Below are 72,089 nucleotides of genomic sequence, written 5' to 3'. Positions count from 1 at the left end.
GCTCCCCCAAAACTGAACTTCTTATAACCTATAATTGACTGAAAGTCATACCAATAACAAAACAGTCAATTAAATGTTTTATATTACATGTATTTTTTATTGTATTCTTACACTAAAGTAAGCTGGGGGAAAGAAAATTTTATTTTTAAAAATCATAACAAAGAAAATGTATTTGCTATTCATTAAGTGGGAGTGGATCATCCTAAAAGCTTTCATCCTGGTTGTCTTCACTTTGAATGGGCTGAGAAGGAGGAATAACAGGATATACTAGTCTTTCTGTCTCAAGAATGGCAGAGGCAGAAGAAAATTCACATGTAAGTGAACCCACAGAGTTCAAATCTATGTTCTTCAAGGGTCAACTGTAATAACCCTTCATTAGTAACTCATTTTTTAAATTAATGCTAGGACCTCCATTACTTTGTTTTAATTGGGAGCCCTTATATTTAGGGTTTATTACTTGAAAAAAAAATGGCAAGCTATTAGAGTTTTTGTTTTGTTTTCTGTTATTCACAATAAACTAATCAGGTTATTTGATATTTTTAGATATTTGATCTGTCAGGAACAGTAGAGTCCTTCCTAGATTATTAAAATTCCATTTAATAAAGGAATAACAAACACAAACATAATAATTAGATATTATTCGTATTATTCTGCCATTTAGTTGCTTTCACAAGCATGATAATTTTTAACTCCAACCATGTTTGGTTTTTTTTTTTTTTTTGAGAGGGAGTCTCGCCTGTGGCCCAGGCTGGAGTGCAGTGGCGCAATCTCGGCTCACTGCAACCTCCACCTCCCGGGCTCAAGCCATTCTCCTGCCTCAGCCTCCCTAGTAGCTGGGACTACAGGCGCCCACCACCGCACCCGGCTAGTTTTTTGTATTTTTTAGTAGAGACGGGGTTTCACCGTGTTAGCCAGCATGGTCTTAATCTCCTGACCTCATGATCCGCCCGCCTCGGCCTCCCAAAGTGCTGGGATTACAGGCGGGAGCCACCAGGCCCCGCCAACTCCAACCATGTTGACTCCATATTGAGGGCCGGTCTCACTATATAATAAAAAGCTAAATAAAAACTTAAAAACAACAATCCAAAAAACCTGCTAAAACAACATCTAACTTGGATAGGGCAGGAGGGAGTCATGGAATAGTTCACCTTCGAGACTGGATATTGAGGGATTGGAGATGAAAGCAGACCATGGGGCAAATGTGAAAAATGAGATTTAGATCCTATGGAATATCTCTGAGAATGGTGTTGTAGCAGGTTAAGCAAGCAGTGGGCACTGCAAAGTTTTATTTATCAATAGTATAATTAGATCACTTCAGGCAGTCATACCAAATAAATACGTCTCTTCACAATAAAGGAAAAACACCGTACTGTAACAATCTATACTGAAGATTTTTCCTTTTAGTCCAAGCAGATTTTCCGATGGTAGGTAGGTAGAAAGTGGGAAGGGAGGAACCACATTGGTATATATAGGACAATTGGCTCTAGGGAGAATTATAGAAGCAGGAACTAAACTAAATTTGAATGTGACCCAGCAATATAATTTCTATACTCAGTAGAAAAATATGCACATGTATCCCGAAGAAGTATCCAAGAATTTGTAATACAATTACTAAAAATTATAGAATTACACAAAACTACCAAAAGCTAATAAAAAAAGTCCATTGCCAGTTAGTCAAATAAAGTGTGATACATTTGTAAAATGAAATTATTATTCAAAAATGAAAATACAAATGGCATCAGTGACACTACTAAATTTCACAAATGTAATATTGAGCAAAAGAAACTAGTCATAAAAAATACTGCATGACTTCATTCATATATAATTCAAAAGCATTCACAAATTATCTGTGCTTTTAGGAAGAAGAATGTGGTTGGAACAAGAGGGGATACTTAAGTGTTATTAACAGTCTACTTCTTGACCTTGGTGGCTATGTGTTATATTGATATCTTAAGACTGCTGTAACAAATCATCCCAAACTAGATTGATTAGGACAACCATTTTGTTTTTTTTCTTCACAGGTCTGCAGGCCAGAAGTCTGAAGTCAAGGTATCAACGGGGCTGTGCTCCCTGTGAAGGCTCTGGGGAAAAACCCTTTTTTGCCTCTTCCACCTGGTTTCTGTTGTTTCTTGGCTTGTGGTTGCACAATTCCAAGATAGTCTCTGTGTCTCTGTCTTACCCTTTTCTGTCCTTTATAAGTTGCTATGAATTTAAGGCCCACCACCCAGATATACAGGATGATAACGTCTCAAAATCTTTTGCTTAATTACATTTGCAAAAACCCTTTTCCAAATAAGGTCACATACATAGTTTCTGGGTATTAGGATATGGGCTTTTCTTTTTGAAGCCACCACTCAAGCCACTACATGTGAGCCTGTTCATTTTGTAAATAGTCGTTGAACTGTGTACTTGTGATTGAGTACTTTCCTCCTTATGGATTCTACTTCTTAAAAAATGTTTAAATGATTAATGCCTCTTTTATAAGTTTTCCAGTTAATTATGCAAATCTTGTTTGATTTGGCGTATATTGGACATTGTAATGAGGAGAGAATATTGGTTTCCTCATGACTCTAAATTTTTTAGCCAGACTATACAATAAATCCAAAAGCAGATTTTTAATGTAAAACATATATATACACATTGTGTTTAATAGAGTTTTTTTATTTTTTGACATTAACTTTTTAAAATTTTTATTTATTTTTTTCCATAAGTTATTGGGGTACAGGTGATATTTGGTTACATGAATAAGTTCTTTAGTGGTGATTTCTGAGATTTTGCTGCACCCTTCACCTAAGCCATATACACATTACCATATTTGTAGTCTTTTATCCCTCACTCCCCTCCCGATCTTACCCCCAAGTCCCCAAAGTCCATTGCATCATTCTTATGCCTTTGCATCCTCATAGCTTAGATCCCACATATGAGTGAGAACATACGATCTTTGGTTTTCCATCCCTGAATTACTTCACTTAGAATTACTTCACTTAGAATAATAGTCTCCAATCTCATCCAGGTCACTGCAAATGCTGTTAATTCATTCCTTTTCATGGCTGCAAAGTATTCCATCATATATATACATATATACATTTATATACAAATATATAAATAAATATACATTTATATACAAATATATAAATAAATATACATTTATATACAAATATATAAATAAATATACATTTATATACAAATATATAAATATACATTTATATACAAATATACAAATATACATTTATATATAAAATATACAAATATACATTTATATATAAAATATATAAATATACATTTATATATAAAATATATAAATATGCATTTATATATAAAATATATAAATATGCATTTATATATAAAATATATAAATATGCATTTATATATAAAATATATAAATATACATTTATATATAAATATATATAAATATATAAATATATATAAATATACATTTATATATAAATATATATAAATATACATTTATATATAAATATATATAAATATACTTTTATATATAAATATATATAAATATACTTTTATATATAAATATATAAATATACATTTATATATAAATATATATAAATATACATTTATATATAAATATATATAAATATACATTTATATAAAAATATATATAAATATACATTTATATAAAAATATATATAAATATACATTTATATAAAAATATATATAAATATATATATAAAAATATATATAAATATACATTTATATATAAATACATATATACATTTATATATAAATATATATAAATATACATTTATATATAAATACATATATACATTTATATATAAATATACATTTATATATAAATACATATATACATTTATATATAAATATACATTTATATATAAATACATATATACATTTATATATAAATATACATTTATATATAAATACATATATACATTTATATATAAATATACATTTATATATAAATACATATATACATTTATATATAAATATACATTTACATATAAATACATATATACATTTATATATAAATATACATTTACATATAAATACATATATACATTTATATATAAATATACATTTATATATATATCATCAATATACATTTATATATATCAATATACATTTATATATATCAATATACATTTATATATATCAATATACATTTATATATAAATATATATCAATATACATTTATATATAAATATATATCAATATACATTTATATATAAATATATATCAATATACATTTATATATAAATATATATCAATATACATTTATGTATAAATATATATCAATATACATTTATGTATAAATATATATCAATATACATTTATGTATAAATATATATAAATATACATTTATGTATAAATATATATAAATATACATTTATGTATAAATATATATAAATATACATTTATGTATAAATATATATAAATATACATTTATATATAAATATATATGCACACATTTATATATAAATATATAAAAAATACATTTATATATAAATATATAAAAAATACATTTATATATAAATATATAAATATACAGTTATATAGAAATATGCATTTATATATAAATATACATCTATATATAAATATATATAATATACATTTATATATATATCAATATACATTTATATATAAATATATATCAATATACATTTATATATATATCAATATACATTTATATATAAATATATATAAAATACATTTATATATATCAATATACATTTATATATAAATGTACATTTATATATAAATATACATTTTTATATAAATATATGTATAAATATACATTTTTATATAAATATATGTATAAATATACATTTTTATATAAATATATGTATAAATATACATTTTTATATAAATATATGTATAAATATACATTTTTATATAAATATATGTATAAATATACATTTTTATATAAATATATGTATAAATATACATTTTTATATAAATATATGTATAAATATACATTTTTATATAAATATATGTATAAATATACATTTTTATATAAATATATGTATAAATATACATTTTTATATAAATATATGTATAAATATACATTTTTATATAAATATATGTATAAATATACATTTTTATATAAATATATGTATAAATATACATTTTTATATAAATATATGTATAAATATACATTTTTATATAAATATATGTATAAATATACATTTATATATAAATATATGTATAAATATACATTTATATATAAATATATATAAATATACATTTATATATATATAAATATACATTTTTATATATAAAAATATACATTTATATATAAATATATATAAATATACATTTATATATAAATATATATAAATATACATTTATATATAAATATATATAAATATACATTTACATATAAATATATATAAATATACATTTATATATAAATATATATAAATATATACAAATATAAATATATGTATATAAATATATACGATATATAGATATATGTATATAAATATATATAAATATAAACATATTTATATATAAATATATAATACATAAATATAAATATATATTCACATTTATTTATCCACTTGTTGATTGATGAGTACTTGGGTTGGTTCCACGATTTTGCAAATGTGAATTGTGCTGCTATAAACATGCATGTACAAGTATGTTTTTCGTATGACTTCTTTTCCTCTGGGTAGATACCCAGTAGTGGGACTGCTGGATCAAATAGTAGTTCTACTTTTAGTTCTTCGAGGAATCTCCACACTGCTTTCCATAGTGGCTGTACTAGTTTACATTCCCACCATTGGTGTAGAAGTGTTTCCTTTTCACTACATCCATGTCAACATCTACTGTTTTTTGAATTTTTGATTATGGTCATTCTTGCTGGAGTAAGGTGGTATCGCACTGTGATTTTGGTCTGCATTCCCCTGATAATTAGTGATGTTGAGCATTTTTTCATATGTTTGTTGGCCGTTTGTACATCTTCTTTTGAGAATTATCTCTTCACGTCCTTAGCCCACTTTTTGATGGAATTGTTTGTTTTATTCTTACTGGTTTGTTTGAGTTCATTGTAGATTCTGGATGTTAGTGCTTTGTCAGATGTATAGATTGTGAAGAATTTTCTCCCACTCTGTGGGTTGTCTGTTTACTCTGCCAACTGTTCCTTTTGCCGTGCAAAAGCTCTTTAGTTTAATTAGGTCCCAGCTGTTTATCTTTGTTTTCATTGCATTTGCTTTTGGGTTCTTGGTTATGAAATTCTTGCCTAAGCCAATGTCTAGAAGGGTTTTTCCAATGTTGTCTTCTATGATTTTTATAGCTTCAGATCTTAGGTTTGAGTCCTTAATCCATCTTGAGTTGATTTTTGTATAAGGTGAGAGATGAAGATACAGTTTCATTCTCCTACATGTGGCTACCCAATTATCCCAGCACTATTTGTTGGGTGTCCTTTCCCCACTTTATGTTTTTGTTTGCTTTATTGAAGATCGGTTGTCTGTATTTGGGTTTATTTCTGGGTTCTCTATTCTGTGGTTTCCACAGGTCTATGTGTCTATTTTTATACCAGCACCATGCTGTTTTGGTGACTATGGCCTTATAGTATATTTTGAAATCAGGTAGTGTGATGCCTCCAGATTTGTTCTTTTTGCTTAGTCTTGCTTTGTATATGTGGACTCTTTTTTGGTTCTATATGAATTTTAGAATTTTTTTTTCAGATTCTGTGAAGAATGATGGTGGTATTTTGATGGAAATTGCATTGAATTTGTAGAATGCTTTTGGCAGTATGGTCATTTTCACAATATTGATTCTACCCACGTATGAGCATAGGATGTGTTTCTATTTGTTCATGTCACCTACGATTTCTTTCAGCAGTGTTTTGTAGTTTTCCTTGTAGAGGTCTTTTGACTCTGGTTAGGTATATTCCTAAGTATTTTATTTTATTTACTTTTGCAGCCATTGTAAAAGGGTTTGAGTTCTTGATTGATTCTCTGGTTGGTCACTGTTGGTGTATAGAAGAGCTACTGATTTGTAGCTCTTTGTGTACATTGATCTTGTATCTGCAAACTCTGCTGTATTTTTTTTTATCAGTTCTAGGAGCTTTCTGGAGGAGTCCTCAGGGTTTTCAAGGTAAACAATCATATCATCAGCAAACAGTGACAGTTTGACTTCCTCCTTACTGATTCGGATGCCATTTATTTCTTTCTCTCTTCTGATTGCTCTGGCTAGGGCTTCCAGTACTATGTTGAAGAGGAGTGGTGAGAGTGGGCATCCTTGACTTGTTCCAGTTAACAGAGAGAATGCTTTCAACTTTTCCCCATTCAGTATTATGTTGGCTGTGGGTTCGTCATAGATGGCTTTTATTACTTTAAGGTATGTACCTTCTATGCCAATTTTGCTGAGAGTTTTAATCATAAAGGGATATGGATTTTGTCAAATGCTTTTTCTGCATCTATTGAGATAATCACCTGATTGTTGTTTTTAATTCTGTTCATGTGGTGTATCACATTTGTTGACTTGATGTTAAACCATCCCTGCATCCCAGGTATGAAACCCATTTGATCATGGTGGATTATCCTCTTGATATATTGTTGGATTTGGTTAGCTAGTATTTTGTTAAGGATTTCAGCATCTGTGCTCATCAAGGATATCAGCCTGCAGTTTTCTTTTTTGGTTATGTCTTTTCCTCGTTTTGGTATTAGGGTGAGGCTGGCTTCATACAATGAATTAGAGAGGGTTCCTCTTTCCATATCTTGTGGAATAGCGTCAAAAGGATTGATATCAGTTCTTCTTTGAATTTCTGGCAGAAGCCTGCTGTGAATCCATCTGGTCCTGGAATTTTTTTTGTTGGTAGTTTTTTATTCATTCTTTTCATTTTATTCTTTTCATTCTTTCTGCTTGTTATTGGTCTGTTTGGGGTTTCTAATTCTTCCTGATTTATGCTAAGAGGGTTGTATTTTTCCAGGGGTTTATCCATCTCTTCTAGGTTTTATAGTTTATGTGAGTAAAGGTGTTCGTAGCCTTGAATTCACTTTTTTATTTCAGTGGTGTCAGTTGTAATGTCTCCTGTGTCATTTCTCAGTGAGATTATTTGGATTTTCTCCTTGCTAATGGTTAATCTTGCTAATGGTCTGTCAATTTTATTTATCTTTTCAAAGAACCAGCTTTTTGTTTCATTTACCTTTTGTATGTTGTTTGTTTGTTTCAATTTCATTTAGTTCTGCTGTGATCTTGGTTATTTCCTTTCTTCTGATGGGTTTGAATTTGGTTTGTTCTTGTTTCTCTACTTCCTTTAGGTGTGACCTTAGAATGTCAGCTTGTACTCTCTCAGTCTTTTTCTTGTAGGCGTTTATGGCTATCAACTTTCCTCTTGGCACCACCTTTGCTGTATCCCAGAGGTTTTGTTAGGTTGTATCATTATTGTTCTTCGGTTAGAAAAATTTTTTCATTTACATCTTGATTTCGTTTTTGACCCAGTGCTCATTCAGGAGCAGGTTATTTAATTTCCATGTATTTGCATGGTCTTGAAAGTTCCTTTTGGAGTTGATTTCCAGTTTTACTCCACTGTGGTCTGAGAGAGTGCTTAATATAATTTCAATTTTTTTAATTTATTGAGGCTCATTTTATGGCCTATCATATGGCCTATCTTGGAGACAGTTCCGTGTGCTGTTGAATAGAATGTGTATTCTGGGAATGTTGGATTAAATCTTCTGTATATGTCTGTTAAGTCCATTTGTAACAACGTATAGTTTAAATACATTGTGTCTTTGTTGACTTTATGACTTAATGACCTGCCTAGTGCTGTCAGTGGAGTATTGAAGTCCCCCACTATTATTGTGTTCCTATCTATCTCATTTCATAGGTCTATTAGTAATTATTTTATAAATTTGGGAGCTCCAGTGTTAGGTGCATATGTATTTAGGATTGTGATATTTTCCTGTTGGACGAGATCTTTTACCATTATATAATGTCCCTCTTTGTCTCTTTTAACTCCTGTTGCTTTAAAGTTTGTTTTGTCTGCTATAAGAATAGCTTCCACTGCTTGCTTTTAGTGTCTATTTGCATGAAATACCTTTTTCCACCCCTTTACTTTAAGTTTATGTGAGTCCTTACATGTTGGTGAGTCTCCTGAAGACAGCAGATGGTTGGTGAGTTCTTTTCCATTCTGGAGTTCTGTATCTTTGAAGTGGAGTATGTAGGCCATTTACATTCAATGTTGGTATTGAAATGTGAAACATCATTACATTCATCATGCTCTTTGTTGCCTGTATACCTTGACTTTTTGTTTTTTGTTTTTGCTTTTTAACTTGTATTTTTGTTTTATAGGTCCTGTGTGATTTATGCTTTAAAGAGGTTCTGTTTTGTTGTGTTTTGGGGATTTGTTTCAAGATTTAGAGCTCCTTTTAGCAGGTCCTGTAGTGGTGGCTTGGTAATGGCAAATTCTCTCAGCATTTGTCTGAAAAAGACTGTGTCTTTGCTTCATATATGATGCTTAGTTTTACTAAATACAAAATTCTTGGCTGATAATTATTTTGTTTGAGGAGGCTGAAGATAGGGCCCCAATCCCTTCCAGCCTGTGGGGTTTCTGCTAAGAAATCTGCGGTTAATCTGACAGGTTTTTCTTTATAGGTTACCTGATGCTTCAGTCTCATATCTCTTAAGATTCTTTGCTTTGTCTTAACTTTAGATAACCTGATGAAAATGTGCCTCGGTGAAAGTCTTTTTGTGATGAATTTCCTTTCTGTAGCAAGGCCACAGAAGTTTTCCTTAATTATTCCCTCAAAATGTTTTCTAAGCTTTTAGAATTCTCTTCTTCTTCAGGAACACCAATTATTCTTAGGTTTGGTCATTTAACATAATCCCAGACTTCTTGGAGACTTTGTTCATATTTTCTTATTCTTTGTCTTTGTTGAATTGGGTTAATTTGAAGACCTTGCCTTAGAGCTCTGAATTTCTTTTTTCTACTTGTTAATTTCTATTGCTGAGACTTTCCAGAGCATTTCACATTTTTAAAAGTGTGTCTAAAGTTTCTTTAATTTTTGTTTTTTCTTTAAGCTGTCTATTTCCTTGAATATTTCTCCCTTCACCTCTTGTATCATTTTTTGGATTTCCTTGCATTGGACTTTGCCTTTCTCTGGTCCCTCCCTCATTACCTTAATAACTAACCTCCTGAACTATTTTTCAGGTAAATCAGGGATTTTTTCTTGGTTTGGGTCCACTGCTGGTGAACTAGTGTGATTTTGTGGGATGGGTGTTGAAGAGCCTTGTTTTGTCATATTACCAGGATAGGTTTTCTGGTTCCTTCTCACATGGGTAGGCTCTGTCAGAGGGAAGGTCTAGGGCTGAAGGCTGTTGTTCAGATTCTTTTGTCCCACAGGTTGTTCCCTTGATGTAGTACTTGCCCCTTTTTCCTATGGATGTGGCTTCCTGTGCACCAAACTTTGGTGATTGTTATCTGTCTTCTGGGTCTAGCCACCCAGTGAGCCTACCAGGCTCCGGGCTGGTACTGGGGGTTGTCTGCACAGAGTCCTGTGACGTGAACTGTCTATCGGTCTCTCAGCCATGGATACCAGTGCCTGTTCTAGTGGAGGTGGCAGGCAGGGGAGTGCAATGGACTCCCTCAGGGTTCTTAGCCTTGGTGATTTAATGCTCTATTTTTGTGCTGGTTGGCCTTCTGCCAGGAGTTGGTGCTTTCCAGAGAGCATCAGCTGTGTTAGTATGAGGAGGAACCGGGGTGGGCAGGGATCTTGTATGTGCCTTTGTCTTTAGCTCCCAGGGTGGGTAGGGAAAGACTATCTATGTGGGGGCAGGGCTAGGCGTGTCTGAGCTCAGAATCTACTTGGGCCGGTGTTGCTACCACTGCTGTCAGGGATGGGGGTGAGAATCCCAGGTCACTGGAGTCATGTACCTAGGAGGATTATAGCCACCTTTGCTGAGTCATGCAGGTTGCCAGGGAAATGGGAGAAACCTGGCAGTCACAGGCCTCACCCAGCTCCCATGCAAACCAAAGGGCTGGTCTCACTCCCACCATGCTCCCTCAACAACTTTGAGTCCATTTCCTGGTGGAGTGGGAGACGGGCTTGAAAATCTGCCGCAGGCTACCCACCTCCCAGCTGCAAATGAAAAGGGCATGGTTCTACCCCTGCCTGTGGGGTCTGCACACTGAATTTGCACCCTCCCCCAAGATCTAGCCAGGTTTCAAACCCCCTTTGAATTGTTACAAAGTTCAGCTAGAGATTTCCTTCTCCCTGTGGAGTTTTACCTCCTGCTCCTCTGGCCACCGTCTGGATGATCTCTGTGGTGCCAGGCAAAAATGGCCTTCTAGGGGACCCGGCGAGCTCCCAGGGCCTTTCTACTGCCTCCTTTACCTCTGTATTTTGCTCTGCTCTCCAGATTGACTCAGCTCCAGATAAGATCAGAAATTTCTTCCATAAGCAGACCTTCAGCTTCTCCAATGGTGGTATATGTTCAGGAGAGAAGGGTTTCCCTTTCCCACTTCCACAGTTGGGACACTCACAGTTTTTGGGGTGTCTCCCAGGTCCTGCAGGAGTAGTCTGCTTTCTTCAGAGGGTATGTGGGTCCTTTCAGGTTTTCTGGTTTGTTCTTGCAGTCAATCTGGAGCTAAAATTCACCATGTGAGTCTCTGCACACTTCTCTGTCTGGAGCTGCAAGCTAGTCCTGCCTCCCATCCACCATGATGCAAATCCTCCTTCTAATGGAAATATTTTAAATAAAACAGGCTCACAAAAATTAGCACTGCAGAAATCAACAACAAAAACAAAAATTTCCATACAAATCAAAATAAGAATTGTGGACATAATAATAATAATACATTGTAGGAGATAGGTCAGGGTGGTGGGGAAAATTATAGAGAAAGACGCAAACCTTCTTGGAAGGCCAAGAGGTTTTGCAAAGTTTTGGGAGAGAATAAAAGCTGAAGGCAGCTAATTCTCTCACCATGAAGCAGAGTGCAAATGGTAGATAACAAGGGAATGTAAAATAATTTATGTAGATGAATTCATTTACTTTCATCTCTGGAAATCAACCTTTGATCATTCATGTGTAGGACTGCTTTCTACTTGGGGGGTCGACAATGTTAATTACCCCCAAATTGTGTTTGCTCCAGGCCTTTGTCATTAAATCTGTACTGAATAAATACAAACCTCTCTGGCTTATCAGGGCTGCACTCTTGTTCGTGGTGCTAAGCCATGTAATCCCCTAGCCATGCTTTCAGGCAAAATACCTGTGTCTGTATACTTCTTTCACCCATCGCTCAGCCAGAATCTGCAGGATGGACCCAGCAATACATGACACTTTTGAAAACATTTTTACATTTAGACAAGGGCATTTTTTTTTTTTTTTGAGATGGAGTTTAGCTGTTGTCTCCCAGGCTGGGGTGCAATGGCATGATCTCGGCCCACTGCAACCTCCACCTCCTGTCCTGGATTCAAGCAATTCTCCTGCACCAGTCTCCTGAGTAGCTGGGATTACAGATGCCTGCCACCATGCCCAGATAATTTTTGTATTTTTAGTAGAGACAGGGTTTCACCATGTTGGCCAGGCTGGTCTTGAATTCCTAATCTCAGGTGATCCACCCACTTCAGCCTCCCAAACTGCTAGGATTACAGGTGTGAGCCACCACACCCAGCCCAGACAAGGGCATTTTAATGTACCTAGCTTTAAATAGCTTCATCAACCCCCTTCCCCAAACACATGCAATTCAAAACACCTGCACTGGAAAGGCTACACTGAAATGCCTTGTTTTGTGTTAAATATTAGCACAATTATGAGAACATATAAACAGATATTCAGTCAAGAACTAGACAGACAGGGAGACTTCCAGAAGCAAAGGGCCTTAATCATTAACCTAATCCAAGTGTGCATCACCAAATGTAAGTTGCTCATTATGTTTTTCTGACCATAAAATGTACTAAACATCTTTATATCTCATTTTGTTGTATTCAGGTTGAGCATCCCTAATCTGAAGATCTGAAATCTGAAATGCTCCAAAATATGACTTTTTGAGTGCCATGACACCAAAAGTGGAAAATTCCACACCTGATTTCATGTGACTGGTTGCACAAAACACAGTTTATTCTGCATCCCCAAGGGAAAAAGACTCACCCGGCCTCTTCAGCTCCCATATTTTTTTCTTCACATGTCCAGATTCATCCACACCAGTACACACACAAAGGGTAATAAAATGACATGCATGCAGGTTGGATGCGCTAACAATAGGTTTCATACAGTGCCTTAAATGGGGCTGAGACCCATGTGTATTACTTACTATAGTATTTTTTTTTCTTATTTTCTGCTCTGTGTGGTGTACAGATGTTGTTGAAAATGTCAAAAGGTCTTCAGGTTACCCTAGAGATAACAGTAATAAGAAAAAGTGAAGGCATTTCTGTTTATCTGCAGCACAAAAAGTGAAGATGTTGGGTAAACTGAACAGTGATGTAAGTGTGAAGTGTCTTACAGAAGACTGTGGTGTTGAAATGACTACCATGTACAACCTGAAGAAACAGAAGGATAAACTATTGGAGTTTTATGCTGAAAGTGATGAAGATAAGTTAACAGAAAATAGAAAAACACTGCATGAAGCTTAAAGTGAAGATCTTGATCATGTATTGAAAGACTAGATTCATCAGCATCACAATGAACACACACCACTAATGGCATGCTGATCATGAAACAAGAAAAAAATATGTTATTGTGAACTAAACAGTGAAGAGAACTGTGAATATTTAACAAGCAGGTGTCAGAAATTTTTTAAAAGATAAGACATTACATTTTTAATGACTTGTGGTAATTAAGCATCTGTTGATCTTAAAGCACTGGAGAAATTATTTGATGAATTTTCCAAGGTCATTGCTGATGAAAATCTGATGCAAGAACAAGTCTAGAATGCCGATGAAACATCACTGTTTTGGTGTTGTTGCCCAAGAAAGACATTGACTACAGCTGATGAGGAAGACCCTACAGGAATTAAGGATGCCAAAGACAGAATAACTTTGCTGGGATGTGCTAATGCAACAGGTACACATAAATGTAAACTCGCCATAATAAGCAAAGGATTGCCTCCTCACTATTTTCAAAGAGTGAGTTTTTTACCAGTCCATTTTTTTATGCTAACAAAAAAGCATGAATCATTAGGAATATCTTTTCTGATTAGTTTCAAAGACATTTTGTATGAGTGGCTCATACTTACTGGAGGGAATTTGGACTAGATGAAAACTACAAGATTTTGTCATTCATTGACAATTGTTTTGCTCATCCTCCAGCAGAAACTCTTATCAAAAGTGATGTTTATGCCATGTGCTTTCCCCAAATGTGATTTTATTAATCATGTGACCAGGGCATCCTTAGATCAATGAAGAGTAAATAAAAGAACACTTTCTGAATAGAAGCATGGGTATGGGAGGTTTTCAAAAGGAGTTTGGCATGAAGGATGTTGTATATGCTGTTGCCAATGCATGGAACACAGTGACTACAGACATAGTTGTGCATGCTTGGCACAATCTCTGACCTACAACTATGTTCACTGATCATGATGAACAAGATGGTGACTTTGAAGGATTCTGTATGTGAAACGAGAATAAAAACAATGTCTGACCTGGTTACATATACAAAAAATATGCCTTGAGACTATGTCAGTCAATCGGAAAAAGTGAATATCAAGGAAGGTTTTAACATTGATAACGAAGCACCAGTTGTTCATTCATTGACCAATGATAAAATAGCCAAAATTGTTCTGAATACAAGAGATCATAATAGTGATGATGAAGATGACATTGTTAACACTGCAGAAAAAGTTTACATAGACAACATAATGAAAATGTGTGATTGTTTTATTAAAGTACTAGAGAACCATGCATTTATAACAGAAGAAATCATTTTCAGTTCATAAAATCAAAGAGAGACTGCTAAGAGGAAAACCATTGTTAATGAGGCAAATGACTCCAGAGAAGACATTTTAAAAGACCATCACACAAAGTTTCTTCTTATCCCTGGAGGACCAAATTCTTTGTCCCTCCAACTGCTTCTAATGTTGTATATATATGTGTGTGTATATATATATATATATATATATACACACACACACACACACACACACACATATACACATGCATAATATAAAATCTGTACTATACATATACTATATATACTATATATAATATTATATATATTACATACACACACACACACACACACACACACACACACACACACATAGTACAGATAGAAGAAGCAGAGCAAGATGGTCAAATAGAAGTCTCCAGTAATTGTCCATCCTGTGGAAACAGCAAATTCAACAACTATCCATACAAAAAAAGCACCTTTTTTTATAAGCTGCAAAAATCAGGTGAACAATCATAGTACCTGGTTTTAATTTCATATCACTAAAAGAGGCACTGAAAAGGGCAGAAAATGAAATCCTGAATTGCTGACACAATCCCTTCCCATCCCCCAGCATTGACTGTTGGTGCAGATATAATCTGTGTGCTTGCAGAAGAGAGAGGGCATTGATCACAGGACTTTGAATTAGAACTCAGTGCTGCCCTGGCACAACAGAACGAAAACCAGGATTAACTCAGTCAGTGCCTACAGAGGAAAGTTCTGGGAAGCCCTGCCACCATGGGCTAAAGGACTCTGGGGTTCTAAATAAACTTGAAAATAAGTCTAGGCCACAAGTACTGCAAATCCTAGGCAAGCTGTGGTGCTGTGCTGAACTTGGAGCTGGTGGACTTGGTGTACATGTGACCCAGCAAGACACCAGCCAGGGTAGCCAAGGGAGGAAAGGAGAGGAAAGAGTAAAGGGGACTTTCTCTTGCATCTTGGGCCACAGTTGGGTAGAGCAACAAGCAGGCTCCTGGTATTCCTGATTCCAGGCCTTGGCTCCTGGTTCTGGGCCAGAATGGAGCCACTTGCCCTGAAGGAAGAGACCCCAGCCTAGAAGCATTCACCACAAGCTGACTGAAGAGCCCATGGGCTCTGAATGAAAATCGGCAGTAGCCAGGCAGCACTTGCTGTGGGCCTGGGGCACTAGTGGACACAGACAGAAACTCCTCTGCTTGAGGTAAGGGGAAGAAAGCATGGGGAAGACTTTGTCTTGCAGCTTGGGTGCCAGCCTAGCCACAATAGAATGGAGCACCAGGTAGATTCTTAAGGTTCCCTACTCTAGGCCCTGGCTGCCAGACAGTATCTTTCAGGGCTAAGAGAAATCATCACCCTTAAGAGAAGAAAGCAAGCCTAGCTGGATTGTCATCTGCTGATTGTAGAGCCCCTTGGGCCTTGAGTGAACATAGGTGGTAGCTAGGCAGTGGTCATTGAGGGCCTTGGGTGTGACCCAATGTTGTGCTGTGCCGATAATAACAGGTCTTACCCAGTACAGTCCCAGTGGTAGTGGGCACAAGTATAATTGTGTCATCCCTCCCCAGCTCCCGGGAGCTCAGCCCAGAGACAGACTGTTTGTTTGGGGAAAAGTAAAGGAAGAGAACAAGAGTCTCTGCTTTGTAATTCAGGGAATTCTCCCAGATCTAACTGAAGGCCTCCACAACACCAAAGACTTAGATCACGATACCCATGTCTCTTTGAAAATCTGGAAACCTTCCAAAGAAGAATGGATACAAATAAGCCCAGACTGTGAAGATTACAATAAATATCTAATTTTTCATTGCCCAGACAATGATGAACATCCATGAGCATCAAGATCATCCAGAAAAACATGACCTCACCAAACAAATGAAATAAATGAAATAAGGCCCCAGTGACCCATCCTGGAGAGACAGAGACATGTGACTTTTCAGACAGATAATTCAAAATAGCTATTTTGAGGATGCTCAATAAAATATAACACAGGGGAGAAATTAAGAATTCTGCCAGATAAATCAAACAAAGAGATTGAAATAATTAAAAAAGAATCAAGCAGAAACTCTGGAGCTGAAAAATGCAGTTGATATACTGCAGAATGCATTAGAGTCTCTTAACAGCAGAATTAATCAAGTAGAAGAAAGAATTAGTGAGCTTAAAGTCAGGCTATTTGAAAATACACAGGCAGAGGAGACCAAAAATAAAAATAAAAATAAAAAAATGAAGCATGCCTATGAGATCTAGAGAATAGCCTCAAAAGGGCAAATCTAAGATTTATCGGCCTTAAAGAGGAGGTACAAAGAGAGATTGGGGTAAGAAAATCTATTCAAAGGGATAATAACAGAGAACTTCCCAAACCTAGAAAAAGATATCAGTATTCAAGAACAAGAAGATTATAGAACACCAAGCAGATTTAATCCAAATACACCTACATCAAGGCATTTAACAATCAAATTCCCAAAGGTCAAAGATAAAGAAAGAATCCTAAAAGCAGCAAGGGAAAACAAACAAATAATATACAAAGGAACTTCAATACATGTGGCATTAGCCTTCACAGTGGAAACCTCAGAGGAGACTTCTCCTCTCCTTACAGGCCAGGAGAAAATTGAATGATATGTTTAAAGTACTGAAGAGAAACAACTCTTATCTTAGAATAGCATATCAAGGGAAAACATCCTTTAAACATAAAGAAGAAATAAAGACTTTTCAGACAAAAAAAGGTGAAGTATTTCATCAACACGAGACTTGTCATACAAGAAATGCTAAGGGGACTTTGGGAGGCCAAGGTGGGCAGATCATGAGGTCAGGAGATTGAGACCATCCTGGCTAACATGGTGAAACCCCGTCTCTACTAAAAATACAAAAAAATTAGCTGGGCGTGGTGGTGGGTGCCTGTAGTCCCAGCTACTCGGGAGGCTGAGGCAGGAGAATGGTGTGAACCTGGGAGGCAGAGCTTGCAGTGAGCCAAGATCATGCCACTGCACTCAAGCCTGGGCGACAGAGCAAGACTCTGTCTCAAAAAAAAAAAAACAGAAAAGAAAAAAGAAAAAAAAGAAATGCTAAGGGGAGTTCTTCAACCTGGAATAAAAGGAGGTTAATGGTAAATATACATTATCTGAAGATACAAACCTGATTTATAATAGTTAGCATACAGAAAAATACAGAATATTATAAAGCTGTAATTGTGGTATGTAAACTACTCATAACTTGGGTAGAAAGACTAAAAGATAAACATCAAAAATAAAAACTATAACAACTTTTCAAGACATAGACATCCTATTATATGTTATATAATAAGATATAATTAGAAACAATAAGAAGCTAAAAATGGGGGAATGAAGTTAAAGTGTATAGTTTCTATTAGTTTTCTCTTTGTGTGTTTATTTCTGCAATCAGTGCTAAGTTGTCATCAGTTTAAAATAATAGATTGTAAGGTATTATTTGCAAGCCTTATAGTAACCTCAAATTAAACAATCTATAACAGATACAAAGAAAAAGCAAAAAAGTAAAACTTATCACCAGCAAAAGTCACCTTCAACAAAAGGAAGACCAGAGGGAGGGAAAGAGGAAAGAGAAGACAACAAAACAACCAAAAAACAAATAACAATATGGCAGGAGTAAGTTCTTACTTATTAGTAGTAACAATATAAATTAAACTCTCCAATCAAAAGATGTATAGTGGCTGAATAGACAAAAAATAAAAAGAAAAAAGATCCAATTATTTGTTGCCTACAAGAAACATACCTCACCCATAAAGACACACAGACTAAAAATGAAGGGGTGGAAAAGTATATGTAATGGAAATGGAAACCCAAAAAGAGCTGGAGTAGCTATACTTAAATGAAATAGATTTCAACACAAAAACTGTAAAGAGAGACAAGAGGTTCTTATATAATGACAAAGGGTAAATAGAGTAAGAGGATACAATTGTAAATATATATGCACTCAACACTGGAAGACACAGATATATAAAGCAAATATTATTAGAGCTAAAGAGAGAATAGGCACAAATATAATAATAGCTGGAGACTTCAACACTCCACTTTCAGCATAGAACATATCATCGAAACAGAAAATCAAGAAAGAAACATTGACCTTAATCTGCACTATAGACCAAATGGACTTAATAGATGTTAAGAGAACATTTCATCATATGGCTACAGAATATGCATTCTTCTCCTCAGAAAATGGGTCGTTCTCAAGCATAAACTATACATTAACTCACAAAACAAGCCAAAAGTTTAACAAAACCTGAAATAATATCAAGTATCTAATCTGACCACAAAGGAATAAAACTAGAAAGAAAATGTGGTACATATACACCACGGAATACCATGCAGCCATAAAAAAGAAGAATATCATGTTCTCTACAAGGACATGGATGGAGCTAAAGGCCACTGTCCTTAGCGAACTAACACAGGAACAAAAAACAAATATTGCATGTTCTCACTTATAAGTAGGAGCTAAATGATGAGAATGTATGGACACATAGAGGGGAACAACAGATACCGAGGCCACCTGGATGGTGGAAGTTGGGAGGAGGAAGAGGATCAGTAAAAATGACTGTTGGGTACTGGGCTTAGTACCTGAGTGATGAAATAATCAGTTCAACAAACCCCTGTAACACAAGCTTACCCATATAACAAAATTGCACATGTGCCCCGGACTTAAAGTAAAAGTTAAAAAATAAAGAAATCAATAACCAAAGGAATTTTGGAAACTTTACAAACACATAGAAATTAAGCAATATGCTCTTGAATGGCCAGTGGGTCAATGAAGAAATTAAGAAAAAAATTCAGAAATTTTTAGAAACAAAAGAAAGTGAAACACAATATACCAAAATGTATGGGATACAATGAAAACAGTACTAAAAGGAAAATTTATAGCCATAAGTGCCTACATCACGAAAGTAGAAAAACTTCAAACAAGCATCCTAATAATGCATCTTAAAGAATTAGAAAAGAAAAAGCAAACCAAACCCAAAATTAGTAGAAGAAAAGAAATATGATCAGAGAAGAAATAAATGAAATTAAAACCAAGAAAACAATATAAAGGATGAATGAAATCAAAAGTTTGTTTTTAGAAAAGGTAAACAAAATTGGCAAACATTTAGCCTGACTATAAAAAAGAGAATACTCAAATAAATAAACTCAGAGATGAAAAAGATATTACAGCCAATACCACAGAAATTCAAAGGATCATTGGTGGTTACTCTGAGCAACTATATGCCAATAAATTGGAAAACCTAGAAGAAATGAATAAATTCCTAGACACATACAACCTACCAGGATTGAACCATAAAAAAATTCAAAACCTGACCAGTTACAGGTAATGAGATTGAAGCTGTAATAGTCTCATAGCAAAGAAAAGCCCAGGACCCAATGGCCACTGCAGAATTTTACCAAACATTTAAAGAACTAATGCTATTCAAACTATTGCAAAAAATAGAGGAAGAATGAATACTTCCAAACTCATTCCTCGAGGCCAGAATTAACCTGGTATCAAAACCAGAAAAAGACACATCAAAAAAAGAAAACTACAGACCAATATCCTTGATAAACATTAATGCAAAAATCCTCAACAAAGTATTAGCAAAGTGAATCCAACAAAGTATTAGCAAAGTGAATCCAACAAAATATTAAAAATACTATTCATCATGCCCAAGTGGGATTTATTGCAGCATGTAAGGATGGCTCAACCTAAGCAAATCAATGTAATACATTGTAGTAACAGAATGAAAGACAAAACTATATGATCATTTCAATTGATGCTGAAAAAAATTCAATAAAATTCAACATCTCTCCATAATAAAAGCCCTCAAAAAACTAGGAATAGAAGAAACATACCTCAGTACAATAAAAGCCATATATAACACACACACAGCTAATATCATACTGAATGGGGAATAACTGAAAGCCTTTCCTCTGAGATCTGGATAATGACAACGATGCCAACTTTTACGACTGCTATTTAACATAATACTGGCAGTTCTAGATAGAGAAATCAGGCAAGAGAAAAAATAAAAGATATCCAAATTGGAAAGGAATAGTCAAATTATCCTTGTTTGCAGATAATATGATCTTATATTTGGAAAAACCTAAAGACTCCAAATACACACACACAAAACTACTAGAACTGATAAAAAAAATCAGTAAAGTTACAGGATACAAAATCAATATACAAAATTAGTAGCATTTCTATATGCCAACAGTGAACAATGTGAAAAAAGAAATTTAAAAAGTAATCCCATTTACAATAGCCACACATAAAATTAAATATCTAGAATTTAACTTAACCAAAACAAGTGAAAGATTTTTATAATGAAAACCATAAAACACTGAGGAAGGAAATTGAAGAGAACACCAAAAAAAAAAAATGGAAAAATATTCCATGGTTCATGGATTGGAATAATTAATAGGATTAAAACATCCTTACTACCCAAAGCAATCTACAGATTTAATGCAATCCCCATCAAAATACCAATGACATTCTTCACAGAACCAGAAAAGATAATCCTAAAATTTATATGAAACCACAAAATACCTAGAATAGCGAAAACTATTCTGAGCAAAAAGAATAAAACTGGAGGAATCACATTACCTGACTTCAAATTATACTACAGAGCTATAGTAACCGAAACTGCTTGGTATTGGCATAAAAACAGACCCATAGACCAATGGAACAGGATGGAGAACCTAGAAACAAATTGATACATCTACAGTGAACTCATTTTCAACAAAAGTGTCAATAACATACATTGGGGAAAGGACATTCTCTTCAATAACTGATCCTGGGAAAACTGGATATCTATATTCAGAAGAATGAAACTAGACCCTGTCTCTTGCCATATACAAAAATCAAATCAAAATGGATTGAAGACTTAAATCAAAGACCTCAAACTATGAAACTACTGCCAGAAAACATTGAGGAAATTCTCCAGGACATTGGGCTGGGCAAAGATTTTTTGAATAGTATCCCACAAGCACAGGAAACTAAAGCAAAAATTGACAACTAGGATCACATCAAGTTAAAATCTTCTGCACCATAAAGGAAACAACCAATGAAATGACAACATAAACCAAAGAATGGGAGAAAAGATTTACAAACTATCTGACAGAGGTTTAATAACCAGAATATGTAAGTAGGTGAAACAACTCTAAAGAAAAAATTCTAATAATCTGATTTAAAAATAGGCAAAAATCTGAATACACATTTCTCAATAGAAGACAAACAAATGGCAAGTAAGTATACCAAAAGGTGCTCAACACCATTGACCAGAGAAGTGCAAATGAAAACTACAATGACATATTATCTTAGCCCAGTTAAAATGACTTTTATGCAAAAGACAGGCAATAATAAATGCTGGTGAGGATGTGAAGAAAAGGGAACGCTCGTACACTGTTAGTGGGAATATAAATTAGTACAACCACTATGAAGAACAGTTTGGAGGTTTCTCAAAAAACTAAAAATAGAACTATTATATGATCCTAGCAATTCCATTCCTAGGTATATAGCCAAAAGAAAGGAAATCAGTATATCAAAGAAATACCTCCACTCTCATGTTTATTGCAGCACTATTCACAGTAGCCATGATTTGGAAGCAACCTAAGTGACTATCAATAGACAAATAAATAAAGAAACTGTGATATATACTCCATATATATACAATGGAGTCCTATGCAGTCATAAAAAAGAATGAGATACTGTCATTTGCAACAACATGGATGGAACTGGAGGACATTATGTTAAGTGAAATAAGCCAGGCACAGAAAGACAAATTTTGCATGTTCTCATTCATTTGTGGGATCTCAAAATTAGAATAAATGAACTCATGGAGATAGAGAGTAGAATGATGGTTACCAAAGGCTGGAAAAGTTTGTTGGGTGGGGCAGGTTGGGAAGTGGGGATGGTTAAGGGTTAGAGAAAATATACTTAGATAGAATAAATAAGATCTAGTATTTGACAGCACAACAGGTGACTATAGTCAACAATATTTTATCACACATTTAAAAATTACTAAAATAATAGAATTAGATTTTTAACACAAAGAAAGGATAAATAATTGGGGTAATGGGTACTTCATTTGCCCTGATGTGATTATTATGCACTGTATGCCTGTATCAAAATATCTCATGTACCCCATAAATATATACACTCACTCTGTATCAAAAAAATAAAAATAAAAGTAAAGGACAAAAAACATGGGAGGAAGAAAACACAGCAGAAGTTAAAAAAATACAGTGTGTAGTAAGCTTTTAATCAAAACACATTATAAGTGGACACTAAAAACTTGCTGTTGTTTGTTGTTGCTGTTTAACAGCAGATACAGGTATTCTGGTGATGCTACTCTATTGCTTAGTTAGCCTAAACACATTATTTTTCACTATATTAATGGTATATCATAATTGTTTTCTGTTAAGTATTTATGTGTGAATAACTGTAAGAAAATTATTGGTTATAGATTGCATATATATTTAGAGTCAGAAATAATGGCAATGCCAAGCAACCACAGATTGTCCAAGTAGGTGGCTGAGATAGTAACACCTTTGCTTTCTGATGGTTCAATGTACACAAACCTTGGTTCACGCACAAAATTATTTTAAAATATTGTATAAAATTATCTTCAGGCTATGTGTAAAGTATATATGAAATGTGAATAAGTTTATGTTTAGACTTGGGTCCTATCCCCAGGATATCTCATTATGTATATGCAAATATTTTAAAATAAAAAAATTGAAATCCCAAACGTTTCTGGTCCCAAACATTTTGGATAAGGGATACTCAACCTATATTTCATTAATATAGCCACATCAAACACATTGAACTCTGAATTGTGTTCGGATTTTTTCACCTGAGTTTTCACCACAAAATTATTTCTCTGCAAAATGTCTTCCTAGTTTGCTGAAGATTGACCCCATTGTTTGTTCTTGGTGACCAATTTATGAATTATCAGAAATATCACCCTCACTAAAACTATGCAAGAGAGAAAGGGCATTTTTAATTTTGTTTCATTTACCTTATCTGTTTTAAAATGATGTGAAGCAGAAGACAATATTATTTAAAAATCTAGACTCAGAAGCTATGGGGCCTGGATTCCTATAGTTCTGAGATTTTAAGTTGCTTCTCAGAACCATACTCCATTCGTATATAAGACAGAAATGATAATATCTTCTATTACACACGGATATTGTCATTTTCTTAACTGCATTAAGGAAGGATTGTAAATGGATTAAGAAAATTCTTCCTCTTCTTATATTAGTGGAGAAAAACGTCCCCTTAGCAGACAAGGTGAGAGGTAAAGGAGCAGAACCTGGAACAGGTACAATTAAACATATGCCTTTGTGAGAGGCTGAGGTAGCATCCTTGTTTTTGCTTGCTGTTGAAAAATATTTGGATAATATACAGCATACTCTGGTAGATAGTTGTATATATCATTTTATTTATTTGTGCAATGTGATTACTAGATCAGAGATTTTTGACTATTAGTTTGACTGTTGAGGTTTTTCTCCAGGTCATGTTGATGCAAGTGATTTTAAAGTAACATCACATGGAACATTGTCTTTCCGCTGGTGGTCTGAATTAAAAAATTGGCTCCCAAATTTATATAAGGCCACGACTTTTCATCTATATTGTCAATAAACATTCCATTCTAATAGAAAGAGTACTTTGTGAGAGAGAGTAATTTGTGGGACTATATAAATCCAATGTCATGATTCACTCCTACCCATTTGCTCTCTCCCCTTCTGACCTGCTTGGAATTTCTGGACCAGAAAGAATCATTGAACATATCGCCTGTAGTAGGCCATCAGGTTCATACCATGAGAGTAGGCCTATATTGACTTTATCTTAAATAAATCTGCAAAAGCCTAAAGGCAAGATCTAAGCTTTAAAGGGCTCAAATTTTCTGAAAGTACAAAAAAAAAGTTGGAAAGTTATTTCGTGTGTGTGTGTGTGTGTGTGTGTGTGTGTGTGAGCTTCATGCGTTCATAGTCCAGTTTCTTTGCAGCTACCAGGACAGAGCTTGGTGAGGTAATTCTTTTTTTCTTCAACTTTTATTTTAAGTTCAATGGTACATGTGCAGGTTAGTTACATAGGTAAATGTGTGCCGTGGTGGTTTGCTGCACAGATCATTCCATAACCTAGGTATTAAGCCCAGCAACCATTAGCTATTCTTCCTGATGCTCTCCCTCCCCCTATCTTCCCTTCTGACAGGCCCTAGTGTGTGTTGTTCCCCCTCATGTGTCCATGAATTCTCATCATTCAACAACCACTTCCAAGTGAGAATATGTAGTGTTTGGTTTTCTGTTCCTGTGTTAGTTTGTTAAGGATAATGGTTTCCAAGTCCTTCCATGTCCCTGCAAAGGAGATAATCGTGTTCCTCTTTATGGCTGCATAGTGTTCCATGGTGTATATGTATCACATTTTCTTTACCCAGCCTAAAATTGATGGGCATTTAAGTTGATTTTATGTCTTTGCTCTTAAGAATAGTGCTGCTGTGAACACACATGTGCATGTATCCTTATAATAGAATATTTATATTCGTTTGAGTATATACCCAGTAATGAAATTACTGGGTCAAATGGTATTTCTGCCTCCAGGTCTTTGAGGAATTTTCATAGTCTTCCACAATTGTTGAACTAATTTACACTCCCACCAACAGTGTAAAAGCATTCCTTTTTCTCTGCAACCTTATCAGCATCTGTTGTTTTTTGACTTTTAATAGTAGTCATTCTGACTGGAGTGAGATGGTATTTCATTGTGGTTTTGATTTGCATTTCTCTAATGATCAGTGATGTTCAGCTTCTTTTCATATGTTGTTGCCTGCACGAATGTCTTCTTTTGAGAAGTATCTGTTCATGTCCTTTGCCCATCTTTTAATGGTGTTGTTTGTTTTTTTCTTGCAAATTTGTTTAAGTTCCTTGTACTCTCTGGATATTAGACCTTTGTCAGATGAATAGACTGCAAAAATTTTCTTCCATTCTGTAGACTGTCTGTTCACTCTGATGATAGTTTCTTTTGCTGTGCAGAAACTCTTTAGTTTAATTAGATCCCATTTGTCGATTTTTGCTTTGTTGAAATTGCTTTTGGCATTTTCATCATGACATCTTTGCCCATGCCTATGTCTAGAATGGTATTGCCTAGATTTTTTTTAGGGTTTTTGTAGTTTGAGGTTTTACATTTAAGACTTTAATCCATCTTGAGTTAATTTTTGTATAAGGTGTAAGGAAAGAATCCAGTTTCAATTTCCTGCATATGGCTAGCCAGTTCTCCCAGCACCATTTATTCAATAGGAATACTTACCCATTGCTTGTTTTTGTCAGGTTTGTTGAAGATCAGATGGTTGTAGGTACATGGTCTTATTTCTGAGTTCTCTATTCTGTTCCACTGGTCTATGTATCTGTTCTTGTACCAGTACCATGCTGTTTTGATTACTGTAGCCTTGTAGTATAGTTTGAAGTTGGGTAGAGTGATGCCTCCAGCTTTGTTCTTTATGCTGAGAATTTTCTTGGCTATTTGGGGTCTTGTTTTGTTCTACATACATTTTAAAATAAAATTTTCTAATTCTGTGAAGAATGCCAATGATAGTTTAATGGGAATAGCATTGAATCTATAAATTACTTTGGGCAGTATGTCCATTTTCACGATATTGATTCTTCCTGTCCATGAGCATGGAATATTTTTCTATTTGTTTGTGTCCTTTTGATTTGTTTGAGCAGTAGTTTGTAGTTATCCTTGATGTAGTCCTTCACTTCCTCTGTTAGCTATATTCCTAGGAAGCAATTGTGAATGGGAGTTCATTCATGATTTGGCCCTCTGCTTGCCTCTTGTTGGTATATAGGAATATTATTGACTTTTGCACATTGACTTTGTATTCTGAGACTTTGCTGAATTGAAGTTGTTTATTAGTTTAAGAATCTTCTGGGCTGAGACAATGGGGTTTTCTATATATAGGATCGTGTCATCTGCAAACAGAGTTTGACTTCCTCTATTCCTATTTGAATACACTTTATTTTCTTCTCTTGCCTGATTGCCTAGGCCATAATTTCCAATAATTTGTTGAAGAGGAGTGTTGTGAAAGGGCATCCTAGTCTTGTGCCAGTTTTCAAGGAAAATGCTTCCAGCTTTTGCCCATTTGGTATTATGTTTGCTGTGGGTTTGTCACATATGGCTCTTATTATTTTGAGGTATATTCCTTCAATACCTAGTTTATTGAGAGTTTTTAACATGAATGGGATGTGGTTTTCTTTAACAAAGGCCTTTTCTGCATTCTATTGAAATAGTCATGTGGTTTTTGTCTGTAATTCTGCTTATGTAATGAATCACATTTATTGATTTGCGTATGTTGGACCAAACTTGCATCCTGGAGATGAAGGCAGCTTGATTGTGGTGGATAAGTTTTTTGATGCACTACTGGATTTGGTTTGGCAGTATTTTATTGAGAATTTTTGAATCAATGTTCATCAAGGATATTGGCCTGAAGTTTTTGTTGTCGTTGCTGTATCTCTACCAAGTTTTGGTATCAGGATGATGCTGGCCTCATAAAATAATATCCTGAAGGCAGGCTGGAAGGACTGAGTCAACCAACCCTAAAAATGGTGGTTTTCCCTACCCCAGGAGGAAATTTATTTCTAACATTTACATTCAAAATCAAATGTCATTACTCTTTGCACATTATCAGTTATGATTTGAACTTCTCTGGAAGAACATGAAGGGAAAAAAATCATGATTTTTCTGAGTGTTTTTAGTTATCTGAAATCAATTGGGTCTATTTTTTAAATGTTTTATAGCATTAGGCATCAGTACTTGCCTTAAGAAACTATATAACTGTTTTAGTTTTAATATTATTCAGAATTGCCATATTTACTATTCAATAGCTACTGAAGGAAGATCTATCATTGATAGTAATAACTACATTAGGTTTCTGGCTTGCTAAGGTTCTATTATTGACTGAAAATGTCTCCCTCCTCATTTGTTTATTTTTTTTCTAACTTTGGAAAGACAGAGAAAACTAAAATTCAACATGGTATATTAATTCAGGAAGAATACTTGGAGAGCATATATCCTATTTTCTATATTTAAAAATAAGAAAATCAAAGTAACTGTGGGTTGAGGAATGTATTTAAACCAATCGACTAATTAGGAATTTTCAGTCATACACAGATATCTGCTTGTGTCTATCAGTTTAACACTCCTTAAAATATATTAGTAGCTCAGCTTTATGGTTCTGATACACTGAAATGAAACTAGAGAAATAAAATCTGGAGGTCAAATGGGTTGTCAAGCTCATATTTTTGTTAAGTATAGGTACTGAACTTTAAAAAAAACTTTAAATATTTTATCTACTATTGTTAATAATTTCACTAAAGATAGAAATTTTACCACCAATAATATAAGCAATACATAATCTTGAAAGAAATAATATTCCTTCACATTTAATATAACCAGTTCTATAAATAACTCTGTTCCTTTTGCTCCATTTTGTTGATGAATAATGTAAACTTCATTCTTAATTATCAAAATTAAGTTTGAGTGTGCATAGTGAGAAACCATTTCAAGTGTTATATTCTCTAGGTAGGAAAAATAGCCTAACATGAGGACACATAAGGAAATTTTAGGGTGGTTGCTTTATGTTAGGGCCTGGCTGCCAAAGTGTAAACTAAAAATTTATGAAGACCAAGTTGAATATTGATTCATAATATTTGATCATTAATCAAATTAAATGGCATTTATTTTTAAAAATTAAGCAATGTGTCCTGAGATCTGCAATTTTACTTACGAGTTTCTTTGCGTAACTCCTTCCAGACACATATTTTGGAAAAATTTTCTTTATAGGAATAAGGAAAGTTGTGTTATATCCTTGAACAATTAGGTTTTTCTGGCTTATCCCTTTTTATTTTATTTTATTTTTTATTTTTATTTTTTATACTTAAGTTTTAGGGTACATGTGCACAACGTGCAGGTTAGTTACATATGTATACATGTGCCATGTTGGTGTGCTGCACCCAGTAACTTGTCATTTAACATTAGATATATCTCCAAATGCTATCATTCCATGCTCATGGGTAGGAAGAATCAATATCTTGAAAATGGCCATACTGCCCAAGGCCATTTATAGATTCAATGCCATCCTCATCAAGCTACCAATGAATTTCTTCACAGAATTGGAAAAAACTACTTTAAAGTTCATATGGAACCAAAAAAGAGCCTGCAACGCCAAGTCAATCCTAAGCCAAAAGAACAAAGCTGGAGGCATCATGCTACCTGACTTCAAACTATACTACAAGGCTACAGTAACCAAAACAGCATGGTACTGGTACCAAAACAGAGATATAGATCAATGGAACAGAACAGAGCCCTCAGAAATAATGCCACATATCTACAACAATCTGATCTTTGACAAACCTGACAAAAACAAGAAATGGGGAAAGGATTCCCTATTTAATAAATGGTGCTGGGGAAACTGGCTAGCCATGTGTAGAAAGCTGAAACTGGATCCCTTCCTTACACCTTATACAAAAATTAATTCAAGATGGATTAAAGACTTAAACGTTAGACCTAAAACCATAAACACCCTAGAAGAAAACCTAGGCAATACCATTCAGGACATAGGCATGGGCAAGGACTTCATGTCTAAAACACCAAAAGCAATGGCAACAAAAGTCAAAATTGACAAATGGGATTGAATTAAACTAAAGAGCTTCTGCACAGCAAAGGAAACTACCATCAGAGTGAACAGGCAACCTACAAAATGGGAGAAAATTTTTGCAACCTACTCATCTGACAAAGGGCTAATATCCAGAATCTACAATGAACTCAAACAAATTTACAAGAAAAAACAAACAACCCCATCAAAAAGTGGGCATAGGATATGAACAGACACTTCTCAAAAGAAGACATTTATGCAGCCAAAAGACACATGAAAAAATGCTCACCATCACTGGCCATCAGAGAAACGCAAATCAAAACCACAATGAGATACCATCTCACACCAGTTAGAACGGCAATCATTAAAAAGTCAGGAAACAACAGGTGCTGGAGAGGATGTGGAGAAATAGGGACACTTTTACACTGTTGGTGGAACTGTAAACTAGTTCAACCATTGTGGAAGTCAGTGTGGCGATTCCTCAGGGATCTAGAACTAGAAATACCATTTGACCCAGCCATCCCATTACTGGGTATATACCCAAAGGACTGTAAATCATGCTGCTATAAAGACACATGCACACGTATGTTTAATGTGGCACTATTCACAATAGCAAAGACTTGAAACCAACCCAAATGTCCAACAATGATAGACTGGATTAAGAAATGTGGCACATATACACTATGGAATACTATGCAGCCATAAAAAATGATGAGTTCATGTCCTTTGTAAGGACATGGATGAAGCTGGAAACCATCATTCTCAGCAAACTATCGCAAGGACAAAAAACCAAACACCACATGTTCTCACTCATAGGTGGGAATTGAACAATGAGAACACATGGACACAGGAAGGGGAACATCACACACTGGGGCCTGTTGTGGGGTGGGGGGAGAGGGGAGGGATAGCATTTGGCTTATCCCTTTTTAATGTGTACCTGTTTACAGATTTCTAATGTATTTCTACATATACTTCAAATGTGTGGTGGGTTGGACTTAGAAAAAATCGGCTTTGACTTTTGCTGAGTTTATGTTCAGTAGATTCATGGATTACTGCCCTGTAGATTGACCATTTTAGAAACACCCATCACTTTGTCCTCATTACTATGTCTATTTCCTGAAGCCATGTGATCATTACAATGTAACCTCTGTTCCAGTAGGGCAATTATTTTGTTCAAAACTATGTGTTCATCATCTTATATCTCACCTGGCATGGAGATGGCACTTAAATCAACATTTTTGGATAATGAGTGCATGTTAGAAGGAAGGCAGATACATACTTTTTTCTTTTTTTCTTTCTTTCTTTGTTTTTTTTTTTGTTTGTTTTGTTTTTTTGTTTTTGTTTTGAGGCGGAGTTTCTCTCTTATCCCCCAGGCTAGAGTGCAATGGCGCCATCTCTCAGCTCACTGCAACCTCCGCCTCATGTGTTCAAGCGATTCTCCTGCCTCAGCCTCCTGAGTAGCTGGGATTACAGGCACACACAACCACACCCGGCTAATTTTTGTATTTTTAGTAGAGACGGGGTTTCACCACATTGGCTAGGCTGGTCTCGAACAGCTGACCTCAGGTCATCCGCCCGCCTCGGCCTACCAAAGTGCTGGGATTACAGGCGTAAGCCACCACGTCTGGCCAATTTTGTTATTAGAAACCCAAACTAAAGTCTACATAAACAACCTTAACAAAATTTGGGGATTAATTTGGAGCAGAAAACAATATCCTTCATAACTCAAGGATGTTGTTATGTATACAGAGTTAAACGACTCAAGTAAATTTAGCTGAGTCTCACAAGAAACTGAAGTTTAGAAATTAAATCATATAAACTTGCATAATTGTCTGTATTAACAGGCTCTCTTGACCTTGACTTCGAGTCAGTTTTGGCCAAAGTCCAAGGTATGTATTTACTTACTTCCCAACCTGAAGAAGTTCTATGGGGTAGCTGTGTTTCAATACCTGAGGCCACAGCTTCTTGCAAGGCAGCCCTTTCCACACAGCTCCCTCACTTTCCAACCTACAATAACTCCTGCTTTCTCTCACCCATTCAGGCTAGGAGTGACAAATTTACTACTACTGGTTACTCTATTGTCCATACTGGTATTATTATACCCTACCCTCAACTTTGGAAATTTCCATCATTAAACTCTCCCTCAATTGCCCAGTTTGAGTATGTCATCTTTTTGTGTTGGCATCCTAGCTGACACAGATTCCAAATTAACTGTATCTAAATCTCTACAGTCCTTTTTGAGAAAGATCCATGTGATTGCTAGACTTGGTATTGGTTAGGAAGTTTGTTTTTGTGACAGTGCAATTTATTTGTCTATCTTTCTTTCTTAGTCTGTTTGGCCTGTGGTAATAAAAATACCTTAGACTGGGGAATGTATAAAAAACAAAAATTTATTTCTCACAGTTCTGTAGGCTGGGAAGTCCAAGATCAAAGAGCTGTTAGATTTAAAGTCTGATAAGGGACCTGTTCCTTATAGATGGCACTTTCTAGCTGCATCCTCACATGGCAAAAACGACACAGGCACTCCCTCCAACCTTGTTTGGGTTTAGTACCCACGGGATTAGTCCCCTTATAAACGAGATTGAAGGGAATGGAGCCCTTTTGACTTAGTCTTTCCCAAAAGGCCCTAACTCTTAATACAATCACATTAGGTATTAGGTTCCAACATATAAACTTTGAGGGGACACCAACATTTAGACCATAGTACCTTCCTTTTCCATTTACATTTTTGGCATGATTTTTAAACACTTTTACTCCTGAGAAAGAAAGGATACTCTGTTTTCGTACTTCCAGCTTTATACTGACATCTTTCTGGTAACTTGAAAGGAATCACAAGGCTTTCCTCAAGTGGGCCATAGAAAAAACTCAATTTAAAGTTAAAAAGAGGTTAGTGGTAGGAATGTATGATGGCAGTTTCCAGGATAGCTGCAAGAATGCTTGCCTCCTGGTAGTTATGCTCTTGTGTGGTCTTCTTGTTAATCGAATTAGAACTAGACTCTGTGAACAATAGAATATTAAACTGTGTGACTTCTCACTCTACGTCATAAAAGGCATTGCAGCCTCTTCTGTGTTCTTGCATCATTTGCTCAGGAGTAGATAACTGTCAAGTTATAAGGATAATCAGAAGCCCTGTGGAAAGGCCAATCTGGAGAGCAACTAGGGCTTCCCACCAACAAACAGTACCAACTTGCAAGTCATATAAGTAAATCAATTTGGAAGCAGGAAAGCCATCAGAGACATAAATGTCTGCAGCCTCAACTGACAACTGATTGCAATCAATGAGGCACCATAAACTAAATGTGCACAGTCAAGCCATCATTGAATACTGATTCCCAGAAACCAAGAGACCACATTTATTGCTTTAAATCATTGAGCCTTGGGATTATTTATTATGAGAAGTAGACAGCTAAAACAAAGTTGAATAGAAGGATAAATGTATATTGACTTTCATTCTGATTATGAAAGCTATAAATTGTAGAAGAAGAGGGGAAAATTTCAAAGGGCCATTAATCTCCCAGGGTTCTTAAAATTCAAATTCAAAAACTGACTTTGCTTTATTTTATGCACAACATAAGTTTGAATTTGTTAAAGTCTAGAGTACTTTTTGGCCTGAGTTTCTGAGCAAGTCTGGAGTCATTGAGCCCTTGCAACATAAAGAACTTTGAAGCATAAGCACAATTTTACTGAGTGGTATGAACAAGCAATCAGACACAAATGGGATTGTTGTAGGTAAGAGTTCAGTCATGGAGAAAGTGAAGGGAAAGGAGGGGATGTCTGTGTCCAGTGGATAATTAGAATAAAGCCACAGCCAGAATATATGCAAAATTATTTTACAAATATGATTTTAAAATCACATTTAACACATGAATGCTTCCTTCAATATGTATTATATATTTGTGCTTTCTAAAATTTTTGTTAGCCAAATTCTGAGTAAATGATTGATTTAAAGGTTCTTTTTAAAATGGATATATTCAGACAAACATGATGTGATTGTAAACACATTAGCCTTTATCTATCTCTCAAGATTTTTCTGGGATAATCCAGTTAGAAATATTCTATCATGTTATGATATGCTAGATAAATGTGTCAGATTATTATTTTAGGGAAAAAAAGTTATTGTAGATAATTTCCTACTATGCTAAAAAGCTTAAACAGAAAGAGAACAATCTATGAAAATAGGAAATTTATGAACAGAAACAGCCAACTGGCACCCATGTTTGGGACTTACATGCAAATCAAGTTATTCTTTGCTTTCCAACACTTCCCAAATTCTTTTAAAACCATATTTGAAGCTGGATAGCAGCTCTATATGAAGACATCAGTGCTATAAATACAGACAGCATTGTGTTGGGTAGAGCAATGCCAGGAATTGACAGGACCAACAGATAAAACCAGAGCAATTAAGTTTCCATAAACACTTGACTTGATGTTGAATCAACACTCTCCTTTATAAACAGCAGTTTAGCAAGAAATAAATGACAATTATACATTTCCAATATATAAACCATGCTGGTTTGCTGAAGTAATAGCATTCTTTTCCAGCTTTCTTTTTACAATGTAGTTTGTTGGAGAAAGTTGCTCAATAATTTGTGTTAATTTCAAGATCATGTAAAATTCTTTAAAGTCAATTAAAGTTAAGCTAAAGATAATTCATCTTATCCATGAAAGAGTTTACAGATAAGCTTTTGTATGTTTTTAGATTAACACCATCTCCCTCAACCAAAAAAAAAATTCTTCTAGCTATAGGTGAGCAATTTTTAGTGATGTTTAGTTCTCCTTTCCTGCAGATGGTTTTCTGGACATTCATTATATACTTTAGCAAGACCAGAAAGTTCTATCTTAAGAGCCTCTGATCTTTCTTTTAATTTTTATTTCCTAACCCTCACCCCAGAACTAACACAAAATAACTTATGACGACACAATTCTTACCTTATTTTTACTCTTTCCTTTTAGATATTCAATTGCCCTTTCTTAAGCAAGATACAAGAAAAATATTTTTTATTAAATAATAATGTCTTCTTTCTTACAAAGAACAAAGACTTAATTCATAATTTTGAAAAGATGCCAGCAAGCTATGACTTCAATATAAGCAGCCATGCACTCACATATACAAACATTTCCCAAGTTTTCAGAATAATAAGACAATTCAAAAACATGATTATACCTAGTTTCAGAGTAAATTTTCTATTCTCATCTGTGATTTCTGTCTGTGTGATATTTCTTTCTTTGTTCTAAGTGTCCTGTGATATTTCTAATCATGTGACTCAAATGACTTCTGGAAGTTTTAGTGTTTTACAATTTAGTGTGCAGTATTTCTAGACCTCTCAATGTAGTTAGTGGCTTCCACATTGTTTCTGGACAAATCTCTATTAGAATTCTCCCAAATTGCAGACAGTTCTCCTTTTAACTAGGAAGTTCTTAGGAAAATGGACTGTTTATCTTTTCATTCCCAGAGCCTCTCCAAGTATGTGGCACATTATAGAACAGTTACCAAACTCCATAAGATTGTATAGTTTATATGTTTGGTGATTCTATGTATCCTCAGCATCTAGAAGAGAGCATAAATCATCTTAAGACCTCAATAAATAATTACTGAATGAATTTAATAAAGTTGAGAGGTTTCTACCCTTTTCTGGACCAGCAAGTCATTTTCCCTTACAGTGACCTTTGTTATCTGATTGTGACTCTGCTGAATCATGCAACTAATCTTTGCAGTTTGTTCCCAAGGTAAAAGTTTAAAATTGGTGAGCTCCATTGATGATGTTGCCTGGGTTACAAACTAGAAATGTCCCCACAATCATGATTTGTAATCTTCACAGACTCTAGATTTGTTCTGATTATCATGTATTCATGCCTGGTGTCCACCGTAAATCCCTTGATCTGTTATAGGCATTTACCTTGTACTGACTGCCTCATTGAACAAATCTCCCCTGTGGACTGTCATTTAAAAGCACGAGTACACTACATAGAGAAAGGCTGGGTTCTTATCAGGACACAAATTTAAAGGCTGTGTGGACTTGGGTAAGTTATATAATATCTTTCTCAGTTTCTTTATTTGAAAATAAGATTCATAAGTGACTACCCAAAAGCATTGTTATAATGTTAAATGAGATTACATGTAAAGTTTTATTCTAATGCTATTGTTATCTAAAAGTAAATGTTAGTTATCTCCATGCTTTAATAAAGGGGTTTATAAGCTAAGATATACTATACAAATACAAAGTAATATTACATGTTGAGTTCATTCTCATGAACTTCTTGGGGAGGGCTTAGAAGAAACATTTTTTCACGTAGGGACAATTAACATATGGTTCTATAGATCTGAAAATGACAAGGTAGGCATCTTTTATTTCACAAAATATTGAAAATGCTTCCAAAAGAATTAGCCAGTAATAAGCGGTCATACTCAAACAAGTAGTGGTCCTCTGTCTCTTTTATAACTTGACATTTTGTTTTGGGGAGTTGCTAGACATTTAATGGATAATGGCGATAAAAGATTGGTTTTACAAAGACTGTAAGGCAGCCTCTATCAGAACCAAGACAGCATGAAGGAGAAATTGAGAACTCAGTGGTGGGCCCCAGCGGGCAGGATTTTAAGCTGTCCAAACGTCTTTCTGCAATATTTCCATCTGCCAGTCTCCACCCTTGCTTCAAGTCTCCAGGGTCTTCATGCTAGGTCTTGGACTTGTAAATTACACAACTTTTGTGCCCCACCTCAGCCTTCCTCAACAACTTGCCTTTGGGCCCTTCCTGCTCCCTCACTCCCTTTCCAGCTTCTATCTCAATCCCATTAATGCTTTGTACTCTCTGAATTATTCTCTCCAAAACTGCTTATGGAAATCTTACCTTTAGTAATATATACCAAAGCTACCACCAATCACCTTCCTTTTGTTTTCACAAAGACCTTTTACATATAATACAATGGATCAAATTGACTATAATGAGAGAAAATCATTAGACAAGAGAATTTGGAAGAAATATGACTGCACACTTCAAATAATATCAGATAATCATCAAATAGCTGGTATTTATGTCTTACAAATATGATAGTTTGCACATTTAGATTTGTAAAAATAAGATGGTACTCACATTTAAATCTATAACTTAAGGGAAAATAATTTTTGTTTTTAGTGGAAGGTAGTGATCAGAATCCTTATCTTTTCTCTATTAGATACTCCATTGACCTCATCTCTTTTATAAAAATGATCATCCTTTCCCCACTCAGTTGCATTTGAGACTTTGTCATAAATCAGATGACTATGTATGTGAATTTGTTTCTGTATTACATAATATGCCATTGGTCCATTTATCTGTATTTGTGTTACTAGTACTCTGTCTTAATGACTTCAGCATTATAGTGAGTTTTAATACTTGGTACTGTAAATCCTACAGCTTTGTTCTCCAATATTTTTTCAATGTTAAATCTATCTTATAGAAGAAAATGCCTTTATGACTCATTACTTTTGGATAAGCAAAATTTCTTAAATAGAACACACACGCCAACACATGCATAAGCACTAACATAAGAAAATAAGGATTAGCTAGATTTATTTGAATTAGAAACTTTTGTTTAACAAAAGCTACAGCTAAGATAGTTCAAATAATAAGCCACAGACTAAGGGAAGATGTTTGTAAAACATTTGATAATTGCCCTATCAAGAACATGTAGAGAATTCATACAAGTGAATAAGAAAAAGACAGTCAACCTGATTACAACCATAGAAAAAACATTCAACAGAGTTTACGCAAAAGATGGGATCAAAGTGGCAGATAAACACATGTAAATAAGCTCAATATCTTGTTATTAAAGAAACACAAATTAAAAACTGCAATGAAATAGTATTACACAAACATAAGAGATAAAATTGAAAAAAGCTGAGAATACAAATAATAGGTGAGGATATGAAGCTGATGGAAGTATGATTTGATAAAACTCATTTGGAAAAATATTTGACAATACCTACTAAAGGAAAACATGTGTATACCATACAGCCCAATAATCCCACTCTGGGGTATATATCCAAACATACACACACACACACACACACACACACACACACACACACACACACACAGTGAATAACAACAGTGTTTACTAAAAGAGGTACAGAGAAAATGTTCATAGTTTTATTTATAATAGTTCCAAACTGAAAATAATCAAAATTCTTATAAATAATAGAATGATTAAATTAATTATACTGTGTGTATACAGTGGAATACTCTGCAGTTACTAACAAATACAAACTTCTTCACATGCAACGTGGATGAATCTCATAAGTATAATAATGAGTAGTGACAGAGGTTAGACATTAAAAATAGATATTTCACTTATTCAAAGTTTAAAAACTGATAAAACTAATCCTAGTTATATCAAGACAGTTTTTACTCTTGGGGGCTTCCGACTGAAAGGGGTGCAAGGGACCTTCTTGGGTGATGGAAATCATCTATATATTGCTTTTGGTAGTGGTTACACTAGCATATACATAGTTGTAAATCAAACTATACACTTAAGACTTGCACGCTGTGTTATATGTAAGTTATACCTCAGTAACTTTTTTAAACAAATAACAGATTCACTGAGGTGAGGAAGATTAAAAAGAAGATGTATTTCTTGTAGAGTTCATGTCTTAATTCTTTGGTTAAGGCAAGGAAGGGACTGTTCTTCATGTAAGTACTTTCTGAGAAGGTCATATTCTAACAATTGAATCTATGAGAGTGCATTCCCCAGGGCATGCCATAGGGCAGTACCCAGTTGTCCTCAGTCTTTTCCCTCATCTTTGATCTTTCCTCTCATAAAATATTAACTTTTAGTTGTTTATGATCTACAAATTTATCAACAAGAAACACAATCTGAAATGAAAGGGTAAAGAAATACATTTAAATAATGTATCAAGTTGCTGGTATTATCTAAAAATATTTTAAGAGTGTTGGCTTAAGATTGCCATTTGTGTATAAAATAATTGTGTTAAGAAGGAATTGATGCTAAAGCCAATGAAGTAATGCTTCTTCTTCTTCTGTAATACTTCTGTTCAGAAGAGCTACCTTTACCTGAGTTCAAGCAGCTGTGTAATTCCTTGGTTGCAATGGCCTACTTAGTTCCTAGATTTGCAATCTTCCAGGCAGTAGAGAATAATGTATCCCATTGGAACATTGGGATAAGTCCCAGAGGTTGGACTAGGGCTTAGTATCTCAGTCTGGATCTACAGGGTCTTTTACCCTGGGCCCATTTATATTTCCACCCTCACAACCTCTGTTCCAGCTCTGAGCCATGCTCTACAATTATAATCTTTAGGTCTGCATCTTTCTTACATCAGCAGGATTTGCTATTTGCCAAATGCTCTATTTCCTGCAGTTTTTCATCCCTTCAGCCTTACCTGATTTTGACCCATATGTCTGGGAATTATTCCAGGGCCCAAAATCTGTACTATTATAATTCTGGGGCAACAGAGATACCTTCATAATTTCCTGTATTCAATCCTCATTCTAAAATGCTTAATTTACTTCTGATGTTGAATTATTAACTTTTACCCTCATATTTTGACTCAGTCACCCCAAGTGACTGTTTTAGACCTCAAGCAAACAAAAATGACTCTACTTTTTTTTTTGTTTGTTTTGTTTTGTTTTGTTTTGTAGCTTCTTTTCTCTGAGAAGGTATAACTTTGAGTATACACATTTTACCTATTCATTGACCTCAAGCCAAAGCATGGGCTGAAAAATCTAAGGTCCTTTCTTAGCAGTTTCCCTTAGCATAGTTGTCTTCTTTTGAGAAGTGTCTGTTCATGTCCTTCGCCCACTTTGTGATGGGGTTGTTTGTTTTTTTCTTGTAAATTTGTTTGAGTTCATTGTAGATTCTGGATATTAGCCCTTTGTCAGATGAGTAGGTTGCGAACATTTTCTCCCATTTTGTAGGTTGCCAGTTCGCATCACCAAGTCAATCCCAAGCCAAAAGAACAAAGCTGGAGGCATCACGCTACCTGACTTCAAACTATACTACAAGGCTACAGTAACCAAAACAGCGTGGTACTGATACCAAAACAGAGATATAGATCAATGGAACAGAACAGAGCCCTCAGAAATAATGATGCATATCTACAACTATCTGATCTTTGACAAACCTGAGAAAAACAAGCAATGGGGAAAGGATTCCCTATTTAATAAATGGTGCTGGGAAAACTGGCTAGCCATATGTAGAAAGCTGAAACTGGATCCCTTCCTTACACCTTATACAAAAATTAATTCAAGATGGATTAAAGACTTAAATGTTAGACCTAAAACTGTAAAAACCCTAGGAGAAAACCTAGGCATTACCATTCAGGACATAGGCATGGGCAAGGGCTTCATGTCTAAAACACCAAAAGCAATGGCAACAAAAGCCAAAATTGACAAATGGGACCTAATTAAACTAAAGAGTTAGGTTCTTTCAGTTCTTACTTTGTTGAGAGTTTTTTGTCAGGAAGAGATGTTAAATTTTATCAAATGCTTTTAAGGAGTCTATTGAGATTACCATATTGTTCTTTTCCTTTATTTTGTTAACGTGATATGTCACATTTATTGATTTGCATATGTTGAACCATCCTTGCATCCCTGCTATAAATCCCGCTGCTATAATAATCATGGTGCATTATATTTCACATGTGCTGTTGGATTTGGTTTGTTAGTATTTTGTTAAGGAACTTTGCAACTATGTTCATCAGGGATATTGGCCTATAGATTTCTTCTTTGTTGCGTTCTTGTCTGGTTTTGGTACCAGAGTAATGCCAGCCTCTTAGACTGAATTAGGGCAACTTTACTTTCCTTGAAATTTTTTGGAATAGTTTGAGAAGAATAGGTGTTTATCTTTGAAAATTCGGTAGAATTCAACAGGGAAATCATGTGACCCTGGACTTTTCTTATTGGTAGAGTTTTTATTATAATTCAATGTCATTATTCATTATTGGTCAGCTCTGGTTTCTATTTCTTTCTGATTCAATCTTGGTAGTTTGTATGTCTCCAGTAATTTATTAATTTTCTCTAAAATTTTCAGTTGTTAGTAAATAGTTATCCATGATTGTCTTGTGGTCTTCTGTATTTCTCTAGTGACAATTGTAATATCTTCTGTTTTCTGATTTTGTTTATTTGGGTCTTCTCTTTTTTATCTTGGTTACTCCACCTACTGGTTTATCAGCCTTGTTTATATTTTCAAAAAATCAACTTTTTTTAATCCTTTATATTTTTTAAAGTCTCTATTTTGTCTAGTTCTGCTCTGAACTTTGTGATTTCTTCTGCCAATTTTGGGTTTGATTTGTCCTTTTTTTTTTAGTTCTTGGGGTGCATTATTAGATTGTTTATTTAAAATCTTTCTTTTGTTTGAGGTAATTGTTTGTCAGTATAAACTTGCCTTTTAGCACTGCTTTTGCTGTATCCCCATAGGTTTTGGTATGCTGTGTTTCAATTTTTATTTGTTTAAAAAAATTGTTTGATTTACTCCTTAATTTCTTCCTTGACCCAGTGGTCATTCCGGAGTCTGTTGTTTAATTTCCACATTTTTTACAGTTTCCAAAGTTCCTCTTGTTATTGATTTCTAGTTTTATTTCATTGTAGTTAGAGAAGATACTTGACATCATTTCAGTTTTTAAAAATTTGTTGAGACTTGTTTTGTTTTGTAGCATATGGTCCATCCTAGAGAATGTTTCATGTGCTGATGAGAGGAATGTGCACTTTGTAGCTGTTGGATAAAATGTTCTATAAATGTCTGTTAGTTTCCTTTGGTTTAATGTACAATTTAAATCCAATGTTTCTTTGTTAATTTCTATCTAGATGATCTGTCTAATGCTGAGAGTGGAGTGTTGAAGTCCCCACTATTATAGTATTGGAGTTTATCTCTCCCTTTAGATATAATAATATTTGCTTTACATATCTAGGTGCTCCATTGTTGGGTGCATACATTTAGAATTGTTACAGTCTCTTGCTGAATTGATCCCTTTTTCATTACATAATGACCTTCTTCATCTGCTTTTGCTGTTTTGAACTTAAAGTCTGTTTTATCTTATGTAACTATAGCTATTCCTGCTTGGTTTTGGTTTCCATTTGCGTGGAATATCTTTTGATATCCCTTTACTTTCAGTCTATATCTGTCTTTACAGGTGAGATGAGTTTCTTATAGATAGAATACAGTTGGGTCATATTTTAATCCATTCAGCCACTCTATATTTTTTAAGTGGAAAATTTAATCCATTTACATTCAATGTTATTATTGATATGTCATTTTGTTAGTTGATTTCTGGCTGTTTTGTATATTTTTTGTTTCCTTTTTCTCTTATTGTTTATCATGGTGGTTAGGTAGTTTTATGTGGTGATAACATTTGAGTTTTCGCTCTTCCTTATTTGTGTTTGCTCTACCAGTGGGTTTAATAGTTTTGTGTGTTTTCATGATGGTAGATATCTTTTCACTTCCATGTGTAGGACTCCTTTAAGCATTACTGGTAGGGCCAGTCTAATGGTAGTAAATTCCCTTAGCTTTAGCTTGTCTGGAAAAAACTTTTTTTAATCTTTCATTTATGAAGCATAACTTTCTTGGTTATAGTATCCATAGGTGGAAGTTTCTTTTTTTTTTTTTCTTCAGCGCTTGTTAAATATATCATCTCTGGCAGCAGCAGCTAGGTGCAGCAGACACTTCAGGTGGAAAATGTCAATGTGGCTCCAGAGATGTGGATATGCAAGGACTGTTGGGGCCCTGTGCAGGATGCAGCCTGGTTGGGAATAGGCCCTCAATAGACCCTTCTGTAGCTGCCTAGCACTCAAGGGTATGTGAAACCTGTGGGACACACCGTGAACTCTCCTCTGGAACTGTGCCTTTGGGCAGTCTCCAGGCAACTCTTTGGTAGCCTTGGGGGATCTGTGAGGGTCTAGAAGCATCCCAATGGCTAGGAAGCAGAAGTCCATGATGAAAATGTGCATTAGTGGGGGTCACTCACTTACCCTTTCCATGCGTTAAGGAGCCTTTCCAGGCTCCCAGCCAGTCTCAACTGAGCAGACTGCCTTGTTTTTCTCTCCTTCCTTGCTTTAGGTGTTTCATGTCACTTATCTGTTGAATACTAGATGGTCTATTTGAAGTTTAATTATCTACTCCTTATTTTGGTTCTTCTTTGTGGAGAAGGCAAGTGCCAGATGCATAGTCAGCTATCTTTCTTGAAGCCCCTCCCCTCAGAATCTCCCTTTTATTTTCCTTTTTTTGTTTCAGTTACCTCAGGGTTAATATTATCTGCTTTACTAGATGTTTTGAGCATTAGTAAGAGAAAGGGATATTTCATCATCTGTGTCACCATATTACGATAAATCTTGAGGCTATGTGAACATTTGGAGGGAGAAAGAAAGGAAAGGAAATAGATGAAAAAGAGTGATAAAGGTGAGATTGTTTACATGTGTATGTTCTCTGAAAAGAATTGATTTAGAGAGTTCTTCTCATATTGAGCATGTCTGGCAGTCAGCAGGGGAAGCGTGAGAGCAATGGTAAACTACATCATTGGGTGAAAAAGCACGAGTAATTGTCTGCCCTGTATTATTCTGCACAAATTTGTTAACTTGCTCTTTAAAAGTGCTTGCTTTTGTAAAATGAGAACCAAACTGTTAGCCTTTTTTGCTTCTCACACAGCAGGATTAATTCAGAAATAAACTTGGCAGATGGTGAAAAGAAGGTGCCAACCAACTTCAATAATCTATACTTATTAATATCCTAGAGTTAGCTAGCTATATTAACTAAAAATAAAGGAGAAGGTACATTAGCTCTGATTTGTCTGACTCATAATGACAACCATACTTAGCAAGGTGATCAGATATTATGGAATATCGCTAAGTCACTTACATAAATTAGTAGTAGCAAGTTACTCCTCTTCTTTGTAGCTGATGGAGAGTTTAATCGAATCTTTCTGGGTTCTTATATTAGTTTCCTCTTGCTACTATAACAAGTTATCATAAATTGAATGTTCTAAAATAAATACAGGTTTATTATCCTACTGTTCTGGAGGTCAGAAATTCAAATAGGTCTTCCTAGGATAAAATCAGAATGTCAACAGGGAAACTCTATGGGGTAGAATCTGTTTCCTTACCTTTTCCTATTTCCAGAGGCTATCCATATTCCTTAGCTTGGAGTATCTTCCTCTGTCTTCAAATTCAGCATGACTGGTCAAGTCTGTCTCATGCTCATCACTGACATTGACCCTTTTGACTTCCTCTTCAACATTAAATACTCTGGTGATTACATTGGGTCCACCTAGGTATTCCAGGATAATCTCCTTACTTTAATGTTAGCTGATTAGCAGTTTGAATTCCATCCACTACCTTAATTCCCTTGTGTCATACAATATAACATATTCAAAGGTCCAGGGATGAAAACAATTTATATTTTTGAAAGTCTATAATCCTTCAAACAACAGTCCTGCATTTCTATTTGGGTCCCAATGACTAACACATTAAACCTTGTTTGGATCCTAAAGGTTTCTTTTAGAAAAACAAATGCAAATACATGTAAAAGTGGTTTAAATAAAGTTTATTACAAGATGTTATCTCATGAATTAAGAATAATCTAAAATTGTGTTATTTTTCTTTCAGGGATGGAAATTAAACACCTCTTGTTTTTGGTTGCTGCTGCTTGCTTACTGCCTATGTTGTCCATGAAAGTACGTGAGGGTTGGATGTTTCATAATTACTTTCTAAATAAAGATAAGAGCTAACACTTTAATAGAATTCACCACGTTAGAGGCACTGTTGTGAGGCCACTACACCCATTACTCACTTTGTTTTCACAATAGCCCTGTTAGGCAAGTACTCATCTTAATACCGTTTTATAAAGGAGAGAACCAAAGAATAGTAAAGTTGAGTAATATGGCCAATATCTGAGGACTAGGACATGGCAGGGCCTGAAATTATACTTAATCAGTTAGCTCTGTGGGTCCATATCTATTTCATTGTGGCCTCTCTGGATAACACAGGAAAAAAACTGAGAATGCAGATTAGCTATATAATTTTTTACTATAACAGTAATTTAAAGCATCAAAATTAAATATAAAATGGAAAGGTGCCAACAGCACAAAGAGCAACGTGAGGAGCTGATTAGCAGTTTGAATTCCATTGGCTACCTTAATCTCACTAATAATTAAAAACAATAATCTTACTAATAATTAAAAACAATAACTTTAACGTCACAAAACAGAAGTAGAACACTCAATGATATAATATTTTATGATCAGTCAATAATATTCACCTTTAAATAACTCCAATGATATAAAGAAAATAATATATATTTTAATTTACCCAAAATTTTGTGACAAATGGAAGTAAATAACTTTGGTATAGAAAATGAGTGGTTTTTATATTTTCATAGGCCAGGTAGAGAAGTAAGAAATAAAAGGCACTTAGTTTTACTGTGGAAAGAAAATCCATATGCATTAGGCTATTAGGGTGTTGGTTTGGTATTTGGTTCCTATTACTCACTCTTCTTCCCCAAAGAAAGACTAGGTGGAGCTCCTGTTTAATGCCCAGTAATCCTCTAGCAAGCTGGAATAGCATCCTGAATTAGAGTCCTGAATAAGACTTCTTCCTTCCCTCTGATTCTCTGACCATTTTACTTCCCCAGTGTGGAAGGGTGACCTTCATGCTTCATAATAAGGAAAAAGCTAACCTGAAGTGTAGCCACCATTCCAGAGGAATGGGAAAAGGGCAAACAGTCAGAAACCTATATTTGCCATCAAGACCTAGTACTAGGCTGCTTAGACCACTTAGGCCAAGTTCTGGGAAACAGGCTGGCCCAGATTGTCATGTGAAAGAAGAAATTAGTATCACTAGTTAAAAGTCCAGAGCAAAGAGCAGATAAGTAGAACCCTACCCATCCAAGGGAAACCATACCCAATCCGCTTTTGACCAAGAACACAAAAGAAAAAGTAGAAGGCATTGATAAAACAATATGTTTATGCTCTATAACAGAGAATTATTAGAATATTTTCATACATTTTATAGATAGTTTGGTCATAAAATAAAGGCTTAAGAATTTTAAATTTAAATTTAAGAAGATAAATTAAGCCCCCAACACAAATTTATTACATAAGCTTTAAACATGAGTCCAAGTTAAAGTAAATAATGTGTTCCAATTTGCCAACAAAAATAGTATTATGTTTTCTTTTTTCAGACTCCAGGTAGAAAGCAAATAGACTAACCATCAGACCTGAATCATATTTTAAACTTCCACCAGTGGCAGTGTTTGTTGGGATATTAAGTACCTAATTTAACAGAAATTGTTTTTACTTTTTATATAGGTAGTTTTCCATGACAATCTGGTAGATGTTACACAAAAAATTTTTTTAAGGAAAACTATAGAGAGTTGTGATCAGGTAACAGGCAGGCTGAATCTTCTCTGAGTTAATTAGAGACTTATCTGAGCACACGGTATACCTGCAATCTGAAGAAGAAGTTGGTCTTGCAAGCTAACAAGGTGTACTATCAAAGGTACAGGCATGGGCAAATATTCTATGGCAGGAAGGAAACTGGCACATTCAGATAACTAAAAAAAAAAAAAAAAAAAAAAAATGAGAGATAAGGGCACATATCCTAAATAGAGACTGAGAATAAACAGAGTATTCAAAGGCCTTGTTAAAGATTTTAGTTCCTCTTTTTATGAATGGTAAACTGTTGAAGACTTCTAACAGTAAAGTGACTCCATTGTGTCTGTGTTTTAAAATTTTTACTCTGAATGATGACTGGAGAATGCATTATGAAAGAATGGATCAAGGAGTGGGAGAGAGACTGTAGACATAGTAAAGCATTAGTGGATTCTGGGAGGCCAGTCGAAAGCTAGACAGTAGCCACGATCAGTCCAGGTGAAAGAAGCAAAGAAGTCTGAAAGGAAAGAGAAAAATAAAGAGAGTGTTTTGTTCCTTACACCTAAAGAAAGAGTATTTCTACACTGAAAGTTTAGTCAAAGGAGTTAGCTGCCAATAAACCAAGTAGAATAGAGTCATTAAAACAGTATTGCATATGCAAATTGAGCTTGTCAGAGATTTTAATAGGAGTATTTTTAATGTAGGGTTTCCCAACTTCAACCTTATTGCCATTTTGTATGGGATAATTATTTGTTGTAGTGAGGGCTGTCCTGGGCCTTGCAGGAATTTAGCAGCAGCATCCTTGCCCTTTATTCACAAAATGGCAGGAGCACTCTCGCCCTATCATGCCCATCATGACAACCTCAAATTTCTCCAGACATTGCCTAATGCCTAAGCAGCAGGGCAGGTGGATCACCTAGGATAGAGAACATATTATTGAAAACACTGGGGGGAGGTAAATGCGAGGCTCTATTACTTGGGCAACTGTAGACAGCCAGAGTTGGCAATATTTTCCAGAAGATTGATAGGGAAAGAGAGTAGAGACAGAGAACAATAGTTGAATGGGAAAGTGACGTAAATGAAGAGATGGTTGCTTGTTTATCTGTTTTAAGAAATAAGCAGCATGTAGCCAGTCATGGTGGTGCACACCTGTAATCCTAGCTACTGGGGGACTGAGGCAGGAGAATCGCTTGAGCCTGGGAAGTAGAGGCTGCAGTGAGCCAAGATCGTGCTACTGCACTCCAGCCTGGAAGCAGAGTGAGACTTCTTCTCAAAGAAAGAGATATAAGCTGCATAATCATAAATAAACACCGCTGGGAAGGGCTAAAATGAAAGAGTGGCTGACAGCGAACAAAATGAAAAGTAAATAATGTAAGATTTGGGGGAAAGGTAGAAGAGAATGGACTAAATAACACTGTTGGAGAATTGAGCCTTAGAAAGATTAGAAAGAATGACCCATTTACTTGTACCACAGAAGAGGAGGAAAGAAAGGGGACAGATACAGGTAGATTGACAGACTTGGTGAGACAGTTGAAGCACCTGCCCTCTGATGGCTTCTCTTTACTGAGGGAAGAAGGATATTTCACATTCTGTTGAGAGAAGGTAGTTGTGAATAGGGGAGATTGCAAAAGTTCTACAATAATGTGGAGAGTGACAGAGTGAGTTAACCAAACAATTCATTAGAATTGATTAGCAGAATTAAGGAACTATTTGAGGTCAATCTTACTGATTTGGGGTCATGCAGACATGTGTTGTTTCGTTTTGTGAGACATTTTTCTGGCAATGCTCAGCTGATAGAACAGGCAGGAGAATTGTCAGTCTCATCCAAAGTTGGGATGTTTTAGGTAGTCATTTCTAGATGATGGTGTGCAGACAAAAGATTCAATATTGCAAAAGGAGAGTTGTGAAATTAGAGAACACAGATAGAGATGAAAGGAAAGACAAGAGAGGGCTAGTAGAGAAAATGAAGAATGAGTTAGAAGGCTCGATTATATTGAAGAACAATCAGAATGGCTGATCGTGGCAACTTGGAAGAACAGGAAATTCCAATCAGGCAGGGAAATGCTTGACCAGGTGATTTGGGAGGTATGGTGTTTTGGGATCATCATGAGATACAGTAGGTGACCATTAAACTGAGGATAAAGAGGATTGAAGGAGAAGTCTAGAGGAGGAAGATTTTAAGGGCCTGAGACATCAAAGGGTTGGATTCATCCATGTGGATGTTGAAGTCCTTTGAGTTGACTTCAGAAATCTGGGTGGAAAAGATGAATTCATTTCAGGAAACCCAATTTTCAGAAATGAGAGGAAGTAAGAAAAAAATCCATGATAGGATGTTGAATGAATATTCAGGAATGAGGTGTGAGAGAAAAATGTCATGAGTTTCCCTGCAGCAGAGGTTTTCAGAGGAACAAGGAGAGTTGTAATCTGGAAATAGTATGTGGAATCATTTGGGTCCTCAGCCTCTCCTCTAGTCCAAATCAGCATGACTTGCAATGTGAGAAAAAAGTGACATCATGTGAGTATGTCCACAGAGACAGTCTCTAGAGGAGTCTTCTGAATTCCATATTTAAGTTTACTCCCCATACCCTAAACTCTGGATATAAATGACAGTGAATACTTCTATATATTGTGTAAGTTATGGTGCTAGATCGTATTCATTCATAAATTGTGCTGACGGTCATGTGGTAGTTAAGGAAGCAATAGACACCCCTCACATTATAGTACATTAGTTCTGCCACATTTTTTAAAAAAGGTATGAAGTACGTGTGATATCACACACACACACACACACACACACACACAAAGATTCTCTTTATAGCGATTAATGCTAACCTGAATTCTTTGGTCATGTATTTTTCTTCTTAGTGAGTTTCAGAATAAAAAATAAATAAATGAAAAGAACAGTCACAAATTCAAGATTGTAGGCTGAATTTGAATTCTATGTTATACTCTCTAACACATACACTTGAGAGCATTAATGTTTTCTCATATGAAGAGGAAGAAGACACAGAATTTGTGTTAATAACACTTGCAACGTTGTCCTCAATAATGAATCTCTTAGTTTGGGTTCTCCCAGACACACACCACTAGACAAGGGTTCAAGTGGAAGTAGTTTATTTGGGAAGCAGAGAGTACAGTTCTTGCAGGGTGGGAGGTGTGGAGAATAAACCAGAGAAGTAAGTAACAGGTGTGATTTTAAGATATCTCCCTTTGTGGATCTTATTGCCCAATAAAAATGCTTCAACATGGTCCAAAGTATGAACCTGGAAAAACCCTAATCACAGGATAACAAGTGCATTATTCTGAAGACTAATGTAATGTCAGCCTGACGTTCAGAAATCCTCAAAATTAGTACTGGAGAAATGGAATCCAATATAATGAGACATTATAAATTCAAAAATGCTATAAATCACTGTTTAATATAAACTATAAATTTGCATTACCTATAGGTCTGTAAAATATATGTGACAAATTCCACTTAAAAGAAGTAACACTAATTAATATTTTTCTGGTAACAGAAGAAATCAGCTAGAGATCAATTTAATAAGCTCGTCACTGACTTGCCAAATGTACAAGAAGAGATCGTTAATATACACAATGCCCTCAGGAGAAGAGTGGTTCCACCAGCCAGCAACATGCTGAAGATGGTAAGATCAAAAAATAGCAATAACCATGATGGCAATAATAATAATGGTGTTTACTGAGCTTTTATTAAGTTCTATGCACTTTCAAAGTGCTAAAAGTTTTATCTTCACAACAAATCTTTTACATAGCAGAAGAAACAGAGGTCCAGAAAAGGTAAGTAACTTTCTGATGATTATATGGTTAGTCAATGACAGAGCTCAGCCGGTCTAGCTTCATTCCTCCATACCCTAAGACAGTGCTTCTCAACCTTTAATGTACTCAAGAATCACCTGAAGAACTTAGTAAAGCACACTTACCTGGGCCTCACTCTCTGATATCCTGATTCATGAGGTCTGACCTGGAGACCACCACAAGCTTCCAGCTGATGCTGATGCTGCCAGTACACACGACAAATATTAACAAGTTATCCATGCATTTCATAGTTGTCTTCATTGGGCAGTAGTCCAGAGGCTAAGACACTCTTCCTAGAATTAAAATGTCCAGATATCTAGTTAGTTGATGTGGCCAGGTAAATAAATATTGGTAAATTTATCCCCCAGTTTCATTGCATCCCATAAGTAGGAAGAGAAATTCTTTCATTATAAACTTGCTATGCTCTGCTACAAGACAAATTTAGGGAAGTCTCAGGTGTTTAGGTGATTACTCTCACATTTGTTATCCAGCAGCATCACTCAGTTTCATGAGCACCCTCAGCCTGCTTCCTTGAACCCTGGACCGGCCTATAGCAACAAGGGTTAGAAATAGTGCAGACTCTGGAGGGTGATTCTAAGGAGCACCTTTCTCTCGCAAATGATGAAGAGGATGAAACAAGGAAATAGATAAATGATTTTGAGATTCATCTCTTAATCACTTTAAAATCCAAAGGGGTATTTGAACTAAAAATAAAAATCAATAGCTTTCATAGGCATTCCTGCATGGTGTTGTAGCAAACATACATGTTGTGTTTATTATTTACAGGCATTTTTCTAATACCTTGTTACATTAACTCACTTCATTCTCCCAATAAAATTGTCTTCATTTTACATATTATGACACTGAACCTAAGGAAAATTGAGTAGCTTATTCAAAATCTGAAGGACTGGGGCCCAGATTAAAATGCAAGTGGGCCAGATCCAAGGAGCTGGAGAAGTAAGAGTCCAAATTCCTTGGTTGCCAGATGAGCAAATAAGTTTACCTAGGAGGTACAAACAGAGTTAAAGAAAAGTAAAAAATATAGCCTCTGATTTGAGATTGGAGATGAAAGGCAAATACAGAAAAAACACTGGAAATAATACAGGAATACATATATTCAAGTACTAAGGTAAAAAGGTAGGAAATATCAACAAGATGATAAAAGTAAGTGTACCAGTAAAACTGAGAAATATTTCAAAGGAAATATGAGAGTTCAGCTGCTCCACAAACAATGCATAGGACATGTATAGGATTAGAAGTAGCAACAGCAAATTTAAGGAACAATAGGACTGAAGAGTTAACCACAATTACCAGGCAGAGATTTTCTTTAAAAAAAAAGTTTCTGAACACAATATTAGAACCTAAGTAGAGTCACTTATTAAAGCTGGAATTCAGAGCTTTGGTACGATCATAAATACAAACTTTAATTTTAATTTTGAATATGTCGCAAAAAGGAGTATCTCACCAATATTAATCAGAGGTAATGTCCTATACATCTTCTTCAAAGTGCAAACATCCTGCTATATTTTAACCAGATAAGTTCCAGTTCCGGTAAGTTTTCTTTACTAGTGAATGCCATCGTATTCCCCCAGCCCAGAGAGGCTATGCACTGGAAGATGTGTTGTGTCATCTCTGCTCATCAGTTAGACATAGCCATGACTAAAATAATTTTTTTTTGTTTGAAACTATCAAAACCTACAAAACCATGGTTTTACCCAGTGCTAGGCTAATGAGTTATTTAATTCATCTCACGGTTTAGTAAATTCATCAACCCCAAGGGTAATTCTAAACATTGACCACAAGATGGCAGCAAATACATGTAATAATGAAACTACATGCTCAGGACGACACTGGAAATGAGTGTCCTCCAAACAGTCTAAAGAGTAGCTGAATGATTTACATAAAAACTTATAGTAAAAAACAAACTCTATGACTTCTGTTGGCAATCTGTTATATGCACATATAAGGGTATTCTTTTAAATGGATGTATATGCTGCTGAACACCAGGGGTTCAGCCAAGGTCTAGTTGCTTGTAGCACAGAAATGAGTATTGCCCATTTCCTGGGAAGAAAGGCTTTGTTGCAGGTGATGTCAGCCTGACTGTCAAATCCCTCCCTCTTCCTAACCAACCAAAGTTAAAAGTTTATATAGGAGGGACAGAAAACAGGAGGGACAAGGAAGAGGAGTTGGTCAACAGGCAGCAGCTGTGTCTCCTTGACCAGGTGTGGTGATCAGGAAAGCCTCAGTTCCCTGCTACGATCTGCGGGGCCTGATGGTGGGTTTCCTGACAAAGGAACTCAGATAAGACAAATGTTCATAGGCTCAGTTCTTTGTAAAAATTGGGCAGTTTCATTTACACCACAATGATAGGAGAATGTTAGAGAGATCATTTATCACAGAGTGTCATACCTACAGATACAGAATTTCTCCCTTTCTGCATTGGGAGAACAGCTGTTACTTAGTCATACCTGACCAAATGTTTCAACTCAGCACAGTTGATGCACACTGAGAGTCAAGAACACGTACTCTGAAGCCATCTTAAGTGAATTCAAATTCTTATTTTGTCAGTTATTTACAGTGTGACCCCTAAAAGTTACTTAACATCTCTGTGCCTTATTTCCCTTATTTACAAATGGATATAATATTATTTTTTTTTTGTAGAGTTGCTATGAGGTTAAAGTGAGAGAAGATACACACAGAATTGGTGACAGATTCTGGCATGTGGAGTTAGCTTTTATTTTTGTTATTCATAATTTTAGATGGAAATATGACTGTATACTTGCTTCTAATCACAGCCATCAATACATAACTGTATCAATTATGTATTGATACAATACAATACATATACAATACAATACATAATTGTGAATAATCAATCACAGCTTATTCAATACATAAGATTTGTCACATCACAGTTGTATTCCTTGGATTATCACATTTGAACAAACCTTTGGGCATACATTACAGGTAACAGTTTCCAGATGGATAAACTGAGATTCAAAGAGATAAAATAACATGTCTGAGTTTAAACTACAAATAAATTACTAAGTAACTCTGGTCTGTTTCCCTGGAAGCATTTACTTAAATTCTCTACTACATCTGAGAGAGAATCTATCTCTGAATGTAATTACTAAGTTTTGAATTTGTAAATTCAAGGGCCAACATAATAAATTGAAATTGTTTTCTTTCTCTTTCTACTAGAACGTTTAATAGTAATCTCATTATTTAAATTTCTAGTTGATACAATTGAAGATATTATATCTCATGGATTATTAGAAACAATAAATTAGAATCTTATGAAAATATTAATTGGAACATGTGCTTTTTTTTTCTTTCCACTACAGAGTTGGAGTGAAGAGGCTGCACAAAATGCCAGAATTTTTTCAAAGTATTGCGATATGACAGAGAGCAACCCCCTTGAGAGGAGACTTCCAAGTAAGTGTGTATCTATATGACCCGCCTTTGGACTGAAAAAAAAAATAGTAAAACAGGGATTGTTATGTACCCTGATGAAAGTAAATTAACTCATCTAGATTTCCTCATTTGCACTGGGTCATACATGGCAGTGAATTGTGGACTATTACACTGTTTTAACTCATTAATTTTTAAGGTTTATATCTTTAAGTTTTCAGATTCCAAGTTCTGAAGTTTCCAGATTCCAAGTTCTGACCATCAGGAGAAATGAATAAAAACTCTCAGTATTGCAGAAGAGTGGAGTGAGCAGCTAGAGACCTAGGTCTCCATTCTGTGTAGTTATTTTAGCTACTGAACAATAGCATCATGGGAATCTGTTTAGCTTTGGAACGATAATGCAGTTGAGAAATAAGTTATATACAGACCTGCTCAGCTGCCCATAAAACAATTTTAGGTGCTCAAAAATGAGCCCATCTTAAAGCATATAAATTAGGTAACTTACTGCTAGTTTCCAGGAAATAATAATAAAAAAAATTATTACTTTTGTGTTACGCTGTTTTTGTGTTGCTATAAGAAATACCTGAGCCTGGGTAATTTATTAAGAAGAGATTTAATTAGGTCATGACTCTGCGGGCTGTACAGGAAGCATGGCACCCACATCTACTTGGCTTTTGGTGAGACCTTAGGAAGCTTACAATCATGGCAGAAGGTGAAGGGGGAGCAAGTGTCTCACATGGTGAGAGAGGCAGCAAGAGAGAGAGAGTTGGGGGGTGCTACACACTTTTAAACAACCAGATCTCATGAGAACTCACTCACCATTATGAAGATAGTACTGAGTTATTTGAGGAATCCACTACCGTGAGGTAAACGTCTCCAGCCAGGCCCCACTTTCAACACTGGGATTACATCTCAACATGAGATTTGGAGGGAATATCCAAACTGTATCACCATCACTCAGGAATAAACTTTATATTTTAACATGAGAATCTTTTTTTAATTAAGATGTTTTTAAAATGCTAATTCACATTTATATCTACAGATTATTTGGAATTAGTCCAATGCTTTTGAGCAGTGAATTAGCAAAGTGGCAAATTAGCAAATTAGCAAAATTCCTGCCTGCCTTAAGAAAAGGCAGATACTCCCGAATACCATGTTCAACCAAAAACCCACACCATACATGAATGGCTAAACAAACAAACGTTTATTCAACTTCTTTGTATTATGAACACCTGTGTGTAGCTTCTTTTAAGCCATAGACCCTGTTAACGCTCTTAGGCTTCTCTGATTTGGTTTCACCTACATAAAGCAGCTTGGAAGCAGCAGATACTGAAATGTTGATTGATTTGATTTCAAAACTTGTTCATCACCTACTATCAACTTTTCACCAAACTTGAGTACCACACGCTCATTCATCAATGTGAAAGAAGGCTTTCAGCAGGGATACAACTGATTTTACTCCCTCTCAGAAGATGTTGTCAAGATGATCTGTGAACCATTCATAAAATAAAAATGAGGAAAGTCTCCCTGTATACTATTTCCCATTTGTTCAGAGTATGACCCAGCCTGTTTTGTCATTTCAGATACCTTTTGTGGAGAAAATATGCATATGACATCTTATCCTGTATCATGGTCAAGTGTAATTGGAGTCTGGTACAGTGAGTCTACAAATTTCAAACATGGAGAATGGACAACAACAGATGATGACATAACTACTGACCACTACACTCAGGTAACCTGTGTGCTGGCAAACACACACATTGTTTAAGAGATAAGCATGCGTGTGGAAACGTAAGTAAGAAACAACTGAAAATCATTCTACCTTCTTATGGCAATCTTTACTCAATTTGCTGAGTTCCTCTTATAATTTGAAATAGAAGGAAGTGTTCCGTTCCAAACATGGCTTAGAGAAGATGCCTAACCTCTTAGTTTCCTTCTTTACTCACTAGATTTTTCAGGAACTCACAAAATCATAAGACCTCAATCTCATTTGATATTGGTAGTATTTGTAAAAGTGAAAATAATGGCACCTTACAATACAGAGAAACCCCTGATTTCTAACTTTAGTTTTATTGTGGTAAAATATACATTTAAAAAATTACCATTTTAACTATTTTAAATGGTTTCATGTTCAGCATTAATGTGGCATGAATGTTCAGTGGCAATAAGTCCACTCAAATCGTTGTGCAACGCCATCGCCAGAATATTTTCATTTTCCCATACCGAAACTCTGTACTCATTAAACAACACCTTCCATTCCTCTCCCTATTTCCCCAAGCCTCTGGCAACTACCAATCTACTTTCTGTCTCTGTGAATTTTACATTTTACATTCCCACCAGCAATTTACAAAATTTGCAATTTCTTCACATCTTTGCTCTATTAATCTGCTTAGGATGGATGCCATAACAAAATACCACAGCTGGGTGGATTAAACAACAGAAATTTATTTTCCCACATTCTGGATCCTAGAAGTCTATGATCTTAATAGAGCATAGTTTCTAGTGAAATCTTTCTGCGTGACACCTTCTCACAATGTCCTAACATGGCTTTTCCCCCAGTGCAAAAGAGGAGCCAGAGAGAGTCAAGGATAGAGACACAGACAAGAGAGACCATAAGAGCAAGCTGTCTAGCATCTGTTCATAAAAGGACACAAATCCTACTGGAACAGGGCCCAAGTCATATGACTTTATTTAATCTTAATTATTTCCTTAGAAACTCTATTTTCAAATACAGCTACACTGGATGGAAGTTAGGGGTACAGAATAAGAATTTTGGGGGACCAATTCAGCTCATAACATTGTACCACTGCCCCTCCCCAACAGATTTATTTTCTCCTCACATGCAAAATAGATTCGTTCCATCCCAAGAGCCCTCAAATTCTTAATTTATTCCAGCATCAACTCTAAAGTCTAAGGCCCAAAGTCTTATCTAAATATGATCTAAATGCATGAGATTCAAGATGTGATTCATCCAGAGGTAAAATTTCTCTCCAGGAGTGAACCTATGAAACAAAAAAAGTTATATGCTTCCATAGTACAACAGAAAGACAGGCATAGGATAAACATTCTCATTTCGAAAGAGAGAAATAGAAAAGGAAGCAGTAATGGGTCCCAGGCAAATCCAAAACCTAGCAAAAGAAATTTCATGTGATAGTAAGGCTTGAAAATAATTCTCTTTGGTTTGATGCTCTGCACTCTTGGCCAACTTGGAGGCAGCATCACCCATGGCTCTGTGGGCAGCCTTTTCCCTTTAGCTCAGTGAGGCAGCCTCATCAAATGACTCTCTGAAGAGGCCCTGCTAACATGGCTGTTTTCAGAGATCACCTAAAGAGACAACACTGTTTGAAGCCAAGCAGGAAGCAGCCTTGCCCCCTGGACCTGTAGTGAGCATGGGAGCCCTCATGATCTCTGAAACATTTGGGGAGTCATTCTTCCCTTTTCTTGAAAGATAAAGCATGTTTGCAATGAAATATCTCTATCATATCATTCTGAAGAGTGTAAGAAGTCTGACAGCCTTCCTTCACTTGGGTCTGTTTTCTCTGTCCACTTTAGTTCAAACTGGCAGTACCTCCACTGCATAATCACACCTCTATTTCTGCTGAGATGTATGATTAAATCCATAAATCATATCCATGGTGTCTTTATCTAATGGTTGTTCAGCGACATCCTTAGGGTTCTCTTTTGAAAATACTTTCTCGTTTTCTGCAATATAGATGGGCTAATGATTGTGTAAATCTTCAAGTTCTGGTTCTTCCTTGCATAAAGATTTCTTCAATTTCTTTCTCTCCTCTTGTAGTTTACTATAAGTGGTGAGGAGAAACCAAACCACTCCTTCAACCCTTTGCTCTGAAATCTCCTCAGCTAAATTTCCATGTTTGTTATTCACAACTTCTGCCTTCCACAAAACACTAGAAGACAAGGCAGCAGCCATTTTGTTTGCTACTTTGTAACAAAGATTATGTTTCTTCCAGTTTCCAAGAACATGTCCCTCATTTATATCTGAGACCACAACAAGATAGACTTTAATGCCCTTATTTCTATCAACACTCCCTTCAAGGCAATCTACACTTTTTATAGCATGCACTTAAAAACTTCCAGTCTCTACTCATTATCCAATTCCAAGGCTGCTTCCACATTTTTAGGTATTGGTTGAAGTAGCATCTCAGTTCTTGATACCAAAATCTGTTTTAGTGTGCTCAGTCTACCATAACAAAATATCACATTCCTGAATGACTTAAACTACAGAAATTTATTTTCTTGAATTCACAAAGGCTGGAAGTCCAAGATCAGAGTGCCAGCATAGTTAGTTTCTTGAGAGGATTCTCCTTCTGGCTTAAAGACTGCTTCCTTTCACTATGTTCTCACATGTGCCCATTGGTAAGTTACATAAAATCTAAAATAAAATCCACTTGAAATAAAGCCTACTTAAATTTGATGTTAAAAGCCAATGAAGATAAAGCATATAAAAAATAGAGGCACAATCACAGAAATTAATGCAGAAATCCTAAATAAAACATTAGTAAATAGCATTTTCTTTTAAGATTGATACACTTAGACACAAAGGTATGTGGCAGGAATCCAGGAGTATCTTAACATTAAACTAATCATATCATTTACCTTATCAAAGAATTAGAGGATAAAAATACAATGAATATCTAGAAAGCTAAACATCTAAAAAATTTGTGGCCTGGATTCAAACCTTCTATTTCCTATATAAGTCAACTAACACACTAATTGTATCACAAAAGCATTATCTCATCACTGTGGTATATTAACTGAATTCCATCGCCTTCAGATAATCTTGATTTGTCTCCTTCAAAGTGAATCGGTGTCACTTTCAAAATAGAACACGTTTTATCCAAATGATTTCTCTCATTTCCTGTTTCCAGGAATGTAGACAATGAAATCAGAGAAATTTGCTTTCATTTGCTTAAGATTTAACACAGTAGAATATAGAAACATTTTACATTCCACCAGTTATGGATTCCTTTCATGACTAGCAAATGGAGGAGCTAGGACTAGAACCCAGATCTGAATCCTAGTCCAGTGGTCTTTACACAGCTCTTAATCTTTCATATGCACTTGAGAGATGGGAACTTCATTTCACCTAATGTTCTAAAAATCAGAAGCAGCTGAGCGCAGGAAGGGCAAGTAGCAGAATATAGGGTTCCAAGCAGAATGAACTGAACAGCAAGAACATTAATGTGAAGGTGAGTAAGCCCATGACAGCAGGCCCAGTGGGGGAATATACCACAAGGCTTTTCCAGACATTTCCCGACATTTTCTGTAGCCTTGTATAAATACATTAGTATGTTCATAGAAAAATTCTACAAAATAAAAGCTCTTTTTCTACAATCATTTGTGTCTGAAGACCTAACGAAAAAAGTTTCATTTTCAATTTTTCTTTCTATGAGTTAAAAGAATAAATGAATAAATTAAGTTCAATAATCTTATTACCAATTAACATGTAGACAGAACATAGCAAAATAGATGTTCAACTGCATTTTTATTAAAATCATGTTTCAGGTTATGTGCTGCATTAGATTCTGAGTTCAACAAGGTCTCTTATGGAAAATACTCATTGGTAGAAAATGTTAGTAAGAACCTGCAAACAAAGAATCTACATTATAAAATTTTTATGCCCAGGTAGAGCAATAGTTTTAGTAAAAGCCTAGGTTAGCAGCAGATAATTAAAAGCCATATGGTGTGGAGAGATTGGCACCCATGCATGACTCTCTTTGTAAAGAGAAAACAATATTTTATCTAAAAGAGTCATAGCAAACATATTCTCTAATCAAGAACATGAACAGAAATGTGAGGAAATTCTCTAGGACTGTGAGAAAGCTACCCAGGCTCACATGAGGCAGAGAGGGCGAGTGGGAACAATCACACTTACTGAAAACATCTCCTTTAGAACCACTTAAATATTTGAATGTTTAATCTTACCATTCACTTATGATGTAGAGGACAGCGTTGTTGTATCCCATTTTACAGCTGAGGAAATGAAACTCAGAGGCATAAAGCAAACTTCTAAGTACACCCTACCCAAGAAGTAAATGATGGAATTTAAACCTGGCTCACTTTTCCTCAAAAACCAACTCAGTACTCTACAGTATGCCTGTTCACTGACCGATAAGAAAAGTTTCTTCCAAGCTTTGGTTTTTATATAACCACCAAGCAGCCTTCATTATGTAAACTGATAAGTTATCTTGTCCGCATAAGTTTGATGAGAAGGGGAGAATGAGCCAGCGTTGATGACAGCCACTCATGTTTCATTCCAATGAGTCATGGAGAGTTGACACAGACTTTTGATCATCCCTGAGTATACTGGATATGATCAGAGAAATGAATCCTATGTACAGTCATGTATGGCCCATGTACAGAAAGGCAAAACTCAAGTCCTCTTTGAACATCAGCCTGTTCATTGCAAAATGATCAATGCTACCTTTTGTACCTTTGCTCTCTCTCTACCCATCTCTCCTATCCCAGAGAAAATCAACATTGGGATTTTTTAAAATTAGAAATTACATCTAGAAGCCCAACTTATTTTCAAAAAGAAAAACTGACAAAAAATAGAGACAACGTCAGTCATCAAGTCATCCTCCCCGTCAGCTGATTTTCTCCACCTGGTTTCCATTGTGTGCAGCTATGTGCGTGTACGTGCATGTGTGGTATCTAGACACGTGGGAGTCCTTTTGTTTCTATGACTTCTTGTTAAGCCATGCCCAAAGTAAACCTAAAAGCAACATGTTTACTTTTAATCATGGATGACATATGGATATTATAGTCATCTAGTAAAATATTTAATCTGTAATAAAACAACTCTTTATCATTGCAGATTGTTTGGGCCACGTCTTACCTGATTGGCTGTGCCATTGCATCATGCCGCCAACAAGGATCACCTCGATATCTCTACGTTTGTCACTATTGTCATGAGTATGTATTATTAGTTTTTAAAATATAAATCCCCCTAAAGTAACCTAATCTAGTTTTTCAAACATTGTTTTTTTTGTGTGCACAAATGTTTATAGCAACTTTATTCATAATAGACAAGAGCTGGAAATAACCCAGATGTCCTTCAAAGATGAACGGTTTACACAATCTGTAGTTTGAGTCTTGGCTACTTCCTAGTTATGTGAAAACGCATATTTAGTTATATATTATTTTATTACTTTGACTGTATTTTCTCTTATTAAAAAAAAACTCCAATATATTTTGAGAGCAATTTACCAGCAGTCTTCCTATGTGTCATTGATTCTTCAGGTAATTATTATATAAGAGAAACAAATTTGGTTAAGCAAAGAAACAAGGACATTTACTTCAACAAAACAAGAGTATTGTTAGACCAAAAGGACAGACATGCAGTGGAGTCTTAACAAGGAAACAAATAGAAAGAGCCAAGTGTCTTTCCCTGTACTTAGCTATCTAGTCAAAAAGTTGTTGTATGTCTTCTCTTTAAAAATTAAATATACATGTTACAGATTCTATCACAGATACTAGTCACAATTCCTAGAAAATTTAATCTGATTGTTTCAGTAAGGGTCTGCTGCATCTTCTTCTCCTATCAACTGTGACTATGAAGCAAGATCAAGTAAGACAAGGATGACTGTAGGGCCCATCTGTGTGGCTCCAGTGATGGTTATCAGAAAAGGGGAGGTTGTTCAGAGCTGGATAGAACTGCTGATATTTGACTACAAATGCCAGTTCAATATCACTTCTGCACTTCTGCTGATAAAAGTCAGTGACACTATTATATATCTCCTTCAGCTACATGTATTTCTTAGATTAACACATAAGTCTTTCCTACATAATGTGAGCTCAATGCGTGGTGCTTAATCACTGCCTCCCATGTATGTAGCACAATACAAGATGTTAAGTATAAATCAATGAACATGATTTATTTGAAAACACACTGCCATACTTCACATTTTCAGTGGCGCCTCCACTATCACTACTGATTCAGAGTGTAATATCACCATATAATAACTCTATATGAGTTATATATAAATTGTGCCGAAGACAGTAAAATCTCTTTGCTGCTACAACACATCATTTGTGATACATATTTTCAAGGGTTGGTGGTCTGCAGTGAACTTCAACTGATCCAGAAAAGGAAAGTTCAAAACATGGAGATCTATGATGGGGAATTTTCTTGGTTGAAGATTAGTCCAAGTCTCTGATTAAATCTCTTACTAAATTTAGTAATAATCTTCTTTTCAAAGTGAAATTTTAGCAGCTCAGATAAACAAATATCGTTTTAAAAAGGCTTTTTAAAACCAGAACATTTACTTTTTTAAGTTGTATTTAGAAGCAGATATTATCTACATTATGTTTTTAGACATACACAGGTAAAAATTGGCTTTTCTTTTTTGTTTTTCCTTTTGAGATAGGGCCTTGTTCTGTCACCCAGGCTGGAGTGCAGAAGTGTCAACATAGCTCACTGCAGTATTGACCTTCTGGGCTCCAGCTATCCTCCCACCTCAGCCTTCTAAGTATCTGGAACTACAGGCATACGCCACCAGGCCTAACTAATTTTTTTTTTTTTTTTGGTAGATATGAAGCTGTTTTTTTTTTGCCCAGGCTTTTCTCAAACTTTTGGGCTCAAGCAATCTTTCCACTTTGCCATCCCAAAGTGCTGGGATTACAGGGAGAAGTCATTGAGCCCTGCTTGTCTTTTCTAAAGTTTCAAATAAGTCCAGAACTAGAACTTCTCATCTACTTTCTTTACCACACCCCAGCACTTTAGTTTTATCCATGCTGATGTACTTTCATCTTTTATATACATCATCTCTTTCAATAAAAGACATTAACATGTAAAAAGTTTCTTATAACATAGTGCAAGATGGAGTTAGAACCTCTCTAACTTGCTTCACTTGAGACTTTCTTCTTTTTTTTTTATTATTGTACTTTAAGTTTTAGGGTACATGTGCACAATGTACAGGTTAGTTACATATGTATACATGTGCCATGCTGGTGTGCTGCATCCATTAACTCGTCATTTAGCATTAGGTGTATCTCCTAATGCTATCCCTGCCCCCTCCCCCAACCCCACAACAGTCCCCAGAGTGTGCTGTTCCCCTTCCTGTGCCCATGTGTTCTCATTGTTCAATTCCCATCTATGAATGAGAACATCTGGTGTTCGGTTTTTTGTCCTTGCAGTAGTTTACTGAGAATGATGATTTCCCATTTCATCCATGTCCCTACAAAGGACATGAACTCATCATTTTTTATGGCTGCATAGTATTCCATTGTGTATATATGCCACATTTTCTTAATCCAGTCTATCATTGTTGGACATTTGGGTTGGTTCCAAGTCTTTGCTATTGTGAATAGTGCTGCAATAAACATACCTGTGCATGTGTCTTTATAGCAGCATGATTCATAGTCCTTTGGGTATATACCCGGTAATGGGGTGGCTGGGTCAAATGGTATTTCTAGTTCTAGATCCCTGAGGAATCGCCACACTGACTTTCACAATGGTTGAACTAGTTTACAGTCCCACCAACAGTGAAAAGTGTTCCTATTTCTCCACATCCTCTCCAGCACCTGTTGTTTCCTGACATTTTAGTGATTGCCATTCTAACTGGTGTGAGATGATATCTCATTGTGGTTTTGATTTGCATTTCTCTGCTGGCCAGTGATGATGAGCATTTTTTCATGTGTCTTTTGGCTGCATAAATGTCTTCTTTTGAGAAGTGTCTGCTCATGTCCTTTGCCCATTTTTTGATGGGGTTGTTTGTTTTTTTTGTTGTAAATTTGTTTGAGTTCATTGTAGATTCTGGATATTAGCCCTTTGTCAGATGAGTAGGTTGCAAAAATTTTCTCCCATTTTGTAGGTTGCCTGTTCACTCTGATGGTAGTTTCTTTTGCTGTGCAGAAGCTCTTTAGTTTAATTAGATCCCATTTGTCAATTTTGGCTTTTATTGCCATTGCTTTTGGTGTTTTAGACATGAAGCCCTTGCCCATGCCTATGTCCTGAATGGTAATGCCTAGGTTTTCTTCTAGGGTTTTTATGGTTTTAGGTCTAACGTTTAAGTCTTTAATCCATCTTGAATTAATTTTTGTATAAGGTGTAAGGAAGGGATCCAGTTTCAGCTTTCTCCATATGGCTAGCCAGTTTTCCCAGCACCATTGATTAAATAGGGAATCCTTTCCCCATTGCTTGTTTTTCTCAGGTTTGTCAAAGATCAAATAGTTGTAGATATGCGGCATTACGTCTGAGGGCTCTGTTCTGTTCCATTGATCTATATCTCTGTTTTGGTATCAGTACCATACTGTTTTGGTTACTGTAGCCTTGTAGTATAGTTTGAAGTCAGGTAGTGTGATGCCTCCAGCTTTATTCTTTTGGTTTAGGATTGACTTGGCGATGTGGGCTCTTTTTTCATTCCATATGAACTTTAAAGTAGTTTTTTCCAATTCTGTGAAGAAAGTCATTGGTAGCTTGATGGAGATGGCATTGAATCTATAAATTACCTTTGGCATTATGGCCATTTTCACGATATTGATTCTTCCTATCCATGAGCATGGAATGTTCTTCCATTTGTTTGTATCCTCTTTTATTTCCTTGAGCGGTGGTTTGTAGTTCTCCTTGAAGAGGTCCTTTGCGTCCCTTGTAAGTTGGATTCCTAAGTATTTTATTCTCTTTGAAGCAATTGTGAATGGGAGTTCACTCATGATTTGGCTCTCTGTTTGTCTGTTGTTGGTGTATAAGAATGCTTGTGATTTTTGTACATTGGTTTTGTATCCTGAGACTTTGCTGAAGTTGCTTATCAGCTTAAGGAGATTTTGGGCTGAGACAATGGGGTTTTCTAGATATACAATCATGTCATCTGCAAACAGGGACAATTTGACTTCCTCTTTTCCTAATTGAATACCCTTTATTTCCTTCTCCTGCCTAATTGCCCTGGCCAGAACTTCCAACACTATGTTAAATAGGAGTGGTCAGAGAAGGCATCCCTGTCTTATGCCAGTTTTCAAAGGGAATGCTTCCAGTTTTTGCCCATTCAGTATGATATTGGCTATGGGTTTCTCATAGATAGCTCTTATGATTTTGAGATACGTCCCATCAATACCTAATTTATTGAGAGTTTTTAGCATGAAGGGTTGTTGAATTTTGTCAAAGGCCTTTTCTGCATCTATTGAGATAATCATGTGGTTTTTGTCTTTGGTTCTGTTTATATGCTGGATTACATTTATTGATTTGCGTATATTGAACCAGCCTTGCATCCCAGGGATGAAGCCCACTTGATCATGGTGGATAAGCTTTTAGATGTGCTGCTGGATTCGGTTTGCCAGTATTTTATTGAGGATTTTTGCATCAATGTTCATCAAGGATATTGGTCTAAACTTCTCTTTTTTGGTTGTGTCTCTGCCCGGCTTTGGTATCAGGATGATGCTGGCCTCATAAAATGAGTTAGGGAGGATTCCCTCTTTTTCTATTGATTGGAATAGTTTCAGAAGGAATGGTACCAGTTCCTCCTTGTACCTCTGGTAGAATTCGGCTGTGAATCCATCTGGTCCTGGACTCTTTTTGGTTGGTAAGCTATTATTGCCACAATTTCAGATCCTGTTATTGGTCTATTCAGAGATTCAACTTCTTCCTGGTTTAGTCTTGGGAGGGTGTATGTGTCGAGGAATTTATCCACTTCTTCTTAACATTGGTAAGAATCATGCCCTTTTAAATGATAGTTTACCAAGTCCTTATAGGTATTAATGAAGAATGTTCTATTGTAATTGGCTCTAAAGCCCTCTTGCTTGTGAGTCCCCTTGCTTGTACTTGGGATTACCCAAAGTTCCCAAGTACTGTTAGGACTTGACTGTCCAATGAGATGTGCACATTGCCTGAAAAATATTTTCATGTGACTCACATTTATTGGTTCTATGTGCTAAAAAATATTATAGCTGTAAGATTGGAAATCTCACACCCATCTTAAAAATTATCACTCTTCTTTACAAGAATGTTTACACAATTTGTTTCTAAAATTGGTTGTACACTGTGAGTAAAATTTTATGTGCATTTTTCAAAGATGTGTTTTATGAAATCACTTTTTTTTATTCAAGGGGAAATGATCCTGAAACAAAGAATGAACCTTATAAGACGGGCGTCCCATGTGAAGCCTGCCCAAGTAATTGTGAAGACAAACTTTGCAGTAAGTTTTATACATTCTGTTTGTTTACAGTTAACCCATTGATCTGGGAACCATACATCCTTTAAATTAAGCATTGAAAAACATTGCACTTTTCTACAGCTTTCATCTCATTCATATACAAATTATTTCTGCTTACCCATCCCCAATTGCCAGAGTGACTGAAGACCATTGATGTAACCTATGACAAAGGAAATTAGAAAGTCTAGGTCTTGAGTTCCCACCCAATAGATTAAAATATTTAATTAGGGTCAACCTAGATAAAATATTGAGGTAAGTGTAGATTTTTCTCTGCTCTCTAAAAAGTTCTTGGACCCCCTTACTGCAGCCCATAATTTAGGCCCGTTGCTTTCAGTTTACCGGTGTTCTCCAATTGCTTGCCCCTCCATGACTACCCAGGTTGCCTGACCACTTATTGTGGCATGCAATTTTTACTGAGTGATCCTTATTCTTCTTTGGTTCCTGTGAACCATCTAAAAAGTTAGCTGATGCTCACATTATTCCTTACAGCCTCTTTTTTTTTTAATTTCTTGAGTAAATCTTACCTAAGGTGAAGTTTTAGCCAAATGGGTGCCATTTCTGTTTATTCCCTTAGATAGCCAAATTTCACTTTTTGAAGCCTACCTGCAAACATAATTTCTTAATTTCTAGGAATAATCTTGATTAAGATAAATTATACTAGTAATAAGTCTGTGGAGAAAAAAATAAACCTAAGAAAAATATCCTGTGACCTCTGACTTGAAAGGCCACTTATTTTTCTTCACCTAACCTGGTTAGTTTATTTGCTTTTAAAGTAAGAAAGAAAATGGATTCTTCTTCCTCCTTTTACCTTTCTCTCATTTCTCTTCTCTTTTACTCTTTTTTTATTTACTTCTCTATCTGTCTCCCTCTCTCTTTCTCTGTATCCACTTCGCTTTTTACACCCCGTTTCTGGAAAAAAATGTAGTTGGAGAGAGATTCCTCCCCACCGGGAAAAAAAAAAAATCAACCAGTTATCTATGCCTTAGCGGGAGAAGGGATGGCAATTGAGTAGATTTTTAGAATCTAGGTGAGAAAAGCGATGTCTGTGATGGTATAACAATTTAACAGAGGTAAAAGAAGAGTAGGAAAGAGAAATGTTACTCAAGAAGATTGACTCTATCACATAGATGATGTATATCATAAGCCCTTTCTTCACCTGTAAGTGTTTGAGAAAGTGAGAGCTATTAAAGAAATATATGAACTTAAGAATTGAACATATTGGGCACAAACAATGCTAAAAATATAAGACCCAGATACGCAGATATAATTCATTTAATGTAATTCAAATAAAATTTATAAAAATAATTCTTACTTATAATATTAGGAAAGCATATAAATTAAGAACAACAGATAAAAGAAAACAATGGATTACAACACTTTACAGATTCAAAGAAAAAAATCTGTTACCGTAAAGAAAAAAAATCCACTGATAATCATATTTCACCAGAATACTACATAAGAGAATAAAGTAGGATAAAGATAGGTAATTGATTTAAAAAAAAAATGAGTAATGACTTTGGCAAATTACTGATTGTAGGAAAACTAAGCAGAGATACACTATCAAATATACAATTGCTCAGGCAGTAATATGACATCCACATTTCACCTCCTTGTTGCACCTTGATAAATCTACTATAGTTATTCTCCAAGTTCCTGGAAGGTGAATCAGTTTAAAAATTTAGGAAGAGGAAAATGTATATAGCATAGAAGGATATTCACTAAAATAATAAACAGTAAGGCATAAATGTAAATTTAAAATTTATGATTGTTGTAAATTTCATGCAATGATCAAACTTTATAATTGAAGGAGAAGAGATATAATGGAAAAATTTAAATTTTTCCATTATCAAGATTCAAATTCAAGACTGCATAAAGGTCAGAAAATCTTAAAAGAGAGAGGGAATTAAATTATTGTTATTCTTGCCTTTATATAGAGACAAATAGATCCATTTGTTAATTGTGATAGAGAATTCAGGTTAAAAAATATTTTGGTAAGCTTTTTGGTGCTATTGCCACAAATTTAAAATTTTGGGTATCTTCATACTGATTGGAGAATTTTGTGTGCATTTCTGCCTCTGTACGTACCAGGATGTAGGTGTGTGCACATCCATGGGATAGAGCAAGGTGAGAAAAATTACTAGAATGTTAATTGAGATAACCTCTGGGTGGATGGAGAGATTATATATGTCATCCTATATGTGCTTTTTAACTCCATTTTCCATTGGCTATACATTACTTTTAATAATCCAAAGCAAATCTTTAACCATTAAATAATGCAGCATTAGATGATTAGACAAAAAATTATGAGTATTTTATATTGCAATGGCATAGTTAATACTTTCAAAATGACAGTGTAATTAAAAAGATGATTCCTCTCCAATCTGTTTATATTGGATTTAAAAAATTGTGATAAAAACCTGTTTTACACAAAGACAAAAATTTTACCTTTTTCTTTTCATACATGATCTTATCGCCTATTTTGCATTCAGATTTAGTTAGCTTGTGCTAATTAAATTTAGTTAGCTATTGTTAATAAAAATTTCTCTTTTTGTCTTTAATAAGATGGTCTCTTTCTTCAGCAAATGCGATTTTTAAAAGACTGTGTTGTAAAACCATACCATTTTCTTTCAGCTAACCCCTGCATCTACTATGATGAATACTTCGACTGTGACATACAAGTCCATTATCTTGGATGCAACCACTCAACAACTATCCTATTCTGTAAAGCCACTTGTCTGTGTGACACTGAGATAAAATAGGTCTTTGTTATTTTCAACTGTTCTGTGCTGTGACGATGAGGAGGAGATGTCTGTTGGATTCATGTCTTTTGCTATAGTTCAGTAGCTTCTGCTAAATTTCATTTGATTTTAATCATGCTGGAGACCTTAACTCCCGTCCTGATACATCCTGAAGTAACACTGTTTTAAACTTTCTTAGTGCTGGAGTAAAAGGTCAAGTCCAACACCTGCCTTAAATTTAAATCATGTGATTTATAGTTCTTAAGTTGGCATAATTCAACTTTTGGTATAACTGGGTCCCTCAACAGTAACCTGGGCTAAAGTAGGTCTTACATGGTTGAACTCCCACCCCTGCCTTTCCCGTATTTTCAGCCACTCTGATTATCTTCCCTGCACAACTAACATCCAGTAATAATTCTTCACTTTTAAAATTTTACTTCTACTTTAAATCAATCATTAAAGGAATCCACAAAGCAAACAGAGTTCAGTCTCATCTTGCAAGGTAAATATTACTTAATTGGAAGTAGTCTAAATGTCTCATTGTTTTATTGACACATCTATATATACATTTGTGAAGCAAGAAACAATAAAAAAGCTTCGTGTGCCATTAATTTAACAAAATATGTATTCAGTACTGATTGCATACAAGATGCATGTTTATATATATGGAAAGAATATAGTTTCATTTCATTGCAAAGGCAGTATAAAAGGTATATAAAATAGCATAATATGAGAAATTAATAAGTCCCTAAAGACATATGGGTCACATATTATTATTGCCAGATGAGTATAAATAGCTTCTGTTTGGAGATTCAGGAAAGCCTTAAGGTGGAATGAGGAACATCTTCTGAGTAAACAGGATTGCAAAGGTTATGATTATTTCAACACAGTGGAAGAGCACAGTTAAGGCCAACTAATGTAAAATGCGCTGAGGCCTTAGGGAATACTGAGGGGCCTGACATGGGGAAAGGGAAGGCTAGAAATATTTAGTCAAATTTTAACATTATACCAAAGTTATACCCAGTTCTACCTACTTGTATATTTCTTTACTCATTTCAATAAAGTGTTTGGAAAAAAAAAAAAAGACATCACCCACTTTCCAAAAGTAAAAAGGTAAGCCATGCCTCAAACCCGTTCTGCATCATACAGAAGTTCTCGTCACAGGTACAAAAATTCTGTGTGGCTCCAAGAAAAGAGGACAATTTGAGAATGATGCCCTCTTGACATGAACCATGTCTTTCCATCTAGATCTTGGGCATTTCTCCCATGTAAATCCTTCAGACCCTTTCTCACTTTTTACTTAAACTACATATGTTAGATCTATCCACTTGATTGTATCTATCTTTTGAGTAATTGTCATTAGCACAATCATGGACATATCAACATCAGGAGAACAGTGACTCATCCTGGGACACAGTAAGTAGGATGGTACTTTATAGCTGAAATATTTAATAAATGGAACTCATTACAAAAATCAAAGTAATAATAATTTATCCTAAGAAAATTAAATGTGTGTGCTGTAGAAAATCTTTACTCATTTTTGCATTACCAGGTATTATGATTTCTCTTACCTCACCAAGGTAGCATTAGATTTTAGAGTGATTAAATTAGAGCCCTGAGTTCTGAATTTTGCATGCTGGATAACCAACTAATCCTGCAGTCTACTGTAACATATTGGCAGGCAGTGTTACTATATTCTTACACTACAATATGCTCTTTCTAGAAATTAACATGATACTTCTCAAAATTTGCATTCCAATTACATCTCTTCCCACTTTGCATAAGAGTAAGCATATTCAAATATTTCTTAAGGGTTGGGGAAGGAGGAGGAAGGGTATGTCTATGTCTAAGGAAAATCAAATAAGCAAGTAACAAAACTTTGACGTCATTTGTCTACATTACCCAAATTTAAATAATATGTTGGCTTATTTCACAATAAATTGTGTTTGTTAAATATAAAAAGTATTCCCCCCCAAAATATCTCAGAGCACACTGACTATGTGAAAAGTACCCTGTAATGAAGAAGGTTGGGTGCGGTGGATGACCTCATGTACACCATTCTATTATCTCAAAAGCTTTCAGAATCACACATATTGTTTGGAAAATCATTAAAAAAGCTATTTTAGATGACAGAGAAAGAACTCTTATTTACCATGCAACACCTTTCTAAAAAATGGAAACAGTCTTACACCTCTTTCCAAATGTTATTGAATATAGAATAAATAACAAGTAATTCTGAAGCAGAAACAATATCCAGTGGCAGTCTGTACTTACACAGTAGTAAAAAAAAAAAAATAGTTACAAGTGTGTAATACAAAGATTAAGAGCATGAGCAGAGGTGTCACCCAGCTGGTTTGAATTCAGGACACAACATGTGCTTGCTCTGTGACTTTGAAAAAGATTTTTTTTCTTTGTCCTCATCCATAAGTTATAATAAGAGATAGAACCTACTTCATAAGTTTGTTTTAAGGATTGAATGAGTTCGTATGTAAAATCCTTAGAAAGGTATCTTGTGCTTAAAGTGTGCTCGATAACTATTAGCTGGCATTATTATTCATTCTCTTCAAACTCCAGTCCCTGAGCTCTGCCTTTCAGACATAGTTGAGCGGCATGCTCTGGACTCCTCCCTTTTGTGAACTCAGCAGTGAACACGTGTTATGGTGATAAATGAACAGTCTCTGCCCCAACCCAAATAACATAACAAGTATGGAATAATTTATTAATACAATAAAGGAGCTTTCACAGAAATCTATAGTATAAAACTACCTTTGATTAAAGAAGACATTCAATTTAGTAGAAATATCTGATTTCATCACATTATTTAGTAATTCAATGCAATCAGAATGGAAATATCAAGAAGAGCTTTTATAGAATTTACATGTTTATCCTAAATTCATTTGGAAAATAATTATTCAGTAGAGACCACCAAAATTAAAATTAAATTAAAGATGTGTGTTTTGATAAAGATATTTACATATGAGAAAGATAATTTTTGAAAAACTATTAAAATACTAGGGCAGGAAATTTGAACAAAATCATGACATGAAATCTTGAAAGTATTTATTTGAAGATGGTAATTTCACTGGAAAACTTTAAAAAAAACATGTATAAAGGCAGAAGTAGAGCGAGTGAAAGGTTAAGATTAATTTTTAAATCTTTTATTTTAAAAGGTCAATACATAGTTGATCTGTGTGACTTATGTATGTTTACATAAATATAGAAAATGAATCTATAGATTAATAATAATGAAAAGTGTTACATTAGAAAAAAAGGAGAGAAAAACCACTAAATAGATACAGAAATGCACATGCCATTAAACAGAAAAGTTACCTCTTTCATAATGCAAAAGAGTGTATTGTAAATATAGTTAGGATTATCTTTCTGTCCAGCTAAGAATAAATTAATTATATGCTAAAATCTACCCATCAGAGAAGTGGGAAGAGGCAACCATTTCAATACATCATTAGTGGGAACTAAAATTTGTAGAAAGACTGCTATTTAAAGATACCAAGTGATATTAAAAATAACATGGTTTTTGGTTTGTTAGTTTCTCATGAAGGAATGTATTATACTGAAATACTCACATGCAAAAATGTATCTCTATAAAAAGATTTTCACTTAAGCATTATTTATAATAAAGGAAAACCAAATGCTATAAAAATACACGTAAGTGCAATAAATGGTTAAGTAAATTAGGAATGATCCATGATATGAAATACTATGCAGGTAGTTAGAAAAACGATTAAAGTTTTTATATTCTTTTGATGAGAGATGCAGTTTTCTAAAAGTCAAAATTATAGAATCTAATACATATGACATGATCTAGTCTTTCCCTCCCCCATCTACGTCCTCTGTTGCTCTCATTCCTCCTTTCACTCAAGCATTTTCTGATTTTTTACATTTCTAACATCATAACTGGAAACACTTTATGCCGCTATGAGTTATTTGAAATATCTAATTCTTTGATTTCATTTTATTAAATTACATAATTTGAAAAAAATGCTGATAAACCTTTTTAGACACACGTTTTAAGTAAGTAGAGGAATGAAAGTGAAAACGAAATATTAAACAGTGAGTCCTTAGTGTTGTAAAATATTAATATATTCAGTGATCAAGAAGCACAAATCTTTGCCTGTTTCAAATG

The 72,089-nt window shown here is 35.0% G+C and overlaps 1 protein-coding gene across 3 annotated transcripts; it reads left to right on the top strand.

Annotated features, from left to right (window-relative positions):
• The first annotated feature begins 24,813 nt into the window (after window positions 1-24,813).
• CRISP1 (cysteine rich secretory protein 1) lies at window positions 24,814-69,015 on the top strand. 3 transcript variants are annotated; one of them, XM_054492295.2, is made up of 8 exons: window positions 24,814-24,901; window positions 44,051-44,118; window positions 49,332-49,460; window positions 52,974-53,064; window positions 54,624-54,772; window positions 59,879-59,976; window positions 65,101-65,189; window positions 67,839-69,015. In XM_054492295.2, exons 2-8 carry the CDS (start codon window positions 44,053-44,055, stop codon window positions 67,964-67,966), a joined length of 750 nt encoding a protein of 249 aa, XP_054348270.2. In that variant the 5' UTR covers window positions 24,814-24,901; window positions 44,051-44,052; the 3' UTR covers window positions 67,967-69,015. The 3 variants fall into 3 exon arrangements, with proteins under 3 accessions (XP_054348270.2, XP_054348269.2, XP_054348271.2); XM_054492294.2 differs by lacking the exon at window positions 24,814-24,901 and adding an exon at window positions 35,379-35,485; XM_054492296.2 differs by lacking the exons at window positions 24,814-24,901; window positions 65,101-65,189 and adding an exon at window positions 35,379-35,485.
• The last annotated feature ends 3,074 nt before the right edge of the window (window positions 69,016-72,089 follow it).

The sequence above is a fragment of the Pongo pygmaeus genome, chromosome 5 (assembly GCF_028885625.2).
Source record: "Pongo pygmaeus isolate AG05252 chromosome 5, NHGRI_mPonPyg2-v2.0_pri, whole genome shotgun sequence".
Taxonomy (NCBI): domain Eukaryota; kingdom Metazoa; phylum Chordata; class Mammalia; order Primates; family Hominidae; genus Pongo; species Pongo pygmaeus.
This window is presented reverse-complemented; position numbering and strand designations above follow the sequence as displayed.

Coding starts and splice junctions, on each gene's coding strand:
- CRISP1 (XM_054492295.2), top strand. CDS start 44,053: ATGGAAATTAAACACCTCTTGTTTTTGGTTGCTGCTGCTTGCTTACTG. Junction 44,119..49,331: donor TGCCTATGTTGTCCATGAAA/GTACGTGAGGGT, acceptor TTCTGGTAACAG/AAGAAATCAGCTAGAGATCA. Junction 54,773..59,878: donor CTACTGACCACTACACTCAG/GTAACCTGTGTG, acceptor TTATCATTGCAG/ATTGTTTGGGCCACGTCTTA.